Below are 72,089 nucleotides of genomic sequence, written 5' to 3' on the forward strand. Positions count from 1 at the left end.
GTTGGAATTCATGTACGATGTGGTTCATCCTTTTCATACTCTCGGTGGTTTGCATGCATGTAGGACATGGTTCATACTTTCCCTACTCTCGGTGGTTTACATGTGCGTAGGATGTGGTTCATCCTTTCCTTATGATGATTGTGAGATGTGACTGCAAGATGTGGTTTATGCTCTGTGTGGTTGTGAGTAGGATTTGATATATTCTTTCACTACTATTGTATCATCCTACCCATGTAGTTCGGGACACATGGGAAGTATCTCTCATTTGACCATTGAGTTGGGAAAATTGGTTAGGGAACATAGCACTACCATTAGACACATAGTGTACTGTCGTAATCCCCATGTCTAGGATGTATGATGTTCAACCAGCATGATCACTTGGAATCAAGTCTGATTGGGATTCAACCCCTCCTTATGTGGGCTGCCTTTTGTCAGTGGAGAGTGGTAAGGTCTTGTGACTCACTCTCGATCAATTCTTCTTCATTATCTATATTAGTGTTCAACATAGTTGAGATGGGATGCAGAGATGGTTCATGATGACAGGATGGCATGGAATGGTAGGTGGAATTCCCCCTAGTTGAGAGGGAGTGTTCAAATTGGAAACTAGGGCCAAATTCCACTATTAGATAACTCTTCTATTGGAGATGATTATTGCATTGAATTCCTCTTTCGAGGGGACCAAAATTGACCTAAAGATTACCAAATTTGGATAAGAAAAAAAATTTATTTATTCAAAAGAAATTTTATAAGGCATGACCTTATCAAGGTGGGAAAAATTGAAAAATTGAAATTTGAATTTGCTTCCACAAGTGTCAAGGCCGGCTTCACCTCCATAAGGACAAAACGTCATGTCTAATTGTATATATGGGCATCCTCCAACCTCATTATTCACATCTTCAACTTGTATCCTTCTCTCTGAAATGGTTGCAGAAGGACGGGACACTAGTGAAGGAGGAAGGGATAGCTTTTAAGGCAAGAGGCCAAGGCTATTTGGGGCTAGTCTGGGATAGTTTGAGCTCTATTCAAGCAGCTTTTTTTTCTTCTTCTTCAGGCCGAGACCCTATAGAAAGGCAGTCGCAGGCTTAGGGACTATTTGGAGGAAGGTTGTGGGTTGTTTTGTGAAGGGATTCCATTGTGAAGGCGAGACGCAACACTAGGAGACTATTACAGGTAGGCCACAAGCCTAAATTAGCTTTGTCAATGGTAAAAAGGGTAAGGGTCTACTCAGGGAAGACTGTAGCATTTTTGTTAATCAACAAATGGATCCTATGGCTAGCTTAAGGGTTAAATAATGCCCAGATCAACCTCCGACTATGGAAAAAATTTCTAGAAGAGTAGCTAGCCGATGTCCTAAAAGGAGGTTTGAAGATAAGTAGAGTAGTTGTAGTAGTCAGAAAATAAACCCTAACCAAGATATTATCTACTATTGAAGAAATCCGAGCTCAATAGAAGCTACTTTCCCCATGCCATGACCATCGTTGATCATTGGAAAAGGCTCACACTTGTTTGTTGGTGAAAAAATGCCAGAATTGCATTAATATTTGGATCATATTGTTATCTAAGGGCATTAATATTGTACTCTCTCTGAACATTTGATATTGATGATAAGAAGAATTGATCAAGGGTTTTCCCCATCTTGGGGTTTTCCCTGGCTTGTGCCAGTTTTTTGTTCTCTTGTCTTGGCTTGTCTTCTATGTATCTGGTTTATGTTCTTTCTTCAATTATTGTTTCAAATGAAAATGTAAATTGGGCTCATATGGATCGTTGAAGTAATTTACCTAACCAAAGAACATGCTAACCTAAAATTAACAAGTTGTATGTGAATTTTGGCACAGGCACATGGGACACTTGTATCCTGGGGCATTGAAGATTCTTCAAAAAATTGCCATAAGATTACCAAAAAGAGGCCTTGAAAAGAGTGGAGTGTGCAAGGGATGCACACTTGGAAAGTATGCCAAATCTTCCTTCCATGATGAGGACAGTAGGGCCAAACGTATTTTGGAGTTGGTGCATTCAAATGTGTGTGGGCCCTTCCCTTCTCCATCACTAATGAGACACAGGAACTATGTTAATTTCATTGATGATTTTTCTCATAAAACTTGTATATATTTTATGAAAAAGAAATATGAGGTCTTAGACCAGTTCATGGAGTTGAAGGCCTTGGTGGAGAAGAAAACTAGGAAGAAAATAAAGGCAATGAGAAGTCACAATGGTGGAGAATATATCTCCAATTCCTTTAAGGGTTTTTGTGCCAAGGAAGGTATTAGGAGAGAGTTGATAACACCTCATAACCCTTCACAGAATGGGTTGGTTGAGAGGAAGAACAAGAGTATTGTTGGAACAATTACAACTATGTTGCATGATCGAGATTTTCCTAAATTCTTGTGGGAAAAAGCATGAAACACTGCAGTATTTCTACAGAACAGAAGCCCACACAAGGTGCTTGGATGAGCTACACCAGAGGAGGTCTTCACAGGTAAGAAGCTTGATGTGTCACAGTTCTGAATCTTTGGCACAAATGTCTATTGTCATGTGTCCAAAGATAACAGGAAGAAGTTGGATGACACATCAAAGAAATGTATCTTTGTGGGGTATAGTGAGATATCTAAGGCATACAGGGTGTATCTTCCATGATCCAAGACAACAATTGTTAAAAGAGATGTGAGATCCTAGGAGGATCAAGATTTGAGAGTTTCTTTAAAGCATGATCAGATTGTAGTACCTGAGGAGGAGCTACTCACTCTCAAATAGGAGGCATGACCAAAACCTAAAAGTCAACCATGGGCACAATTAAGTGGAAAGAGGGTAGCACAACAGGATGAGTACAAACCAAGCTGAGAGGAAACAAATTAGCCAAATCTAACCACCACAAGGAGGAAGAAGGCCAAGTGGGTCGAGAGGCTGATCCAGGAGGCTCAAGGGCAAGTCGAGGCTCCTAGCACCATATTTAGGTAGAGTAAATAGCCATAGAGGTACAAAGTTTATATGACACTGATGACAGAGTTGGTGGACACTAAGCCTTCTTCTTATGTGGAGGCGACTTCTCAATAGGTTTGGAAAGATGCCATCGTGGAGGAGTATTCCTCTATCATGAAGAATGATGTTTGGGAGGTTGTTCCAAGACCTGAGGGGAAAACCTAGTTGGATCTATATGGGTGTACAAGTTGAAACATGGAGTAGATGGGAGTGTCGATAAGTTTGAGGCCAAGTTTGTGGCCAAAGGCTTCTCACAGATTAAGGGCATAGACTGTGAGGAGACCTTTTCTCTAGTAGCATAGTATTCATCCATCATGATTATTCTAGCACTTGTAGCATAGATGAGGTGGAATATCCACTAGACGGACATGAAGACATCATTCCTCAATGGAGTTGTTGAGGAGGAGATCTATATAGCGCAGCCAGAGGGGTTTGATCAGTTCAATAGAGACACATTTGTGCAGGCTGGAGAGAGCTATTTATGGGATCAAGTAATCTTTGAGAGCATGGTACACTTAGATTGACAGTGACCTTTGAGGATTGGGCTTCACCAAGAAAGAGGTAGATGCCAACCTGTACTACATCATGATTGGAGGGCTTCCACTCATTCAAGTTTTCTTTGTCGACAATATTATATTGAAAAGAGATGAGAGATTGATCTAAGATTGCAAGTAGGACCTTGCAAAGGAGTTTGAGATGAAGGATATGGGGCTTGTGCATTATCTCCTTAGCTTGGAGGTCTGGCAGGGTGATGGTGAGATCTTTGTGGGATAGGGCAAGTACACAATAGATTTTCTCTAGAAATTTCATATGCAAGATTGAAAGCCCATGGCCACACCTCTAGTCACAAACTCGAGGAAGGTGGGTGCTACTGCAACATAGCGTGTGGATATTAGAGTATACAGGTAACTCAATGGACCATTGATGTACTTGGTCAACACACATGACTTGATATTTATTTTGCAGTTAACCAGTTAAGTCAGTTCATAGTTGAACTGACCAGAGTGCATAGGGTTGCTACAAAGCATGTCTTGAGATATCTCAAGAGGCACAACAGAATGTGGATTGTGGTACAAATAAGTTGATTGAGTAAGGTTTGAGGGCTTCATTGATGTAGATTGGGCAGGGAGCTCCACAGACAGGAAGAGTACTTCAGGTGGCATCTTTAGCATTGGGTTAGCTACATTTTCTTGGTACAACAAGAAGCAGAGATCAGTTGCACTCAATTCAGCAGAGGTTGAGTACATGGTTGCTCGTTAGGTAGCTTGCAAGGCTATTTGGATGAGGAAATTACTTGTGGGACTTTTCAGACATAGGATGGAGCCTACCATGATACATTGTGATAATCAAAGTTACATTAAACTCTCTAAGAATCCAATCTTTCATGATCGCTCAAAGCATATCAAGATCTCATATCATCATCTTAGAGATTGTGTACAGAAGGGGATAGTCAAGCTATAGTACATTCCAATAGGGGAGCAAACGAAAAAAATCTTGACCAAGACATTGGAAAGGAGTAGTTTTGTTCATCACAAAGAAAAGTTGGGAGTTGTACAAAATCCCTTCCTCGCTAAGAGGGAGTGTTGAAAAGTAGCAAATGAATGATTCCTTGACATGTGCCTTGATTCAAGGAATCAATTTGGATATCTTCTTCAAAATCTTTGAGTTCCAATGATGAGTACAAGTTCAAGAAGTAGTTTGACTAGTGCGAGTTTGTGGAAGATGAGTTATCTATCCTCCAGTGTGAGTTAAATTAGGAACTGAGTGAATAAGTGGAGTTAGCCTCCAAAATTTTAGGAGGATCTAGTTACCTAAAAGTGTTGACTTTTGTTAACTTGAAAAGCTCAAGTTCAACTCCTAATTTAGAAAATTCACTAACAATAGCCTAATCGAAAAGATTATAAGGATATTAAAGGCACACAATTAATCAATCAATTCTTGAGAACAAGTTTTTGAGCTAGAGAGCTTATGGAGGAATGAGCCAAGTATTCCTTGTGCAAATTATTGAGGAAGGAAATTTTCTCTTTGGAGTGCACATAGAAGTAGGGGAAATCCCTATTTAATAGGAGCTTAGCCAATGATACGAAATAGCAGATTATTTCCTAAATTTTTGTGTTGGAAAATCAAAGCCTCTAGTGCCTATAGGAGAAGTAAGCAGGCAAGCTATCAGGAAGAAGTTTGAGGCCTAGGACAGGCAGGAAAATTCATATATTTTCATATTAGAACCAACTTGTATGTGGATAAGATCTGTTTCTCAATTTTCTTTAATAAAATTATGAAGAAAGCAAGGGTTTCCCTAGAAAAATTGTGTGTTTTATTATGTAAATTTTATGAAATTATTTTTTTTCTACTCCATTGCTATTTGGTAGAGAAATTGTGTTTGTGTGAAAGACAAATTTTTTCAAATTGTTCATAAAAGCAGTCGAGAATTTCATGGAAAATCTACAGTGAATGCCACATTAAACAAAAAAATAAATATGATAAATTACTAAGAAAATGAATCCAGTGTGATCTATTGGTTAAAGAGGGTATATATTTATCCCTAAAACTTAAAGAGGGTATATCTTTATCCTTGAAACTTAAGGAGGGTATATCTTTATCCCTAAAACAAAGTCATTCATTTGGGTAGTTATAAATGTACCGATACTTTACAAGAAATATCTTTGTCTGAAATAACCTAGAGTGGGAATGTTGTCAGGATGTCATGCCAAAAGACTCAAGGGTGCCTATTTGATGAAAGGGTAGAAAGTTCAAAATCCTATCAATTATGTTCTAGATTTCTTTGCAGAATACGTTTGTAGAAATGTGACCCCATGAGTTAGTAGATGTCCATGCATGTCATCAGCATTGATTGATATGATAATAGGTAGGGATTCCTTAAAAAGGTTTGGTAGATTAATAATAAATTTTTGAAAAGTTGACTTTGGTGAAACTTCACAGGTCTATTGGTGCCATCCCAAAATTTGTCAATGGAATGTATAAGGACTGACATAGTTTTTTTTTTTTTTTTCAAAACTGAGATAATGTAATTTTCACATTTCTATATTGATGCCATGGTTACTATAGTTATATTTTGGTTATCCTAGTAATATTCAAATGCATTTGGTTTCAAAATACAATATTAAAAACTTACTACTATAAAGAAGCTTGAACAAACAAGTAACACAAAAAAATAAGTACAGAAAATAAAAAAACCACAAATAGCATCAGATGTGAGAAATAAACCTCTACTGCATCTAGCAAGTGCCCTTCATCTTTGTACAAAACTCCACAGTGCGTGAGAGCACAAGCATTCTGTGGATCAAGCGCAAGAGCTTCTACAAAGCATTCAAATGTCTTCGGAATGAGACCTTGTATTTGGAGACAAATTCCATTTCCAATGTGAGCTTCGATAGTGATAGGCTCCATTTCCAGAAAAAAAAAAAAAATCATAGAGACCAAGTGCATCCACAAACTTATTCCTCAATTATAGTATATTAACATATGACAATGCATCCTTCCCTTGAAACCTTCTTAGCTACGAGGACGAAGGGGAGGAGATAAGAAGAAGAGAAGAATTAGAAGTAGGGCTGGTACTAGAAGTGCTACTCATTGATCCATCAATGTTTAAAGGTAATGGCTTATGTGAGTGCTCATTGTTGCCTACAACATCCCCACTCTCTTCCAACATTCAAATACTATCTGAGACTAAGTGAATTGAGGTTATGTCCTTGCCATAGCTGGACCCATTCCACTCTTCAGAGCTTTCAACGCCCCCGGTATACTACTCCACTTCACAACCTTGCGTTACCAAAATGAAAACACATGAGCATGGTTACAAACTTATTTCTAAAATTCAATCATATAGTAACCCCACTGAACACCATTACCAACAATTCCAACAATGAATTAAATCCTCTGGGAACCTGGTGAAAAAATTATTAGAACACACCCCATTCAAAATAAAGTCTAACCGAAATCTAACAAATGCATCCAGCATTTGGGATTCAACCATTGGGATAATTAACTTATCATATGGCAGCACAGAGTCCGATTGACTACTTGTCCAACCATTGAACAACAACAGAACAGACTTTGAAACCATGAAATGTTAAAGTCCCACCAAATTAAAAAATACATAGAGGGAAATATAAAATCAAAAAGAAAAGTCTAAATCAAAAAATATTGAAGAGGGAAACGAAGCTGGATTTGTTAACTATTTCCCACCAAATTAATAAATTAATAAATGGCCAGAGGGAAATATAAAAGCAAAAAGCAAAGTGATAAAAAAAATTCAAGAGGAAACTCTTAATTGGGTGACAAATGGGTAATAAAGAGAATGTTATAGGTTATAATAAGAAATATTTCAAACATTAGATGACTTCTAAATATAACTTCTAAATATAAGTCTTTCTTTTTTTTTAAGTCATTTTTCTAATACTTTTCTTTGAAAAGGGTGTCATTTTCTAGTCCTTTGTTTCAATGAGGGTTGTATAGGTAGTTAGAAGGAAGAGGACACTCACATCAGATTTTTTTTAATAGTTTTTCTATTTTTTGTTCATTTTTTTTTCTATATTTTTATGTTTTTTATTGACTTAAAAAAAATTTAAAAATTCATATATTGTAGTCAAAAAAATCTCCCTAAACTAAAATGATTAAAAAACAAAAGACTAATAGATGTTGATATAGAGGCATGGAAATAAATTCTTAGATGATTACAAGAGGAAAAGATTACAAGTGAGAGTGGACCTTAAGATACTAGTATGCATGGTGGAAGATTTATATCCCTTGCATCTTGTAAATTGTTAATTCCATATAACTAGATGAAATTATTTGATTAGTTTACATTAATTTTATTATGTTCTTTCAAATTGCAAAAATGGACCACTTCCCTATGTTCAAGTCTTTATTCTGCATTAATAGACATCTCTTCTCATTTTATGTATACTTATATATTCAATTGTTAAAATTTAAATTAGGGTGAAAATGCAGTGGTGGTGATAGTCATTAAGAAGAATTGTGTGTGCGAGTGTGTGTGTTTGTGTGTGTGTGTGTGTGTACACACACACACACACACACACACACACATATATATATACATACATACATATATATATATCTATATATATATATATATATATATATATATATATATATATATCACTTTTTCTATTTACGACAAGGATATTGACCATGTTAATATGTTTTGAGGTTAATCATTTTATTAAAATGATGGACAACTTCTATGTTGGTTTAGTAGTGTTTTTTTTTTTTAAGATTCGAACATATGACCTTTTAAGGTCAATATGAGTCTATAGAATGTTGAAGCTCAACTACAAAGTTAGCATATCAAAAAAATAAGTGTTTAAGGAAGTATAATCTTTCATCCAATCTATAACACCCTTTGAATCCCCTATCACTTGTAAGTTTAGATTGTTGAAGTGACACAATTAAAATGACTAACATAAACGACTAAACCATATTATTATGGTTCTTGTTAAGTAATCATATTTTTGTTCATTGACTAAATTAGTCATTCATGTTAGTCATTTTTAGTTGTATTACTTATTATCTAGTCATATATTTTTAACCCTTGACGAAATTAGTCATTCATGTAGTAATTTTTAGTTGGTCACTTAATTTTTTATCATTTTAGTAGTATTTCACTTGGAAAAGTTGTAGTGATTAACCTTTTTAGTCACATGGTCACTAATTTCTCATTTTTCTACAAGTGAACCCTATGGTCTATGTTGAATTTATAGGTGAAGAGGAGGAGGTTTGAGATCCTCTTCTCAAGGGATGAGATACTCAAAAGGAGGGATTAGGTTTTCACAAAAAGAGGGAGTTTGCTCCATGAATAGAGGGATGAGGCCCAAGTATGTAGAGGCTAGAAGCTTTTAGTTGGGAAATAGTCCTTCAACAAGGCCTCTGGAAATCACTTTTTATTTTTACCTACGTTAAGTGATTTGTGTAGTTCATTGTTGAAGATAAAGCACAAATTTGTGCTTCCCACAATGGCAAAATATGCAGTTGCATAGAAATTTCTTAAAAGTGGGGTTTTGGACTATGTAATCTAGAATTTTTGTTATATTTGGGATTTTTTTGCTTCTAACATTGAGGGAAATGCTTGGAACACTTCAATGGATAACAAAATATCTGGATTGGTGGTCATTTTCCTAATGGTGAGAAAATGGTGTGTAACAAATTTCCCCCTAAAGTGCAAAGTCAACAAATATATTTAATGACTGAAGTGATTTATCATAACAAATTTTGGATTAGAGACCATGGATGGAGACATGAAACAATCAATCAAGGGTTATAATACAATATATTCATATAATCATCATTGAGGTAGGCATTCCCATGCTTAGAGAAAAGGTAGCTCAAGGAATCCGTATGGAAATACACAAAGATCCCCATCAATAATAGACATAATATGGACAGAGTCATCAAGTATGGATTCATCTTTACAATCATGAATATTTTAAGCTCCATGCAGCTAGGATGGATGAAACTATATCCAAGGTCTTTGTCTTCAACTCTATTGATCCATAGTATGAATCTAAGCATGCGAGTGAATGCTTCAAAGTCAAACATGGTAGAAACCACCTGATTACTAGTCAATGACATAAACCATTAACAGGTGCGACAGAAACCACCAATAATGAAAATGGTTCTCAAGGTACTCTAGTACAATCTATGAAGTGTGAAAATAGGTCTTGAAGTCAAAAACTCATATAATTATTTGAGTGAAGGTCAATGATGAGAACATGTTGTTGAAGGAAAGAAACCTGCCGTTAAGGCATGTAGGCTCCAAGGTACTAAATGAGGTTTCTAGATCGACTTCCTAGATAATGGGCTGAAGTCGATAGGAAGTGACCTGTCATAGGAGGGACTATGACATAAAACTGATGTCAAGTTTTGAGGAAAAAATTCAAGTGATTTTTGACTGACTCAGGAATGACAAGCACAATTGAGGGTTATGAATTGTAAGGTAATTTTGACTGAGGTTGGACTTCTCTTGAACATATCAGCGACACAAAAATTTGACTTGTAAACATTTGGCTCAAAAATAAGACCCAAAACTATTTGAAGACTTTCAATGACGTATGATCAAATGAGAGACAAATGGATTTCCCAACCCAAGAACAAAGGTGATGGACTGTCATTTTCAAGAGTAACATAATACCTTTTGTAATACAAAAAAAATGTTTTTTCCTAATTCTCCCCCCCCCCCCCCCCAACCATTACTGATAAGTACATCTTTATTTTGGTGCAACCTTGAGGAGGATAACATATTATTGTTGTGTAAGCTCATCCTTTAGGTGGGTCCTCCAGAGTATTTTTAATGAACACTAGGAAGAAGTGGTTCGGTCTCGTCAAGATGGACAAGTCCTGCATTTTTTATATTTTACGAGTCCAATGGAGAAGTAACTTGATGTTGTTTTCATATAAAAAGTGTTTGGAATAGGCAAAAAGAAAACTCATTCAGTTCTTTCAATGTAAAATTTTAATGAGCCCAGAGAAAGCTAAGCTTGTTGTTTTTCAGTTTTAAGGAGTAAGGAGAAAAACAAAAGTAAACTCCAAAATGTCCCTTTTCGTAAATTTAGTCTCTCAAGCCTGGAAAAAGGGTAAAATAATGAAGGACAGAACTCTTTTGACCATGATTAATCAAAGTATACTTTTTTCATAAATAGTCCACATGATCCATAAAAAGGGGTCAAATTATATCGAGCAGAAGTTTTTTCCTTTTCTTTAATGAATTCAAAACAAATAAACATACTCGACAATATTTTCACATTTCGAGAGTCAGAAAAGAGATTAAATGTAATTCCAATATTTCACTTTTTCGTAATTTTTAAGAGCTCGAAAAAGTGATAAAACTTTACTCATCACCAAAATGATCTATTTTCGTAATTAAACATGTGAACCGCACATTCAAACTTGAAAATCATCATAACTGCTTGAAAAATAGTAATAACAGTAAAACATTAAATTTTTTGAAGCTAAAGGCAAACAAATATTCTTTGAATAGGCCTAATTTTCTTATAAAAGTAAAAAAGTAAAAATATTTCACCATTTGTGCTTTTACCATTGAGATCTTGTTAGAAGTGCATTTTCACCCAAAACTTCAGAAGCAGATTGTGATCAAACCAGTGGACCATTTCACGAACCATTTTCTATAGATAAGAGATCATCCCATTCTCTTCATTTTAATAGATTTTATTTTGTATTTCACTGGAAATTTAGTGTTTTTTAGGGGTCTTTATTAATTAAAATTTCTCCCTTAGTGTGCGCAGTTCCTCCTCATTGAGACTACACAACCAACTCTTTTTGCATTTCTAGAAAATGTGATTCATGTGATTTTCCTGAAGGGAACTGCAAAAATATGATTTTTCCCTAATAGGGGTTGCACAAGCCACTGAGGGTTTTGAAAAAAATAATAAAAATGCCCAAAATTTTTGCAAAACCTTTCGCATTATTTTTATAATCAATCTTCATTGTTGTTTTCAGGCTTTTGAAGTGAGAAAATGGAATGGAGAGAGAGAGAGAGAACTTGAATCTCAAGATGTAGAGTCTTTGAACAACCCAACAACATTGCATGCTTTGAGAATTTGTGGTTTGTACAAATTTTGTATGATTATGAGAATGAAAGCTCAGATGGATTTGTGACATGGTTGGTGAGATCTTGGAATGTCCAAGAACAATGATTTCAAATTGGACACCAAAGACTCACCATAGATGTAGATGACATTTATTTCTTGACTGAGCTTCCATGCCATGGGACTGATATTTCATTGGTTTCAAATAGACTAGGTGGTGGAACAACAAAATATTATTTAGTTGCACATTATTTCCCCGGGTCCTAACAAAAAAACAAAAGGATTGATATTAACACCATTGAGAGACTTCCATTGAGGACCATCGAATTTACTAGTGCGCTACTGTCTAAAAGTGTTACACTCCATTTGGTTACTAAAGCCCAAAGGTAGATCTCATTGGAGTGTTTATAACCGACTTTTTTAAACTGGTGTGAAGGAGTTGTTGCCAACATCAAAGGGAAACTCACTAGAGAAAAAATAAGAAAACTAAATAAATTTTGATATGACGCTATATTTATTACATTTTCTCTAGACATGGTTCCTCTTCTTTTTCCATAGGTATCTATGGATATGGGAGGACTTTGATATCCTCACATATTATAATGTGTTTGATTGATGGCTCTCCACAGAGGTGGTGATGGTCCAATTGTGAGATATACTCCTTCTTTTTTCATATGGATGGAACACCAGATTATCATGATTGAGTATTTCCCTTGTGTGAGCATGGAATATACTGGTGATCCAGATATCCTACTCCCTCTAGGAATGTAGTGGATTCACGTAGTTAAAAAATTGCATTCTTTTTGTTTTATGTTTTTAACAAAAAAATATTGTTTTTGACAACCAAAACTAATCATCTAAAACAATTATACAGATCTGGGCCCAGTCAGACTAGAAATGATGTGTCGATTTGATAGACATGGAGAGAAACCAACAACTCCCATGGCACAAAAAACTGAGGCACTAAAAGCTTTATCTGAGCTTGAGCATAATATAGAGAGGTTGACTCTAGATATTTTATAAGTTGGGATTGATGATTTACCTCTTGATTACCAGAGGCATACTGTGTGAGTACCTAGGCCGACCAATCATCTGTTTCGATGAGTGGCTCATAGTATAGTATGTTACCATGATCATCATGATTAGCTGCTAGTCATAGGGATATATTTTGTTTTTTCATCTATCGGTATGTTCGGATAATAAACGCCATGGGGCCTCAAATTTCTTGGATGAAATAATTGTAAACCTGAAATTTTTACAAACATTTTAACTAATGAAATCTACGTATATTTTCTCAACCTATTTTGTACAATGTGTGAATGAATATTGTTTTTATTTTTACAAATGTTGCAAATGTTGATTTAACACATAATTAGCTAATGCATCAGTTAATGTGTTTAAATGTCTTGGAATATGTTGGTATTCAATGTAATCAAATTCTCTCTCCAAGAGACAGACCCACAAAAACATCCTTAACATTGTAGAACTTCTTACTGAATAAACATTATTTAAATGTAATACTATGAGTTGAGAATCTAACCTAATGATTAAACGATGAATACCAAATGAAATGGAGTCAGATAATAGCTCAATAACTGCACTATATTCTGCAATATTATTCATTTTTTGACCAAGGCATATTCCATGAAGACTTACTAACTCATCAGTGGGTGAATAAATGTCCCAAGTTGTGAAAGACAAATTTTGAGTACGAAGACTTGCACAATTAGCATAGCCAATGTATGTTTTAGGGAGTGTCGACATATGCAAATCAAGTGTAACAAAATATAAGCAAGAGAAGTAGAAGAAGATTGTAAAAGATGCAAAATTTCCACACACAAAAATATAAGACAACCATTTAAAATGTACCCATGCAAAGGAACATGCCCCCCAAGATTCATTTGATGTGCCTAATTAAACGACAAGTTACTAATTACAAAGATGAAATGAAGGTTCATTGATAAGATCAGATTAAAGACTTGATTTGGAGGGGGGTTTGTTTCATTTTTTAACGAGATTGAGACAAAACTATGTTATGAATTTCATAGATTGGTTTCATTTTTATGTGAGCATGAAAGAAAAATTACTATGCTCAGACTTTGTTTCATTTTTAGAGAGGTTGACATAGTAAAGAACCAACCTCACGTAAACTTGATCATAGATTTCAAATGGAAGAAACACATGTCAAGGGACATAAATGAACATTTAGGGATTTTGGATGACTAGTAGTCAAAACAAGATTAACGAACAAAATCTCGTCAATAGTAACAATGTTTCCATTGTGAGGGAAATACATCACTCGAAAGAGTGTGGATATGAAAAATTTCATGGCATAGACATAATATCTCCCAAGGAGAAAATTGAAATCTAAGGCACCTTGGACTACCATAAGATTGATACAAACAATTTTCCTTCTAGAGTAATAGTTGAATTAACAAGGATCCCTAAAGGTTCACTAATGGTTATGTTAAAAGCTAACAAATTCTGTGTAATAGGCATAAGCTGAGGGGAACCCAAAGCTTTCCAAGATGTTGAAGATAAAATACCAATAGAAGCACCTTCATCAACGTTTGTGTGACACACACTCTTACCATAAGCCTTCACAATGATTTGGAAAGGGTTGGAAGAAGGAAGAAAAGGCTTTGTCAGTCTACTCTAATGAAAGGAAATGACCTCAGTACTTATAGGGGGTTCAATGGAAATAGTTGAAATGGCCCCATGTGTAGAAGAATCTAAAGTAACAAGAAGAACTTGAGTAGTATTAATTTCACTCTCTAAAAAGAGAGCGGGATTGACTGAACGTGGAATTGAGTTGATCACTTGATCAACCAATGGTCCATCAACTCTAGTGATATGTTTTTCCCTCTCCAATAGAAGAGTGGGGTTGAATGTACGAGGAATTGAATCAATCACCCTGTCAACTGATGGTAGGTTGGGAGAAAGTATACGGTAACCAGTTGGAAGTTGTTGTTGATATACAATAAGGTTTTCCAAACATTTTGAGGCTTCATCTATGTTCTAGAAAATATGAGTTTGATGAATCCCTTCCCATAACCTATAAGGTAACCTAAATTTACCGTTTTTCCCAGGGACCTGAAAATCACTAGTCGATGGAAGTTGATGAGAATTTTTAGACCACACTTCTATCACCTTTAGAATACCATGACAATAAAAAATATGGTGGTCACCCTTACAAATTTTTCCAAGGGAATTTTGTCTTGTGATGCTTTTTGGATGGTTCCTAAACATTTTCCATACTCAGAGCAATAGTTGGTTGGTTGAATTATTTCTTACCTTTCTTTCTCTTTCTCTTTTTCTTCCCTTTTTTCTTCATCTTAGTCAATTGGTTACTAGCATCAAGGATTTTACCAAGTGAATAAGAAGAAAGGGAGGGAGACATTTTGGGTGAAGAAGGTAAAGGCTTAACAAATGATTGGTGTTGTTGATATGGAGAACTTGGTTGAGGTGTAATAGTTTGGGTATTTTGGACTAAAGAAGTGGAAAACGACCACACCGTAAACCTATCATGAATCTTGGAATTGACAACATAGCCATATATGGAGGACCGACATTTTCAAGGACAAGAAAAGGACTAGGATTTCCAGTAAAATGGATTCCTTGATCAGTAAATTCCAACATTATTTCCATTAGATTCAACTTAAATAAATTTATTAATAATTTAAAATAATATTAACAATTCAAATTCGCAATCCACACCTAAATTCTAGAAAAGGTAAAAACAATCCTACTAACATCCACTAATAATTCTAAGGAATCAGACCACACAAAGAACCTTTTCATGGTGAAATGACTAGTTGGTGATGAAACCCAATGTTGCAAATATCAACGTGAAAAGTGCATAGAGATCTAGTAGGTGGAATCAGTTACACTAATAACCTTCTTAATTTCCATGATCTAATGCAAGTATCTTCACTTATGCCATCTCAAGTGAAGAATACCCTCCAAAAAGGTCCAAGTGAGTCTAGTCAACGTCTGCTCCAGTTATAGCAGAGACTTTCCCCTTGCCGTCACCTTGGGTAAAAACCCTAAGAGAATGGTCTCTAAGGTTACCACATACAATAAATTAACCTGGGGGGACATTCGCAGATTGAACATACATGCAAGGGAAGAGTAACAAAGCTCAATCTCCTTGAAGGTTCCTCATCATGCTTAATCTAAGGTTTATCCTTCAAGTGACTCCCAAGCACCTTTTGACATCATTTGTAATGCCTAAAAATCATGCTACTATAACCAATGAAGTGGGGTTGATCACTTCACTAGGTTTGGTATGATCTCATGCTTAACTCCCTTGTAACAAGAGCTTCCTAGAGTCAAATTGTAATAAATAGATTTACTCCCTACCGCAAGATTCTATTATTTGTTTGTAGCTTTGGAATGTTAACTCACTTTCCTATTCTAAAGACCTAAAATATGATGTAACATAGGTGTAATGAGCCCTAAAATTCAAATGTAGTTTATTAGTGTTGTTTTTAAACTGTTGTTTACTCAGTAGGTTGATGGATGTGAAACTCGTGGTGTTATAACTTGACTTAAAACTAAATGAAATTGAATAAGATAATCTAATCTATTCACTTCAATGAATCATAACTAAAGTAAGGAGAGAGGTTCCATTTACTTTTAAGAAATGAAAAAATCAATGAATCATTTTAAAAATGCAAATCAAAGAGAATGAAAAATACCAAATACAAAATACAAAATTTCCTTAAAATTCAAGCTAGAAAATGAAAAATTTTAATCTCAACAACTTCTTGTATACCAAAACTCAAATAATTAATTCCTCCTCCAACAGACACAAGCCATAATTTCAATTTGATGTAATGAATTACGAATCACTGTAAGAAGAATATTGTGTTGTCTTATAGAAAAGAAAAACAACTATTCACTTCGACAAAAACAACAAACTCCAAATCACAAGTGCTTACCTTGAAAAACCCTAACTTTTTACCAATACTAATGATTCTTTGCAATCATGAAAAAAAGTACTTAATCTAATATTTTGATAGAAGAACGAAAAACTCAAGCTATCTTAGTAATGACTTATATTTCTTTTGATTAATAAATAATTCACCAGATCAAACCCTGAAACCTAGTTTGCAAATACACATAATTTCTTAAGAAATCAGCTCAAAAAATCAAATCAAAATAGAATGGACTTTTCTAGAATGTAAACAGATGCAAGAAAGTACAAAAATTAAAACATTATGGATTAAGCAGATGAAAACCTAGTTTTTGAAGAATTTCAAATGCTTGTGGAGGCAATTAGTTCACTTCAGTGCAGAGAGGCACTATTGCTAAAGGATAAGTGCACAGATTTGTGCAATATGACTAATGGAAAAATGTACAACGAGAAAAATTAAGAAAAAATAAACACAAAGACAAGAATCCATAAAATTAAAACTTTCAATACCTTGCAAACAGTTAGATAAGTCTATAGAAAGAGATTCAAAAGTCACATTAGGAGATGATGAACAAAAAAAATATCTCTAGTATGGTCACAAATTTGTTATGATGGACAAATCACCCTTGCAGATAAGATTGATTTTCCTAGACTCTAATATGATCTAGTAACAAACAGAACAAGTGATTGTTATCTTTCCTTAATTCATAACTGAAAACATAAACAATGAGATATAAAAAATCCTCTTACCTTTCTACAAAATGCCTATGGAAGTCCTTCTGATGCTTTCAAAATCATTTCCTCATTGCTTCAATGGAAGATCTGCATTAATAGAAACAAACAAGGCATAAAAGCATAGAGTAGATAAATATGAAACATGGGGAAAATGACAATTGCAACATAACATATATCATAATATTAAAACAATATTTAGTTATGAATCATGTAAAAAGATTAAGGAGCTTTGAAAATAACATCAAAACAAGTGAAATTAGGAAAGAAACAATGCTTGTATTAATCTTAGAACAAGAAGAAGAAAGACAACCTTTCCTTCATGATGTAAGCCTCCTCCCAATAGTTTCCAATCCTCCCCTTAGGTGACAATATTTCTAGCCCTATTACAACAACCTAAGTTTACATTCATAAGTCCTCCTTAACCTTCTAGCCTGTGTTGAATTTATAGGCCAAGAGGAGGAGGTTTGAGATACTCTTCTTAAGGGATGCGACCCTCAAAAGGAGGGACTAGGGTTCCAAAAAGAGAGGGAGTTTGCTGCATGAACAAAGGGATGAGGCCCAAGTATGTAGAGGCTCAAAGCTTTAAATTCAGAAATATTCCTCCAACAAGGCTTTCAGAAATCAATTTTTATTTTTACTTATGTTAACTTATTTGCACACTTCATAGTGGAAGACAACGCACATATTTGCACTGTCCACAATGGTAAATTTGTGGTTGTACAAAATCTGGCTAGGGAACTATACAAGTGCTAAAAGTGGGTTTTTAGGCTATGCTATCCATAGTTCTTGTTATCTTTGGGAATTGCTTTCTTCTAACATTGTAGAGGAATGCTTGGAACACTTCAACAGATAGTAAAATATCCAAATTGGTGGTCATTTGCCTAATGGTGACAAAATGATGTGTAACATCATCATCAAATTGTTGACATGTAATTAAGAGAGGTTCTCTCATAAGTCAGATTCCTATGATTTTCCCCTGATTAGCTGTTGCTTTGATGTACCTTCCCAACCCTTCCTTCGCCAAGATGGAAAGGAAAGGAGATAAGAGATTCCCTTGTCTCAAACCCCATGATTCTTGAAAGATAGAGGTGGGATAAACATTTAGAAGAATTAAAAAAGGGGGTGTAAATGTGGGGTTTAATCCATTTGAGCGAGTGACGTGAAAAGCCAAATGCCTCCAACACCCTGACCAAGTATTTCCAATTGAACCTATCATAATATTTTAATAAACAGATTTTAGTGATCTCCCCATTGACTATAATGATTCCATCTAAAATATCTCCCCCCTCCATGAACCCTTTCTAATCCAGGCCAATGATGTGATTAAGAAATGGATTAAGTCCCTTCAATATGTTTGAATAGATGAATTTCTATATCACATTACACTGTGCAAAGGGCTGAAATACTCTAAGATCACTTGATTTTACGGGCTAGGGAATTAAGATGAGGAAGGTGGCCTTGAGACAAGATAAAACTTGTTATTTCCTCCTTGACTAAAACTAGATAGATCTAGAGTTAAGATAAATCTAAGCTAGTTTTTGTACCAAGTTGTGCTCTACATCCTCGTATGAGGGAAATGTTTTCAACTAACATTATATTTAAAATAATATAATAATATTTGTAATAACAAATTAAAAATATAGTAATAACAAACAAGAAAACCAATGTTCACTATAAATAAAATACTTCAATTTAGACCTTAATCTTACATCCACTTATTATAAAGATAAAGTAATTGAAATTAAAGGAAAAAATCACTTTCTAATACTAAAGGTACATGTAATTCTTTCACTACTTATTATGGAGTTTAGAGATGGAATATAACAATAATATAATTGTAATTACTGTATATGTAATTCATTTTGTAATTTATTTTATGTTTAGTTGGCATGTAATAGTTAAAATAAAAATATATTAGTAGCAAAAAAATACTTTATTATTAGCCAAAAACAAAATATTTCAATGTCCATATTAAATAATACATTTTAAAATTAACTTTATATAAAGAAATAAATTAAAATATTTCTTATTTTCATTTTTCACGATAAGGTGTATGTGTAATTTATTGCATTCTTAATAGAGAGAGTGAGAGAGAGAGAGAGAGAGAGAGAGAGAGAGAGAGAGAGAGAGAGAGAGATCTTATTCCATTAATAAGTTCATTGCGGAAATTTATAATTCTTAAATTTTTTCATTTTAAATATTTATAACAAAAATAATTATATAGAGAGAGAGTTTTATGGATATATCTTTTCTACTTCCAAATACGATTTGGGCATGTATAAACATTTCAATGTGTAGATTGTGAATCATAAATGAAATATTTCAATTGTAACTATGCATATATTATAGAAATATATATATATATATATATATATATATATATATATATATATATATATATATATATATGTATATATATATATATATATCGATATGTCGAGAGAGAGATCAATGTCCATATTAAATAATACATTTTAAAATTAACTTTATATAAAGAAATAAATTAAAATATTTCTTATTTTCATTTTTCACGATAAGGTGTATGTGTAATTTATTGCATTCTTAATAGAGAGAGAGAGAGAGAGAGAGAGAGAGAGAGAGAGAGATCTTATTCCATTAATAAGTTCTTTGCGGAAATTTATAATTCTTAAATTTTTTCATTTTAAATATTTATAATAAAAATAATTATATATAGAGAGAGTTTTATGGATATATCTTTTCTACTTCCAAATATGATTTGGGCATGTATAAACATTTCAATGTGTAGATTGTGAATCATAAATGAAATATTTCAATTGTAACTATGCATATATTATAGAAAACTATATATATATATATATATATATATATATATATATATATATATATATATATATATATATATCGAGAGAGAGAGAGAGATTTGTAATTTATTCATTTTTTGTGCCTCTACAACCTAGTATGAGAGAGTTGTTGTCACTAGCGCTACATTTAAAAATAACAATAGAATACTTATGTTCACAAACTCAAAAATAACAATAACAAAAAAAATCAATGTATAAACAAAATCTCTAATTTCAAGCTTAATTTTAAGTCAACTTTATATAGAGAGAAATTAATTGAAAATAAAAAATAATAATTTTCTTTTTAGAATAAGGAATTATGTAATTTCTTCACTAATAAATATGGTGTTGATATATGACATGTAAAAATAATGTTATTTATATTACATAGATGACTAATTCATTTTTATAACTACATATATAGAGAGATTCGTATGGATATATGTTCTCTGCATTCAAATATGATTGGGGTATGTATTAATATTTTTAATAGGTAGAATGTGAATCATAACTCTAAATCTACCAAGATACATGCTTGGTATATCTAGAGTTAAGATAGATAGATGTATACTAACCTAGATCCATCTTATCTATGGATATCTCAAGCACCGAGATAGATCAAATATCTAGAGTTTCAAACCCCTTTTTTGTGTGAAAAAGTTGAGGAAATGCTTGCACCTCGAGATACTTGATCCCTCTCGGGGATGGATATATTTGGAGCTGATATGAATATGGGCTAGTTCTAGTTGTTTGGGGTTACGCAAAATCTATTGAATATCTAAGTAATATGATAAATTTATTTTAAATTTGCTCAGTTGCCATAGGTTTTTAAGAAAATAGAGAGTAGTTATAAGTACAATGATGAAAAATGATGAAATAAACATTTTGAATGGAAAGGAAAGTGCTATCTCCCATAAATATTTCCTAGTTTGATAAATGGTTATTGATGTAAATAATAGTATTGAATCTATTTGAAGTATCTATGATCGACTTCTAAATAAAGTCTAATCGAAATCTAACAAACACATCCAGCGTTTGGGATTCAACCATTGGGATGATTACCTTACTGTCTAGTAGCACAGATTCTGACTGACTACCTGTCCAACCATTAAATAACAATAGAAAAAACTTTGAAACCATAAAATGTTAAAGTCCAAACAAATTAAAAAATACGTAGAGGGAAATATAAAAGAAAAAATAAAAGTATAAATAAAAAAATATTGAAGAGGGAAACAAAGTTGGGTCTGTTAACTATTTCCCACCAAATTAATAAATGTGCAAAGGAAATATAAAAGCAAAAACTATTTCCCACCAAATTAATAATGAACAAAGGAAATATAAAAGCAAAAACTATTTCCCACCAAATTAATAAATTAATAAATGGCTAGAAGGAAATATGAAAGAAAAAAGCGAAGTGATAATTTTTTTTTTCAAGAGGAAACTCTTAATTGGGTGACAAATGGGTAATGAAGAGAATGTTATAGGTTATAATAAGAAAGATTCACACATTAGATGACTTCTAAATATAAGTCTTTCTTTTTTTTAAGTCATTTTTCTAATACTCTGCTTTGAAAATTGTGTCCTTTTTCTAGTCCTTTGCTTCAACGAGGGTGGTATAGGTAGTTAGAAGGAAGAGATCACTCACATCATATTTTTTTTAATAGCTTTTTTTTTCTTGTTCATTTTTTTCTACATTTTATGTTTTTTATTGATGTAAAAAAAATTAAAAATTCCTATATTGTAGTCAAAAAAATCTCCCTAAACTAAAATTATTAAAAACAAAAGACTAATAGATGTTGATATAGAGGCATGGAAATAAATTCTTAGATGATTACAAGAGGAAAAGATTAAAAATGAGAGTGGACCTTAAGATACTAGTATGCATGGTGGAAGATTTATATCCCTTGCATCTTGTAAATTGTTAATTTCATATAACTAGATGAAATTATTTGATTAGTTTAATTTAATTTTATTATGTTCTTTCAAATTGTGAAAATGGACCACTTCCCTATGTTCAAGTCTTTATTCTCCATTAATACACATCTCTTCTCATTTTATGTATACTTATATATTCAATTGTTAAAATTTAAATTAGGGTGAAAATGCTGTGGTGGTGATAGTCGTTAAGAAGAATTGTGTGTGTGTATGTCTGTTTGTATATATATTCACATTTTCTATTTACGACAAGGATATTGACCATGTTAATATGTTTTGAGGTTAATCATTTTATTAAAATGATGGACAACTTATATGATGGTTTATTAGTGTTTTTTTTGTTTTTTAAGATTCGAACATATGACCTTTTAAAGTCAATATGAGTTTGCAGAACATTGAAGCTCAACTACAAAGTTTGCCTATCAAAAAAGTGTGTGTTTAAGGAAGTTTAATCTTTCAGCCAATCTATAACACCCTTCGAATCCCCTATCACTTGTAAGTTTAGATTGTTAAACTGACACATTAAAAATGAATAACATAAATGACTAAACCATATTATTGTGGTTCTTGTTAAGTAATCATATTTTTGTTCATTGACTAAATTAGTCATTCATGTTAGTCATTTTTAGTTGTATTACTTATTATCTAGTCATATGTTTTTAACCTTTGACTAAATTAGTCATTTATGTAGTCATTTTTAGTTGGGTCACTTAATTTTTTTTATCATTTTAGTAGTATTTCACTTGGAAAAGTTGTAATGACTAACGTTTTTAGTCACCTGGTCACTAATTTCTCATTTTTCTACTAGTGAACCCTATTGCCTGTGTTGAATTTATAGGTGAAGAGGAGGAGGTTTGAGATCCTCTTCTCAAGGGATGAGATCCTCAAAAGGAGGGATTAGGGTTTCACAAAGAGAGGGAGTTTGCTCCATGAACAGAGGGATGAGGCCCAAGTATGTAGAGGCTCGAAGCTTTTAGTTGTGAAATAGTTCTTCAACAAGGCCTTTGGAAATAACTTTTTATTTTTACTTACGTTAAGTGATTTGTGTAGTTCATAGTGGAAGACAAAGCACAAATTTGTGCTGCCCACAATGGAAAAATATGCAGTTGCATAAAAATTCTTAAAAGTGGGGTTTTGGACCATGTAATCTAGAATTATTGTCATATTTGGGATTGTTTTGCTTCTAACATTTCAGGGGAATGCTTGGAACACTTCAATGGATAGCAAAATACCTGGATTGGTGGTCATTTTCCTAATGGTGAGAAAATGATGTGTAACAAATTTCCCCCTAAAGTGCAAAGTCAAAAAATATGTTTAAGGACTGAAGTGCTTTATCATAACAAAGTTCGAATTAGAGATCATGGTTGGAGACATGAAACAATCAATCAAGGATTATAATACAATATATTCATATAATCATCATTGAGGTAGGCATTCCCATACTTACAGAAAAAGTAGCTCAAGAAATCCATATGGAAATACACAAACATCCATATCAATAATAGACACAATATGGACGGAGTCATCATGTATGGATTCATCTTTACAATCATGAACATTTTAAGCTGCATGTAGCTAGGATGGATGAAACTATATCCAGGGTCTTTGTCTTCATCTCTATTGATCCGTAGTATGAATCTAATCACGCAAGTGAATGCTTCAAAGTCAAGCATGTTAGAAACCACCCGATTACTGGTCAATGATGTGAACCATTAACAGGTGCAATAGAAACCACCAATAATGAAAATTGTTCTCAAGGTAATCTAGTACAATCTATGAAGTGTGAAAATATGTCTTGAAGTAAAAAACTCATATAGTTATTTGATCGAAGGTCAATGATGAGAACATGTTGTTGAAGGAAAGAAACCTGCCATTAAGGCATGTAGGATCCGAGGTACTAAATGAGGTTTCTAGATCAACTTCCTAGATAATGAGCTAAAGTTGATAGCAAGCGACCAGTCATAGGGGGGACTACGACACAAAACTGATGTCAAGTTTTGAGGAAAAAAATTGGAGTGTTTTAGGATTGACTCAGGGATGACAAGTGTGATTGAGGGTTATGAATTGTAAGGTAATTTTATTGGAAATAATATTGATTGGGGGGGTGAATCAATATTATCAAGTCAATTATTTTTCATTTCCATAATTAGATTCATATACGCTACTTCAGTTAATGGAACTTGCGTGTATATGCGATTGTGTTTAAAGCAACTAGCGTATATTCTGCAAACTTATAATTTAGTTAATTCATCATATGTTGATCTTTAATCAATGCATCAGAACCATATAAACAATAACCAAGTGCAGTAAAAACAGAACATACAATCACACACAAGAACATAAGATATAATGTGGAAACCCAATGTGGGTGAAAACCACCTGCTGTAATCATCTCTATCTTCTTTTAAATTAGAAACTTCTTTTTACAATTTTGTACTAGTGTAGACTTATACTAGTACACAGGCTTCTACCTGCAGAAGGCCACAACCTTCTCTCATTCTCCAGCTTCTCCTGGAAGGGAGCTACAACCACCCTTAGCTCTTGTACTAGCTAATATGTTTACTAGTACGTAGGTGTCGGCCTACAGATGGCTACAACCTTCTCTTTTCTTCCAGGGACCATGTTTCATAAATTTTCACACTAGATCCATCAATAGCATCATTCAAACATCAAATATATCTACATCAACCAATCTCCTTTTCACCAATCACAATTGAATCAATCAATCACTTTTTAGAATGTTGTAACCAGAATACAACAACTAGAATACAGTGACCAGAACCTGAGCTAGAACCCAGAACACTGCAACAACAAACAAAAGCAGCTTAAAACATATTTTATGAGGTATACGCTACTTCCATGTGTCAAACCTGTGTACAAATTTGCAAATCAAATTTAAGATCTATACGTTGTTTTGATATGCAGAACCAATGTGTATACATGCCTTTTCTAAAGTGAACCTGCGTACAGATTTGTAAATGATGATTTAAACTTTACAACAATTCCAGACTTCAATTACACATAGATCATCATATTTATAGACTACAACATGCGTCAGTTATTCAGATAAAATATCAAAACCACACAAACATACTTCACTTCAAGCCTTAAGATCTTGATCCATCATTATATCTTATCCTCCATCGAGCACTAAGGTTCATCCTTGGTTCACATCCAGCTATGCACCATAACCCAATAACCTGTATACTAGATCTTGCTCTTCATTTGATATTCAATACTTGAGTTCCTTTTCCTAATAATCTTCTCTTCCTTTTATAGTCTTAGGCCTTACTCAATACCATGGACCAAAACCACTTAGGACCAATACCTTGGACCAAATACTTGGGGTCAATACTTAGGACCAGATACCTTGGACCAATACCATGGATCAAAATACCATGGACCACATACCATGGACCAAAACTTAGTTTTCCAACATGTACACACCTTTCCTTCCTTGAAAGTGCGTGTGTATGCTATACGCGCCTTTTGGTCTACAAACTTGCATGTACACGCGACTTGGTCAATGGAAAACCTGTGTATACCTCTATTTCTTCATTCTGTGAGTCTAAACTGTGATCTATCATCTGAGTGAGTTTCCATCAAGGACAACACTTGTGTCACAGTGCCAAATCTATGTCATAATGCCAACAATTTTTGAATGAGGTTGGACTTCTCTTGAACATGTCAGTGACACAAAAATTTGACTTGGAAACATTTGGCTCAAAAATAGGACCCAAAACTAATTGAAGATTTTCAATGAGGTATGATCAAATGAGAGACAAATGGATTTCAAAACCCAAGCATAAAGGTGATGGTTTTTCATGTTGAAGAGTAACATAATACCTTTTGTAATACAAAAAAAAAATGTTTTTTCCCAATTCGCCCCCCCTCCCAACCATTACTGATAAGTACCTCTTTATTTTTGTGCAACCTTGAGGATGATAACATATGCTTGTCGTGTAAACTCATCCTTTAGATGAGTCCTCTAGAGTATTTTTAATGAACACTAGGAAGGAGTGGTTCGGTCTCCTCATGATGGACAAGTCCTGCATTGTTTATGTTTTACGAGACTAATGGAGGAGTAACTTGACGTTGTTTTCATATTTAAAGTGTTTGAAAAAGACAAAAATAAAACTCATTCAGTTATTTTAACGTAATATTTTAATGAGCCCAGAGAAAGCTAAGCTCAGTGTTTTTCAGTTTTAAGGAGTAAGGAGAAAAACACAAGTAAACTCCAAAATGTCCCATTTTGTAAATTTAGTCTCTCAAGCCTAGAAAAAGGGTAAAATAATGTAGGAGAGAACTATTTTGACCATGATTAGTCAAAGTATACCTTTTTTCATAAATAGTCCACATGATCCATAAAAAGGGGTCAACTTATATCGAGAAGACGTTTTTTCGTTTTCTTTAATGAATTCGAAACAAATAAACATACTTGACAATATTTTTGCATTTCGAGAGTCAAAAAAGAGATTAAAGGTAACTCCAATATTTCACTTTTTCGTAATTTTTAAGAGCCCGAAAAAGTAATAAAACTTTACTCGTCACCAAAATGATCTATCTTCGTAATTAAACATGTGAATTGCACATCCAAACTTGAAAATCATCATAATTGCTCAAAATGTAGTAATAACAGTAAAACATTGAATTTTTAGAAGCTAAAAGCAAACAAATAATATTTGAATAGGCCTAATTTTCTTATAAAAGTAAAAGAGCAATTTTTTTTTACCATTTGTGCTTTTACCATTGAGATCTTGTTAGAAGTGCATTTTCACCCAAAACTTCAGAAGCAGATTGTGATCAAACTAGTGGACCATTTCACGAACCGTTTTCTCTAGGTAAGAAATCATTCCAGTCTCTTCATTTTAATAGATTTTATTTTGTATTTCACTGGAAATTTAGTGTTTTTTAGGGGTATTTATTAATTAAAATTTCTCCCTTCTTGTGCACAGTTCCTCCTCATCGGGACTACACAACCCGACTCTTTTTGCATTGCTAGAAAATGTGATTCACATAATTTTCCTGAAGGGAACTGTGAAAAATATGATTTTTCCCTAATAGGGGGTCGCACAAGGCACTGAGGGTTTTGAAAAAATAATAAAAATGCTCGAAAGTTTTGCAAAACCTTTCCCATTATTTTTCTAATCAATCTTCATTGTTGTTTTCAGGCTTTTGAAGTGAGAAAATGGAATGGAGAGAGAGAGAAAACTTGAATCTCAAGATGCAGAGTCTTTGAACGACCCAACAACATTGCACGCTTTGAGAATTTGTGGTTTGTACAATTTTTTTTTTATGATTATGAGAATGAAAGATCAGATGGATTTGTGACATGGTTGGTGAGATCTTGGAATGTCCAAGAGCAATGATTTCAAATTGGAGACCAAAGACTCACCATAGATGTAGATGACATTTATTCCTTGACTGAGCTTCCGTGCCATGGGACTGATATTTCAATGTTTTCAAATAGACTAGGTGGTGGAACAACAAAGTATTGTTTAGCTGCATATTATTTCCCTGGGTCATAACACAAAAATGGAAGGATTGATATTAACACCATTGAGAGACTTCCATTGAGGACCATCGAATTTACTAGTGCGCGATTGTCTAAAAGTGTTGCACTCCATTTGGTTACTAAAGCCCAAAGGTAGATTTGACTGGATTTTTTATAACCTACCTTTTTTAACTGGTGTGAAGGAGGTGTTGCCAACATCAAAGTGAAATTCAATTGAGAAAAAATAAGCAAACTAAATTACTTTTGATATGATGTTATATTTATTTCATTTTCTCTAGAGATGTTTCCTCTTCTTTTTCCATAGGTATCTATGGATATGAGAGGACTCTGAGATCCTCACATATTATAGTGGGTTTGATTGATGGCTGACCACGGAGGTGGTGTTGGTCCAATTATGAGATATACTCCTTCTTTTTTCATATGGATGGAACACCAGATTATCATGATTGAATATGTCCCATGTGTGAGCATGGACTATACTGGTGATCCAAATATCCCACGCCCTCCAGGAATGTAGTGGATTCATGTAGCTAAAAATTCTCATTTTGTTTGTTTTATGTTTTTAGGAAAAAAAATTGTTTTTGACAACCAAAACTAATCATCTAAAACAATTATACAGATGTGGGCCCAGTCAAATGAGAAATGATGTGTCGATTTGATAGACATGGAGAGCAACCAACAATTCCCATGGCACAGAAAACTGAGGCAGTAAAAGCTTTATCCGAACTTGAGCATAATCTAGAGAGGTTGAGTCTAGATATCCCAGATGTCGGGATTGATGATTTACCTCTTGATTACTAGAGGCATACCATGTGAGTACCTAGGACGATCAATCGTCTGTTACGATGAGTGGCTCATGCTATAGTATGTTACCATGATCATCATGATTAGTTGCTAGTCATAGGGATATATTTTGTTTTTTCATCTATCGGTATGTTCAGATAATAAAGGAAATGGGGCCTCAAATGTCTTGGATGAAATAATTGTAAACCTAAAATTTTTACAAACATTTTAACTAATGAAAATTACTTATATTTACTCAACTTATTTTGTACAATGTGTGAATGAATATTGCTTTTCTTTTTAAAAATGTTGCAAATGTTAATTTAACACATAATTAGTCAATGCATCAGTTAATGTGTTTAAATGTCTTGGAATGCATTGGTATTCAATGTAATTGAATTCTCTCTCCAAGAGACAAACCAACCAAAACATGCTTAACATTGTAGAACTTCTTACTAAATAAACATTATTTAAATGTAATACTATGAGTTGAGAATCTAACCTAACGATTAAATGATGAATACCAAATGAAATGGAGTTAGATAATAGTTCAATAACTTCACTATATTTTGCAATATTATTCATTGTTTGACCCAGGAATATTCCATGACGACTAACTAACTAATCAGTGGGTGAATAAATGTCCCAAATTACGAAATACAAATTTTGAGTACTAAGACTAGCACCATCAATGTAGCCAATGTAAGTTTTAGGGAGTGTCAACATCTGCAAATTAAGTGTAACAAAATATAAGCAAGAGAAGTAGAAGAATATCGTAAAAGATGCAAAATTTCCACACAAAAAAATATAAGACAACCATTTACAATGTACCCATGCAGAGGAACATGCCCCCCGAGATTAATTTGATGTGCCTAATTAAACGACAAGCTACTAATTACAAACACGAAATGAAGTTTCATTGACAAGATCATATTAAAGACTTGATTTAGAGGGGGATTTGTTTCATTTTTTAACTATCTTGAGACAAAACTATGTTATGAATTTCATAGATTGGTTTCATTTTTCTGCGAGCATGAAATAAAAATTACTATGCTCAGACTTTGTTTCATTTTTAGAGAGGTTGACATACTAAAGAACCAACCTCATGGAAACTTGATCATAGATTCCAAATGGAAGAAACACATGTCAAGGGACATAAATGAGCATTTAGGGATTTTGGATGACTAGTAGTCAAAACAAGATTAATGAACAAAATCTCATCAATAGTAACAATGTTTCCATTGTGAGGGAAATACATCACTCGAAAGAGTGTGGATATGAAAAATTTCATGGCATAGACATAATATCGCCCAAGGAGAAAATTGAAATCTAAGGCACCTTGGACTACCATAAGATTGATACAAACAATTTTCCTTCTAGAGTAGTAGTTGAATTAATAAGGATCCCTAAAGGTTTGCTAATGGTTATGTTAAAAGCTAACAAATTCTATGTAATAGGCACAAGCTAAGGGGAACCCAAAGTTTTCCAAGTAGTTGAGGATAAAATACTAATAGAAGCACCTTCGTCAACGTTTGTGTGACACACATTCTTACCATAAGCCTTCACAATGATTTGGAAAGGCCTGGAAGAAGGAAGAAAAGGCTTTTTCAGTCTACTCTAATCAAAGGAAATGACCTCAGTACTTGTAGGGTGTTTAATGGAAATAGTTGAAATGGCCCCATGTGTAGAAGAATCTAAAGTAACAAGAAGAACTTGAGTAGTATTAATTTCACTCTCTAAAAAGAGAGTGGGATTGACTGAACGTGGAATTGGGTTGTCCACTTGATCAACCAATGGTCCATCAACTCTAGTGATATGTGTTTCACTTCCCAATAGAAGAGTGGGGTTGACTGTATGTGTAATTGAATCAATCACCCTGTCAACTGATGGTAGGTTGGGAGAAAGGATACGGTAACTAGTTGGAAGTTATTTTTGATAGACAATAAGGTTTTCCAAAAATTTTGAGACTTCATATATGTTAGGGAAAATATGAGTTTGATGAATCCCTTCCCATAACCTATAAGGTAACCTAAATTTACCCTTTTTCCCAGGGACCTAACAATCACTAGTCGATGGAAGTTGATGAGAACTTTTAGTCCACACATCTATCACCTTTGGAATACCACGACAATAAAAAATATGGTGGTCACCCTTACAAAGTTTTCCAAGGGAATTTTGTCTTGCGATGCACTTTGGATGGTTCCTAAACATTTTTCATACTTAGAGCAATAGTTGGTTGGTTGAATTATTTCTTACCTTTCCTTCTCTTCTTCTTCTTCCCTTTTTTCTTCATCTTCGTCACTTGGTTACTAGAGTCATGGCTTTTACCAAGCGAATAGGAAGAAAGGGAGGGAGACATTTTGGGTGAAGAAGTTAAAGGCTTAACAAATGATTGGTGTTGTTGATATGGAGAACTTTGTTGAGGTGAAGAACTTGGTTGAGGTGTAATAGTTTGGGTATTTTGGACTAAAGAAGTGGAAAACGACCACACCAGTAAACCTATCATGAATCTAGGAAGTGACAACATAGCCATATATGGAGGACCAACATTTTCAAGGACAAGAAAAGGACTAGGATTTCCATTAAAATGGATTCCTTGATTGGTAAATTCCAACATTGTTTCCATTAGATTAAACTTAAATAAATTTATTAATAATTTAAAATAATATTAAAAATTCAAATTCGCAATCCACACCTAAATTCTGGAAAAGGTAAACACAATCCTAATAACATCCATTAATAAATCTAAGGAATTAGACCACACAAAGAACCTTTTCATGGTGAAATGACTAGTTGGTGATGAAACCCAATGTTGCAAAGATCAACGTGAAAAGTGCATAGAGATAGAGTAGGTGGAATTAGTTACGTTGATAACCTTCTTAATTTCCACGATCTGATGCAAATATCTTCACTTATGCCATCTCAAGTGAAGAATGTCCTCCAAAAAGGTCCAAGTGAGTCTAGTCAGTGTCTGCTCAGTTATAGCAGAGACTCCCCCCTCGCTGTCACCTTGGGTAACAACCCTAAGAGAATGGTATCTAAGGTTACCACATACAACAATTTAACCTAGGGGGACATTCACATATCGAACATACATGCAAGGGAAGAGTAACAAAGTTCAATCTCCTCGAAGGTTCCTTAACATGGTTAATCTAAGGTTTATCCTTCAAGTGACTCCCAAGCACCTTTCGACATCATTTGTAATGTGTGAAAACCATGCTACTATAACAATGAAGTGGGGTTGATCAATTCACCGAGTTTGGTATGATCTCAAGCTTAAATCCCTTGTAACAAGAGCTTCCTAGAGTTAGACTGTAATAAATAGATTTACTCCCTACCGCAAGATTCTATTGTTTGTTTGTAGCTTTGGAATGTTAACTCACTTTCCTATTCTAAAGACCTAAAATATGATGTAACATAGGTGCAATGAGCCCTAAAATTCTAATGTAGTTTATTAGTGTTGTTTTTTAACTGTTGTTTACTCAGTAGGTTGATGGATGTGAAACTCGTGGTGTTATAACTTGACTTAAAACTAAATGCAATCAAATAAGATAATGTAATCTATCCACTTCGATGAATAGTAACTAAAGTAAGGAGAGAGGTTTCATTCACTTTTTAAGAAATGCAAGAATCGATGAATCATTTTAAAAATGCAAATCAAAGAGAATGAAAAATACAAAATACAAAATACAAAATCTCCTTAAAATTCAAGCTAGAATATGAAAAATTTTAATCTCAACAACTTCTTGTATACCAAAACTCAAATAATTAATTCCTCCTCCAAAAAACACAAGCCATAATTTCAATTTGATGTAATGAATTATGAGTCACTGTAATAATAATATTGTGTTATCTTATACAAAAGTAAAACAACTATCCACTTCAATAAAACAACAAACTCCAAATCACAAGTGCTCACCATGAAAAACACTAAATTTTTACCAATACTATTGATTCTTTGCAATCATGAAAAAAAGGAACTTAATCTGATCTTTTGATAGAAGAAGGACAACATCAAGCTATCTTAGTAATGACTTATATTTCTTTTGATTAATAAATAATTCACCAGATCAAACCTTGAAACCTATTTTGCAAAGACACATAATTTCTCAAGAAATCAACTCAAAACATCAAATCAAAATAGAATGGACTTTTCTAGAATGTAAACAGATGCAAGAAAGTACAAAAATTAAAAAATTATGGATTGGGCAGATGAAAACCTAATTTTTCAAAAATTTCAAACACTTGTGGAGGCAATTAGTTCACTTCAATGCAGAGAGGCACTATTGCTAAAGGATAAGTGCACAAATTTGTGCAATATGACTAATGGAAAAATGTGCAACTCGAGAAAAATTAAGAAAAAATAAACACAAAGACAAGAATCCATAAAATTCAAACTTTCAATATCTTGCACACAGTCAGATAAGTCTATAGAAAGAGATTCAAAAGTCACATTAGGAGATGATGAACAAAAATACGTTCTCTAGTATGGTCACAAATTTGTTATGGTGGACAAATCACCCTTGCAGATAAGATTTATTTTCCTAGACTCTAATGTGATCTAATAACAATTAGAACAAGTGACTATTATCTTTCCTTAAATCATAACTGAAAACATAAACAATGAGATATAAAAAGTCCTCTTACCTTTCTATGAAATGCCTGTGGAAGTCCTTTTGATGCTTTCAAAATCATTTCCTCATTGCTTCAATTGAAGATCTGCATGAATAGAAACAAAGAAGGAATAAAAGCATAGTGTAGATAAATATGAAACATAGAGAAAATGACAATTGCAACATAACGTATATCATAATATTAAAACAATATTTACTTATGAATCATGCAAAAATATTAAGAAGCTTTGAAAATAACATCAAAACAAATGAAATTAGGAAAGAAACAATGCTTGTATTAATCTTAGAACAAGAAGAAGCAATACAACCTTTCTTTGATGATGTAAGCCTCGTCCCAATAGTTTCCAATCCTCCCCTTAGGTGAAAATCTTTCTAGCCCTATTACAAGAACCTAAGTTTACATTCATAAGTCCTCCTTAACCTTCTAGCCTATGTTGAATTTATAGGCCAAGAGGAGGAGGTTTGAGATACTCTTCTCAAGGGATGTGATCCTCAAAAGGAGGGACTAGATTTCCAAAAAGAGAGGGAGTTCACTGCATGAACAGAGAGATGAGGCCCAAGTATGTAGAGGCTCAAATCTTTCAGTTGGGAAATATTCCTCCAACAAGGATTTTGGAAATCAATTTTTATTTTTACTTATGTTAACTTGTTTGTACACTTCATAGTGGAAGACAGAGCACATATTTGCACTATCCACAATGGTAAAATTTGTGGTTGTGCAGAATCTGGGTATGGAACTGCAAAAATGATAAAAAGTGGGTTTTTAGGCTATGCTATCCATAGTTCTTGTTATCTTTGGGAATTGCTTTCTTCTAACATTGTAGGGGAATTCTTGGAACACTTCAACAAATAGTAAAATATCCAAATTGGTGTTCATTTGCCCAATGGTGACAAAATGATGTGTAACATCATCAAAAAACTGTTGACGTGTAATCAAGAGAGGTTCTCTCATAAGTCAGATTCCTATGATTTTCCCCTGATTAGTTGTTTCTTTGATGTACCTTCCCAACCCTTCCTTTGCCAAGATGGAAAGGAAGGGAGATAAGGGATTCCCTTGTCTCAAACCCCATGATACTTAAAAGGTAGAGGTGGGATAAACATTTAGAAGAATTAAAAAAGAGGGTGTAAACGTGGGATTTAATCCATTTGAGCGAGTGAGGTGAAAAAGCAAATGCCTCCAACACCCTGACCAAGTATTTCCAATTGAACCTATCATAATATTTTAATAAACACATTTTAGTGATCACCCCATTGCCTATAATGATTCCATCTAAAATATTCCCCCCCTCCACGAACCCTTTCTAATCCAGGCCAATGATGTGATTAAGAAATGGATTAAGTCCCTTCATTATGTTTGAATAGATGACTTTGTATATCACATTACATTGTGCAAAGGGCCGAAATACTCTAATATCACTTGATTTTACGGACTAGGGAATTAAGATGAGGAAGGTGGCCTTGAGACGAGATAAAACTTGTTGTTTCCTCCTTGACTATTCTCAGCACTAGATGGATCTAGAGTTAAGATAAACTAAGCTAGTTTTTGTACCAAGGTGTGCTCTACATCCTCGTATGAGGGAAATGTTTTCAACTAACATTATATTTAAAATAATATAATAATATTTGTAATAACAAATTAAAAAGATAGTAATAACAAAAAAAAAACCAATGTTCACCATAAATGAAATACTTCAATTTAGACCCTAATTTTACATCCACTTATTATAAAGATAAAGTAATTGAAATTAATGGAAAAAAACACTTTCTAATACTAAAGATACATGTAATTCTTTCACTACTTATTATGGAGTTGAGAGATGGAACGTAACAATAATATAATTGTTATTACTATATATGTAATTCATTTTGTAATTTATTTTATGTTTAGTTGGCATGTAATAGTTAAAATAAAAATATATTAGTGGCAAAAAAATACTTTGTTATTAGCCAAAACAAAATATTTCAATGTCCATATTAAATAATACATTTTAAAATTAACTTTATATAAAGAAGTAAATTAAAATATTTCTTATTTTCATTTTTTACGATAAGGTGTATGTGTAATTTATTGCATTCTTAAGAGAGAGAGAGAGAGAGAGAGAGAGAGAGAGAGAGAGAGAGAGATCTTATTCCATTAATAAGTTCTTCATAAATTTTTTCATTTTAAATATTTATAACAAAAATAATTATATATAGAGAGAGTCTTATGGAGAGAGAGAGATTTGTAATTCATTCATTTTTTGTGCCTCTACAACCTAGTGTGAGAGAGGTGTGGTCACTAAGCTACATTTAAAAATAACAATAGAATACTTATGTTCACAAACTCAAAAATAATAATAACAAAAAAAGTCAATGTATAAACAAAATCTCTAATTTCAAGCTTAATTTTCTATCAGCTTTATATAGAGAGATAAATTAATTGAAAATAAAAAATAATAATTTACTTTTTAGAATGAGGAATTATGTAATTTCTTCACTAATTAATATGGAGTTGATATATGACATGTAAATATAATGTTATTTATATTACATAGATGATTAATTCATTTTTATAACTACATATATAAAGAGATTTGTATGGATATATGTTCTCTGCATTCAAATATGATTGGGGTATGTATTAATATTTTTAATAGGTAGAATGTGAATCATAACACTAGATCTACCAAGATACATGCTTGGTATATCCGGAGTTAAGATAGTTAGATGTATACTAGCATAGATCCATCTTATCTATGGATCTCTCAAGCACCGAGACAGATCAGATATCTAGAGTTTCAAACCTCTTTTTTGTGTGCAAAAGTTGAGGAAATGTTTGCACCTCAAGATACTTGATCCCTCTCGGGGATTGATATATTTGGAGCTGAGATGGATATGGGCTAGTTCTAGTTTTTTGGGGTTACACAAAATCTATTGAATATCTAAGTGATATGATAAATTTATTTTAAATTTGCTCAGTTGCCATAGGTTTTTAAGAAAATAGAGAGTAATTATAAGTACAATGATGAAAAATGATGAAATAAACATTTTGAATGGAAAGGAAAGTGCTCTCTCCCATAATCTTTCCAGAAATATTTACTTGTTTGATAAATGGTTATTGATGTAAATAATAGTATTGAATATATTTGAAGTATCTATGATTAACTTCCAAATAAAGTCTAATCGGAATCTAACAAATGCATCTTGCATTTGGGATTTAACCATTGGGATGATTACTTACCGTCTGGTAGCACAGAGTCCAACTGACTACCTGTCCAACCATTAAACAACAACAGAACAAACTTTGAAACCATGAAATGTTAAAGTCCCACCAAATTAAAAAATACGTAGAGGGAAATATAAAAGCAAAAAGAAAAGTATAAATCAAAAAATATTGAAGACGGAAACAAAGCTGGATTTGTTAACTATTTCCCACCCAATTAATAAATTAATAAATGTCTAGAGGGAAATATAAAAGAAAAGTGATAAAAAAAATAAATCTCAAGAGGAAACTCTTAATTGGGTGACAAATGGGTAATGAAGAGAATGTTATAGGTTATAATAAGGAAGATTTCACACATTAGATGACTTCTAAATATGAGTCTTTATTTTTTTTTATGTCATTTTTTTAATAATTTGCTTTGAAAAGGGTGTCATTTTTCTAGTCCTTTGCTTCGACGAGGGTGCTATAGGTAGTTAGAAGGAAGAGATCACTCACATCAGATTTTTTTTAATAGTTTTTCTATTTTTTGTTCATTTTTTTCTATATTTTTATGTTTTTTATTGACTTAAAAAAAATTAAAAATTCCTATATTGTAGTAAAAAAAAAATCTCCCTAAACTAAAATGATTAGAAAACAAAAGACTAATATATGTTGATATAGAGGCATGGAAATAAATTCTTAGACGATTACAAGAGGAAAATATTACAAATGAGAGTGGACCTTAAGATACTAGTATGCATGGTGGAAGATTTATATCCCTTGCATCTTGTAAATTGTTAATTTCATATAACTAGATGAAATTATTTGATTAGTTTAATTTAATTTTATTATGTTCTTTCAAATTGTGAAAATGGACCACTTCCCTATGTTCAAGTCTTTATTGTGTATTAATACACATCTCTTCTCATTTTATTTATACTTATATATTCAATTGTTAAAATTCAAATTAGGGTGAAAATGCGGTGGTGGTGATAGTCGTTAAGAAGAATTGTGTGTGTGTGTGTGTGTGTGTTTTTGTCTCTCTCTCTCTCTCTATATATATATATATCTCATATTTTCTATTTACGACAAGGATACTGACCATGTTAATATGTTTTGAGGTTAATCATTTTATTAAAATCACGGACAACTTCTATGATGGTTTAGTAGTGTTTTTTGTTTTTTAAGATTAAAACATATGACCTTTTAAAGTCAATATGAGTTTGCAAAACATTGAAGCTCAACTACAAATTTAGCCTATCAAAAAAATAAGTGTTTAAGGAAGTATAATCTTTCAGCCAATCTATAACACCCTTTGAATCCCCTATCACTTGTAAGTTTAGATTGTTAAACTAACACAATTAAAATGACTAACATAAATGACTAAACCATATTATTGTAGTTCTTGTTAAGTAATCATATTTTTGTTAATCAACTAAATTATTCATTCATGTTAGTCATTTTTAGTTGTATTACTTATTATCTAGTCATATATTTTTAACCTTTGACTAAACTAGTCGTTTATGTAGTCATTTTTAGTTGGGTCACTTAATTTTTTATCATTTTAGTAGTATTTCACTTGGAAAAGTCACAGTGACTAACTTTTTTAGTCACTTGGTCACTAATTTCTCATTTTTCTACTAGTGAACCCTATGGTCTGTGTTGAATTTATAGGTGAAGAGGAGGAGGTTTGAGATTCTCTTCTCAAGGGATGAGATCCTCAAAAGGAGGGATTAGGGTTTCACAAAGAGAGGGAGTTTTCTCCATGAACACAGGGATGAGGCCCATGTATGTAGAGGCTCGAAGCTTTTAGTTGAGAAATAGTCCTTCAACAAGGCCTCTGGAAATCACTTTTTATTTTTACTTACGTTAAGTGATTTGTGTAGTTCATAGTGGAAGAAAAAGCACAAATTTGTGCTGCCCACAATGGAAAAATATGCAGTTGCATAGAAAGTTCTTAAAAGTGGGTTTTTGGACCATGTAATTTAGAATTATTGTTATATTTGGGATTGTTTTGCTTCTAACATTTTAGGGTAATACTTGGAACACTTCAATGGATAGCAAAATATCTGGATTGGTGGTCATTTTCCTAATGTTGAGAAAATGATGTGTAACAAATTTCCTGCTAAAGTGCAAAGTCAAAAAATATGTTTAAGGATTGAAGTGCTTTATCATAAGAAAGTTTGGATTAGAGACGATGGTTGGAGACATGAAACAATCAATCAAGGGTTATAATAAAATATATTCATACAATCATCATTGAGGTAGGCATTCCCATACTTAGATGAAAAGTAGCTCAAGGAATCCATATGGAAATACACAAAGATCCATATCAATAATAGACACAATATGGACGCAGTCACCAAGTATGGATTTATCTTTACAATCATGAATATTTTATGCTCCATGCAGCTAGGATGGATGAAACTATATCCAAGGTCTTTTACTTCATCTTTATTGATCCATAGTATGAATCTAAGCATGTGAGTGAATGCTTCAAAGTCAAACATGGTAGAAACCACCTGATTACTGGTCAATTATGTGAATCATTAACAAGTGTGATAGAAACCACCAATAATGAAAATGGTTCTCAAGGTACTCTAGTACAATCTATGAAGTGTGAACATATGTCTTGAAGTAAAAAACTCATATAATTATTCGATCGAAGGTCAATAATTAGAACATGTTGTTGAAGTCAAGAAATCTGCCATTAAGGCATGTAGGCTCCAAGGTACTAAATGAGGTTTCTAGATCAACTCCTAGATAATGAGTTGAAGTTGATAGGAAGCAACCCATCATAGGAGGGAATACGACACGAAACTGATGTCAAGTTTTGAGGAAAAAATTGGAGTGATTTAGGACTGACTCAGGGATGACAGGCGTGATTGAGGGTTATGAATTGTAAGGTAATTTTGATTGAGGTTGGGCTTCCCTTGAACATATAAGTGACACAAAAATTTGACTTGGAAACATTTGGCTCAAAAATAAGACCTAAAACTAAATGAATACTTTCAATGAGGTATGATCAAATGAGAGACAAATGGATTTCCTAACCCAAGCTTAGAGGTGATGGATTGTCATGTTCAAGAGTAACATAATACCTTTTGTAATACAAATAAAAATGTTTTTTCCTAATTTCCCCCCACCATTACTCACAAGTACCTCTTTATTTTTGTGCAACCTTGAGGATGATAACATATGCTTGTCATGTAATCTCATCCTTTAGATGAGTCCTCCAGAGTATTTTTAATGAACACTAGGAAGGAGTGGTTCGGTCTCATCATGATGGACAAGTCCTGCATTGCTTATATTTTACAAGTCCAATAGAGGAGTAACTCGATGTTGTTTTCATATTTAAAGTGTTTGAAAAAGACAAAAAGAAAACTCATTTAGTTCTTTCAACGTAAAATTTTAATGAGCCCAGAGAAAGCTAAGCTCGGTGTTTTTCAGTTTTAAGGAGTAAGGAGAAAAACAAAAGTAAACTCCAAAATATCCCATTTCATAAATTTAGTCTCTCAAGCCCGGAAAAAGGGTAAAATAATGCAGGAGAGAACTCTTTTGACCATGATTATTCAAAGTATACTTTTTTCATAAATAGTCCACATGATCCATAAAAAGAGGTCAACTTATATCGAGCAGACGTTTTTTCATTTTATTTAATGAATTTGAAACAAATAAACATACTCGGAAATATTTTCGCATTTAGAGAGTCAGAAAAGAGATTAAATGTATCTCCAATATTTCACTTTTTCATGATTTTTAAGAGCCCAAAAAAGTGATAAAATTTTACTCGTCACCAAAATGATCTATTTTCATAATTAAACATGTGAATTGCACATTCAAATTTGAAAATCATCATAACTGCTCGAAAAATAGTAATAACAGTAAAACATTGAATTTTTAGAAGCTAAAGGCAAACAAATATTATTTGAATAGGCCTAATTTTCTTATAAAAGTAAAAAAGTAAAAATATTTTACCATTTGTGCTTTTACCATTCAGATCTTGTTAGAAGTGCATTTTCACCCAAAACTTCAGAAGCGGATTGTGATCAAACCAGTGGACCATTTCATGAACCATTTTCTCCAGGTAAGAGATCATTCCATTCTCTTCATTTTAATAGATTGTATTTTTTATTTCAATGGCAATTTAGTGTTTCCTAGGGATCTTTATTAATTAAAATTTCTCCCTTAGTGTGTGCAGTTCCTCATCATTGGGACTACACAACCCAACTTTTTTTGCATTGCTATAAAATGCAATTCACACAATTCTCCTGAAGGGAACTATGAAAATATGATTTTTCCCTAATAGGGGTCACACAAGGCTTTGAGGGTTTTGAAAAAATAATAAAAATGCCTGAAATTTTTGCAAAACCTTTCACATTATTTTTCTAATTAATCTTCATTGTTGTTTTCAGGCTTTTGAAGTGAGAAAATGGAATGGAGAGAGAGAGAACTTAAATGTAAAGATGTAGACGCTTTGACTGACCCAACAACATTACACACTTTGAGAATTTGTGGTTTGTACAATTTTTTTATGATTACGAGAATGAAAGCTCAGATGGATTTGTGACATGGTTGGTGAGATATTGGAATGTCCAAGAACAATGATTTCAAATTGGAGACCAAAGGCTCACCATAGATGTAGATGACATTTATTTCTTGGCTAAGTTTTCATGCCATGGGACTGCTATTTCATTGTTTTGAAATAGACTAGGTGGTGGAACAACAAAATATTATTTAGCCGTGCATTGTTTCCCTGGGTCCTAACACAAAAATGGAAGGATTGATATTAACACCATTGAGAAACTTGCATTGAGGACCATCAAATTTACTAGTGTGAGACTGTCTAAAAGTGTTGCACTCCATTTGGTTACTAAAGCCCAAAGGTAGATCTCACTGGAGTGTTTATACACTACTTTTTTTAACTGGAGTGAAGGAGTTGTTGCCAACATCAAAGGGAAACTCACTAGAGAAAAAAAGAAGAAAACTAAATAACTTTTGATATGACGCTATATTTATTTCATTTTCTCTAGAGATGGTTCCTCTTCTTTTTCCATAGGTATCTATGGATATGGGAGGACTCTGAGATCCTCACATATTATAGTGGGTTTTATTGATGCCTCGCCATAGAGGTGGTGATGGTCCAATTGTGAGATATACTCCTTCTTTTTTCATATGGATGGAACGCCAAATTATCATGATTGAATATTTCCCATGTGTGAGCATGGACTATACTGGTGATCTAGATATCCCACTCCCTCCAAGAATGCAGTGGATTCACGTAGTTAAAAATTCTCATTTTGTTTTTTTTATGTTTAAAAAAAAAATTGTTTTTGACAACTAAAACTAATCATCTAGAACAATTATACATATGTGGGCCCAGTAAGACGAGAAATGATGTGTCAATTTGATAGACATGGAGAGCAAGCAACAACTCCCATGGCACAGAAAACTGAGGCAGTAAAATCTTTATACGAGCTTGAGCATAATCTAGACAGGTTGACTCTAGATATCTCAGATGTTGGGATTGATGATTTACCTCTCGATTACCAGAGGCATATCGTGTGAGTACCTAAGTCGATCAATTGTCTGTTATAATGAGTGGCTCATGCTATAGTATGTTACCATGATCATCATGATTAGCTGCTAGTCATAGAGATATATTTTGTTTTTTCATCTATCGGTATGTTTGGATAATAAAGGCCATGGGGCCTCAACTGTCTTGGATGAAGTAATTGTAAACCTAAAAATTTTACAAACATTTTAACTAATTAAAACTACTTATATTTTCTCAACTTATTTTGTACAATGTGTGAATGACTATTGTTTTTCTTTTTACAAATGTTGCAAATGTTGATTTAACACATAATTAGCCAATGCATCAGTTAATGTGTTTAAATGTCTTGGAATGTGTTGGTATTCAATGTAATCAAATTCTCTCTCCAAGAGATAGACCCACAAAAACATCCTTAACATTGTAGAACTTCTTACTGAATAAACATTATTTCTTGTCTGAGTTCTATGCCATGGGACTGATATTTCATTGTTTTGAAATAGACTAGGTGGTGGAACAACAAAATATTATTTAGCCACGCATTGTTTGCCTGGGTCCTAACACAAAAATGTAAGGATTGATATTAACACCATTGAGAGACTTCCATTGAGGACCATCGAATTTACTAGTGCGCGACTATCTAAAAGTGTTGCACTCCATTTGGTTACTAAAGCCCAAAAGTAGATATCACTGTAGTGTTTATAACCTATTTTTTTTAACTGGTGTGAAGGAGTTGTTGCCAACATCAAAGGGAAACTCACTAGACAAAAAATAAGAAAACTAAATAATTTTTTATATGACGCTATATTTATTTCATTTTCTCTAGAAATTGTTCCTCTTGTTTTTCCATAGGTATCTATGGGTATGGGAGGACTTTGAGATCCTCACACATTATAATGCATTTGATTGATGGCTCGCCACGAAGGTGGTGATGGTCCAATTGTGAGATATACTCTTTCTTTTTTCATATGGATGGAACACCAGATTATCATGATTGAATATTTCCCATGTGCAAGCATGGACTATATTGGTGATCCAGATATCCTACTCCCTCCAAGAATGTAGTGGATTCACGTAGTTAAAAAATCACATTTTTTTTGTTTTATGTTTTTAAGAAAAAAAATTGTTTTTGACAACCAAAACTAATCATCTAAAACAATTATATAAATGTGGGACTAGTTAGATGAGAAATGATGTGTTGATTTGATAGACATGGAGAGAAACCAACAACTCCCATGGCATAGAAAACTGAGGCACTAAAAGTTTTATCCGAGCTTGCGCATAATATAGAGAGGTTGACTCTAGATATCTCGGATGTCAGGATTGATGATTTACCTCTTGATTACTAGAGGCATACCGTGTGAGTACCTAGGTCAATCAATGTCTGTTACGATGAGTGGCTCACGGTATAATATGTTACCATGATCATCATGATTAGCTTCTAGTTATAGGGATATATTTTGTTTTTTCATCTATCATTATGTTCAGATAATAAACGCCATGGGGCCTCAAATGTCTTGGATGAAATAATTGTAAACCTGAAATTTTTACAAACATTTTAACTGATGAAATCTACTTATATTTTCTCAACTTATTTTGTGCAATGTGTGAATGAATATTGTTTTTATTTTTACAAATGTTGCAAATGTTGATTTAACACATAATTAGCCAATGCATCCGTTAATGTGTTTAAATGTCTTGGAATACATTGGTATTCAATGTAATCAAATTCTCTCTCCAAGAGACAGACCCACAAAAACATCCTTAACATTATAGAACTTCTTACTGAATAAAAATTATTTAAATGTAATACTTTGAGTTGTGAATCTAACCTAATGTTTAAACGATGAATACCAAATGAAATGGAGTCAGATAATAGTTATTGTTTGACAAAGGCATATTCCATGAAGACTTACTAACTCATCAGTGGGTGAATAAATGTCCCAAGTTGTGAAAGACAAATTTTGAGTACTAATACTAGCACAATTAGTGTAGCCAATGTATGTTTTATGGATTGTCGACATTTGCAAATCAAGTGTAACAAAATATAAGCAAGAGAAGTAGAAGAAGATTGTAAAAGATGCAAAATTTCCACACACAAAAATACAAGACAACCATTTAAAATGTACCCATGCAAAGGAACATGCCCCCCAAGATTCATTTGATGTGCCTAATTAAACGACAAGTTACTAATTACAAAGATGAAATGAAGGTTCATCGATAAGATTAGATTAAAGACTTGATTTAGAGGGATGTTTCTTTCATTTTTTAACGAGATTGAGACAAAACTATGTTATGAATTTCATAGATTGGTTTCATTTTTATGCGAGCATGAAATAAAAATTACTATGCTCAGACTTTGTTTCATTTTTAGAGAGGTTGACATAGTAAAAAACCAACCTCACGTAAACTTGATCATAGATTCCAAATGGAAGAAACACATGTCAAGGGACAGAAATAAACATTTAGGGATTTTGGATGACTAGTAGTCAAATCAAGATTAATGAACAAAATCTCGTCAATAGTAAAAATGTTTCCATTGTGAGGGAAATAAATCACTCAAAAGAGTGTGGATATGAAAAATTTCATGGCATAGACATAATATTGCCCAAGGAGAAAATTGAAATCTATGGCACCTTGGACTACCATAAGATCGATACAAACAATTTTCCTTCTAGACTAATAGTTGAATTAACAAGGATCCCTAAAGGTTTGTTAATGGTTATGTTAAAAGCTAACAAATTCTGTGTAATAGGCACAAGCTGAGGGGAACCCAAAGCTTTCCAAGATGTTGAAGATAAAATACTAATAGAAGCACCTTCGTCAATGTTTGTGTGACACACACTCTTACCATAAGCCTTCACAATAATTTGGAAAGGGCTGGAAGAAGGAAGAAAAGGCTTTGTCAGTCTACTCTAATCAAAGGAAATGACCTCAGTACTTGTAGGGGGTTCAATGGAAATAGTTGAAATGGCCCCATGTGTAGAAGAATCTAAAGTAACAAGAAGAACTTGAGTAGTATTAATTTCACTCTCTAAAAGGAGAGTGAGATTGACTAAACATGGAATTGAGTTGACCACTTGATCAACCAATGGTCCATCAACTCTAGTGATATGTGTTTCCCTCTCCAATAGAAGAGTGGGGTTGAATGTACGAGGAATTGAATCAATCACCCTGTCAACTGATGGTAGGTTGGCAGAAAGTATAGGTAACCAGTTGGAAGTTGTTGTTGATAGACAATAAGGTTTTCCAAAAATTTTGAGGCTTCATCTATGTTCTAGAAAATATGAGTTTGATGAATCCCTTCCCATAACCTATAAGGTAACCTAAATTTACCCTTTTTCCCAAGGACCTGACAATCACTAATCGATGGAAGTTGATGAGAATTTTTAGACCACACTTCTATCACCTTTAGAATACCACGACAATAAAAAATATGGCGGTCACCCTTACAAAGTTTTCCAAGGGAATTTTGTCTTGTGATGCACTTTGGATGGTTCCTAAACATTTTCCATACTCAAAGTACTAGTTGGTTGGTTGAATTATTTCTTACCTTTCTTTCTCTTTCTCTTCTTCTCCCCTTTTTTCTTCATCTTAGTCACTTGGTTACTAGCATCAAGGCTTTTACCAAGTGAATAAGAAGAAAGGGAGGGAGACATTTTGGGTGAAGAAGGTAAAGGCTTAACAAATGATTGGTGTTTTTGTTATGGAGAACTTGGTTGAGGTGAATAACTTGGTTGAGGTGTAATAGTTTGGGTATTTTGGACTAAAGAGGTGGAAAACGACCACACCAGTAAACCTATTATGAATCTTGGAATTGACAACATAGCCATATATCGAGGACCGACATTTTCAAGGACAAGAAAAGGACTAGGACTTCCACTAAAATGGATTCCTTGATCGGCAAATTCCAACATTGTTTCCATTAGATTCAACTTAAATAAATTTATTAATAATTTAAAATAATATTAACAATTCAAATTCGCAATCCACACCTAAATTCTGGAAAAGGTAAAAACAAGCCTACTAACATCCGCTAATAAATCTAAGGAATCAGACCACACAAAGAACCTTTTCATGGTGAAATGACTAGTTGGTGATGAAACCCAATGTTGTAAAGATCAACATGAAAAGTGCATAGAGATATAGTAGGTGGAATCATTTATGTTGATAACCTTCTTAATTTCCATGATTTGATGCAAGTAGCTTCACTCATGCCATCTCAAGTGAAGAATACCCTCCAAAAAGGTCCAAATGAGTCTAGTCAGCGTCTGCTCCAGTTATAGCAGAGACTCCCCCTCGTCGTCACCTTGGGTAAAAACCCTAAGAGAATGGTCTCTAAGGTTTCCACATAGAATAACTTAACCTGGGGGGAAATTCACAGATTGAACATACATGCAAGGGAAGAGTAAAAAAGCTCAATCTCCTTGAATGTTCCTCAACATGGTTAATCTAAGGTTTATCCTTCAAGTGACTCCCAAGCACCTTTCGACATCATTTGTAATGCGTGAAAATCATGCTACTATAACCAATGAATTGGGTTTGATCACTTCACTGGGTCTGGTATGATCTCATGCTTAACTCCCTTGTAACATGAGCTTCCTAGAGTCAAATTGTAATAAATAGATTTACTCCCTACCACAAGATTCTATTGTTTGTTTGTAGCTTTGGAATGTTAACTCACTTTCCTATTCTAAAGACCTAAAATATGATCTAACCTAGGTGTAATGAGCCCTAAAATTCTAATGTAGTTTATTAGTGTTGTTTTTAAATTGTTGTTTACTCAGTAGGTTGATGGATGTGAAACTCATGGTGTTATAACTTGACTTAAAACTAAATGCAATCGAATAAGATAATGTAATCTATCCACTTCGATGAATCGTAACTAAAGTAAGGAGAGAGGTTTCATTCACTTTTAAGAAATGCAAGAATCAATGAATCATTTTAAAAATGCAAATCAAAGAGAATGAAAAATACAAAATACAAAATATCCTTAAAATTCAAGCTAGAAAATGAAAAATTTTAATCTCAACAACTTCTTGTATACCAAAACTCAAATAATTAATTCCTCCTCCAACAAACACAAGCCATAATTTCAATTTGATGTAATGAATTATGAGTCACTGTAATAAGAATATTGTGTTATCTTATAGAAAAGAAAAACAACTATCCACTTCAACAAAAACAACAAACTCCAAATCACAAGTGCTCACCATGAAAAACACTAATTTTTTACCAATATTAATGATTCTTTGCAATCCTCCTAAGTAGGGGAAGGTGAACCATGTGCGCAATAGCCCAGCCCAAGCCTGCGCTAACCTAGCTGTCGCTGCCCCTGCAGATCCCTCTCTCGGTTGCCTCATGCTGCTGAGGCCAACCAGACCATGCATCCATCTAAGGAGGGAGATCCTCACTCTTCCATGCAACTAGGGAATGAAGAAAATGTAGAAGCCTTCACATCTCTGATCGCAGAGAATGGAGCTCCATGGAATAGGTCATCAGTCAATAAATTTGTAAAGAAACTTGAAAGTATCCTAGAGATTTCTCTCCCTCCATTACTTCTAAGAAGAGCAACAATCTCTCTGGCATAATGTGGACCTGTTGGACAATTCATAGGTCTATGGCCTTCACCCAAATCAGTGCAAAAATGGGTAGAAAGAATCTAGAATGCAACCACACAGGGGAAGATAGCAATACGATTTTGTCGATGGGGATACTACACCTTTCTCTTTGAAACAAAGGAGGACAGAGATCTGATATTTAGAAATGGACCTTACTTCATGGAATCCAGAGGTTTATACCTGAACAGGTGGACGCCAGACTTTGATCTAGAGATGGATGTCCCAAATGCAGTGCCTGTGTGGGTCAGGCTCCCACATCTTCCTCTTCACTATTGGGGAGACGAATCTATAAAGGCTATAGGAAATGCAGTGGGAAAATATATTGACATATGTGAGCCAAAAGACAACATGCACGCGTGCACAAGAATATGTGTGGAAATAGATCTCGGAAAAGGACTCCCAGAGGAAATAAAGATCAAGTTCGACTAGTGGACACACATTCAGTAGTTGGACTACGAGTAAATTCCATTTAAATGCAAGGTCTGTCATGAATATGGTCATTTTGTAAATAGGTGTCTTAAAAAAATAGAGCATGAAAATGTAGAAGAGTAAGAACCTACCTGGGAACAAGTGAAAAGGAAAAAACTTACCAATAAGAAAACCACATCAAATATCTATTAGTCCCAAGAAGCAAACTAAACAACCTCTCAGCCTCCAGCGAAGGTTACTCCTCCTGATCACACAACTTCGAATCCTTTTGAGCCATTAGAAGACTCCTTTCATCCACCCTCTCCTAGATCCCCACCTTCAAACTCCATCTCTTTAGCTCTCATATCCTCCCCTAACCGTATATCCTCTCCACCTCCTCCCTTAGTGGACCACATTCTAACTAGAAACAACGCCAAAGAAATCCCCCAAGCCTGGGATCAACAAAAGAAAGTGGTAAGGAAATCCAATAAAGAAGTTAGAGATGAGGTAGCAGCTAAAGAAATGGCCCTAGGAATGCAACAGCCAATGGATTCATTCCTTGGGAAACAAACAAGAAGTCATGAAAAAACTCAGCAAAGAGGAAAGGGAGGACCACACCAAGACAATAGTAAATAATGATATTGGTCTCTTGGAATTGTTGTGGCCTTGGCATCTCCTTTAAATTCAATGCAGCTTGAGACATTTTAGCCAAGGAACAACCAGACATATATATGATCCAAGAGACCAAACTAAAAAAGCAAGAAAATAAAAAAATGATTTAAAAACAAAAAAATTATGAAGGATTAGCGTTAGAAGCCACATGAGCATCAAGAGGAATCAACACCATTTGGGATAAAAGAAAATGGGAATTAATGACCCAAAAAATCAGCACACTGGATTCGAATAGAGTTGAGAAATCTCAAGACAAAAGAACAATATAGCATTATAAATGTGTACTCCCCAAATCACTATAGAGAGAAAGAACAATGTTGGAAATTAGTTAAAGAAGAAATAGCAGAGAGACAAAGTGGGAACTTAATCCTGGGAAGAGACTTAAATCTGATAAGGAATACAGAAGAAAAATTTGGCAGAGTCTTCCACAATGATACGTTAAGAGAAGCTCTTGAAGGAATAATAGAAGAACACAGATTAATAGACATTCCACCAAGCAATGGAAAATACACTTGGAACAACAAAAGAATGGGAAAAAACAACATAAAAGAAAGGTTGGACAGAATTATTATTCATGAAAGCATAGCAGCTGCTTATACTCTTGTGAAAAGTAAAATTGTTAACATCTCAGCTTTAGATCACAAGCTAGTTTATCCAGGTGGATGTTGCTGGCCACCCACCTATCCCATTTGTACCCCCACAACTGTCTCTTTCAGTCTTTTCAGTTTCCTAAATTGTAGCACAGTCTACTATTTTTAGCAGTTTTTCGGGTCCTGAACTTCCGAAGCCATTTGAGGCCCTAAACGACATTTTTTTGGGAAATATGGGGGCAACATGGGTCCATGGACTGATGTTGCCCTTCCCAAAGTGGTAGTTCTCAGATAGATCTTTCTAACGAGCTATTGTATGCGTCAAACGGAGATTGTATGCCAAAGTTACGACCCCGGGAAATTGATATACCAATTTACCCAAACGGGGCCCACAGTTTGGTGTTTCATCCTCTAGGGTTAGGTTTTGGGATGTTAAGGGTTTTCCATTGTTTCTCAACAATAAATAGGCCTTCGAGCCTCATTGTAGTACAGTTGAGAGGTGTGTAGCTGCCACATCTCTTCTTAGAGATAAGCTACCATCGCCCTAGCTGGTTTATTTCCATTTTTGTTTGTAAGCATATTTCAGTATTTTACAGTAATGAAATGAAGTACTATTTCTACTGCATATATGTGTTTATGGTTATCTCTATAATTTTTTTCGTTCCTGTTTAAATTCATATTAGTGGTATCAGAGTGGTCTGCTTTTTCTCTGTTTTTCTTTGCATGTCCCCAACAAGGTCGGGATATAAGGAGTTAGGCCTTGAATTGGTCAAACCTTTGCAAGACCAGCCTCGCAAATCCCGATGACCTCCCATGGCAGATGAGAAGAAAGACGAGGGGGCAGGAGATCCTATCAAAATCTTGCTCGAAGAAGCCCTCGAGCGACAAAGGAACTCGATGATGGACAACTTTGCATAGATCCTTCAGTGACTACCCAGAGGCGACGCATCAGCTTCCAACAGCTACTCTGGAAATGCCACACCCTTTAAGGTACAAGTTAATTTTGAAATCCCCATCTTCGAGGGTCAGATAGACGCAGATGCCGTAGATAAATGGTTAAATCTGCTAGATGGGTATTTTTCTGTTCATGAATTTTCGAGTCGAGAAAAGATTGTTTTCACTCTTCTCAAAGCAGCCCCCCACATCAAGGACTGGTGGGAAACCTACTGCGAGCAGAAGAATGAAAGTACAGGCCCACTATTTTCAGCTGCACCCACTTGGGATTCATTCCAGGATTCCATCAAGGAGCAATACTACCCTATCAAAAGCTATGAGGACAAATACATCAAATGGACCACACTGCGGCAGGGACGGGACCAAGATGTGCCAGAGTTCACAAACATTTTTCGTACCCTTCGTACACAGTTGGGTATCACAGATTCTGAGCTGCATCTGGTACTCAAATACCGTGGTTGCCTACACAAATACATCCAAGAAGAGATGGATTTCTTGAACATCTCCTCGCTCTGCACGATGTATTGATATGCTGTCAAAATTGAGCAAAAATTCAAACAGAAGAAGCGAGAATTTGGATCTTCAAATCTAAAGACCAAAGGACAAAGCTAAGGCGGGGTGACCCAAGATAACCCATTGAAGCCATAAGAAAAGAACAACACCACAAAGCTAAAGAAGGACACAGGAAAGTGGTGTGAGTTCCACAAGAGCCCCACTCACAACACAAGTGAGTGTTGGAGTAGGCAGTCGCTAGTGGCCGAGTTGAAGGCTTCCGAATTAGATGCATGTTCCGACCCTGAGCCAGAACCTGACAAGGGGAATGGCAAAGGGAAGCAGATCATTGTTGCAGATTCCAGCACCATAGATCCCAGCATCACTGTTGCCACCGCCAAGATCTAGAAGAATGAACCTGGAGATCCAGAGGAGGGGGAACATCCTTTCCACTCATAGATGTGGGTGAAGGGTTCATCGCTGCAATTCATTATCGATAATGGCAGCCAAAATAACCTCATTTTAGCAGAGGCCGTGAAGTGGTTGGGCCTACTGACTACACCACACCCACAACCATATAGTATTGGTTGGCTTCATGAAGGACGAAATCTCAAAATTTGTCAGTAGTGTCGCCTTCCTGACAACATCAAGCCTTTCACAGACTAGGTATTGTGTGATGTTACACCTCTGGATGTGTGTGATGTTTTATTAGGCCAACCATACTTGTGGAGGCGACATGCTGTGTATGATTCAAGGCCTCGTGCTATTATTATTTCTTTGGATAATTCATTATAGAGGATACCAGAGGTAGCCCCACCTACCGCCACCTCTTTGATCACTGCCAAGAAAGGCAGCAAGCTCATATCACAGACTATGAAATTTATTTTCTGTCTAGTTCACTCCTAAAGTAAGGGGAAGATCGTTGCTACATCCATGACCCCTACAAAGGGTTCCTCCACACAACAGCATCAGCAAAGGGGTACGGTCATGACTAAACACAGGAACAAATTCTCCTCACCCACAGGGGTACCACACAAGTTTCAAGTGGGTGACAAAGTTTGGTTGCATCTGCAGAGAGAACACCTTACCAGAACCCATCAGAAACTCAGAGCACTCCGACAAGGTCCTTACACCAGTACCAAGGCTATAGGAAACAATGCTTTGAAGCATAGCATTCCTCCATTCCTTCTCTTGCACCAAGTGCTTAATGTAGACCATCATCGACCATGCTTCCCACCATTTCTAAACACATCAGAGATTACAGAACAACTCAGTAGAGACCTAGCTCAACAGAAGCTTCCTCATCTCAGGGAGGAACTCAATGTAATGGGGACCATTGCTTCCTAAGGGGGGAGGAATGATCCAGGTGGATGTTGGTGGCCACCCACCTATCCCATTTGAACCCCCACAACTGTCTCTTTCAGTCTTTTTAGTTTCCTAAATTGGAGCACAGTTTACTATTTTTAGCAGTTTTTCAGGTCCTGAACTTACAAAGCCATTTTGAAGCCCTAAATGATGTTTTTTGGTAGTTCTCGGATAGATCTTTCTAACGAGCTATTGTACGTGTCAAACAGAGATCATATGCCAAAGTTATGACCTTGGGAAATTGATGTACCAATTTACCCAAACAGGGCCCACAATTTGGTGTTTCATCTTCTAGGGTTAGGTTTTGGGATGTTAAGGGTTTTCCATTGTTTCTTAACAATAAATAGGCCTTCAAGTCTCATTGTAACACAGTTGAGAGGCATGTAGCCGCCACATCTCTTCTCAGAGATAAGCTACCATCGCCCTAGCTGGTTTATTTCAATTATTGTTTGTAAGCATATTTCAGTATTTTACAGTAATGAAATGAAGTATTATTTCCGTTGCATATCTATGTTTATGGTTATCTCTGTAATTTGTTGCATTCCTATTTAAATCCGGATCGCTGGTGGTGCTAACCTTGGGAAAGCTAGAAAATCAAGGACCCCTTCCCTTCAGATATAATTCAATTTGGGACAGTAAGGAATATTTTGGCAAACAAATAAAGGAAAACTGGAAAGAAAGTGTCATAGGATCTCGCTAGTATGTTTGGGAAACTAAGCTAAAGAACCTAAGGATGCACTTAAAAAATTTGGCAAGAGAAAATGATCTCCGGGACAAAGCTAGGAAAATCGAATTGCAAAAAAAGATGGATAATCTCTGTAAGGAAAAAGAGAACAAGGAAGAAAGTAAGCAAGATCATATACAAGAAAAGGAAATATATATGGAAATATATAAGCAAAATAGGCAAGAAGAATAGGAAAGTACACTGAAATGAAGACGCCTCTGGCTAAAATACGGAGACAAAAATATAGCCTTCTTTCATAATACAATGAAAATAAGGAGGTCAAAAATCAAATTGAATAGATTCAAGTAAATGGTAAAGAAATAAAAGGAGTTGAAGCAATAAAAAATACAACCCATAAACACTTTAGAGAACTCTCAACAAGTGACCAGCAGGCAGCTAATGAAGAAATTTTACAGCATGTAAAAAAAATAATTGACCAATAAAACAGGGAATTAGACAAAGAAATTACTGAGGAAGAAGTCAGAGAAGCTGTGTGGAATCTCCACCTTGATAAGGCACCAGGTCCAGATGGGTTTACAATGGCCTTTTATAGAAAACATTTGGAAATTATCAAAAAAGATCTAATGAGAATGCTCAAAAATGATTTCCAAAAAAAAAGATTGGAGGAAATATAAAATCCTCCTTCCTAACCCTCATTCCCAAAGAACCCGATCCTACAAATTTTAACAGATATAGGCCAATCTCCCTTTGCAACTCATCTTATAAGATACTCACCAAAATTCTAGCAAACAGAATGAAAAAATTACTTCCAGAAATAATTTTAGAAAAGCAAGGAGGATTTGCCCCCAAGAGGCAAATCACAAACAATGTGATAATTGTTCAGGAGGCTATTCACAGCAGTATCCAAAGAAAGGAGAGAGGAATGATTGTTAATTTAGATATGGCTAATTCTTTTGATAGAGTTAACCATAACTTTCTTGCAACAACTCTTAAAAAGTTTGGCTTTTCAATAAATTTCATAGAGATTATCCAGGCATGTATATCAAATCCATGGATAGCTCCATTAATCAATGGACGACCCAGTAAATTTTTCCAAAGCACACGAGGGTTGAGGCAAGGTTGTCCTCCTTCTCCATTCGTGTACATCATCATGGCTGAATCGCTGAGTGCTATGCTAGAAAATCAGAGAAAAGGGAAAAAAATAACAGGGATCCAAATATCAAGAGGAGTCAAATATATAAACCACTCTCTCTTTGCAGATGATACCCTTCTCATAGGCGAGACATCCTGCACTATAGCAAGATGATTCAAAAAAGTCTTGGATGAATTTCTCCTAGCTTCAGGAGTAATTTTAAACAACTCCAAATGCAGAATTTATTGTTGGAATACCCCAACAAAAACAATGCAGCGTATCTCACAAATACTGGAAATACTTTTACAAATAAATTAGAGCCACTTCGCTTATCTTGGGCTACCCTTAGCAAAGGAAGTGGTAAAATCAGAGGTTTGGAACAGGCAAGTGGAGAGAATGAGGGAAAAATTCAGAATTGGGGAGTAATGTGGCTCAACTTGGCAGGAAGAGTGACACTAACGAAAGCACTTCTCTCAACCTTGCCTATATATCAGTATGCAATCATTATGGCTTCGGCAAGTGCCCACAAGCAAATGGAGCTGATAATTAGAAGCTTCCTCTGGCAAGGAGGAAAACAAGATAATAAAAAATTCAGCCTTGTTAGATGGGAGCAAGTTACTCTTCCCTATGAAAAAGGAGGTATAGCAATACGCCTGCCAGGACTAATGAACATTGCTCTAGGGACAAAAATTATCTGGAGAATGATAAATGGGAATGGCCACTGGTGGGAAAAAGTTCTAACAATGAAATACTTAAATTGTCATAGAACAAAGCTACTCACTGATACTATTCTAGACAGGCCATGCACCTAAATCTGGAAATTGGTTAAAAGGATAATTCCTCTTATTAGAGATCAAATATCCAAAAATCCAGGGAATGGCAAAACAATTTCTATTTGGGAGGATAGAATAATGGGGAAAAACCCCTTAAATCAACAACAAAATTTAAGAGGACTTCAGAGATGGATGGAAGAGAAAAGTTTTAACACTCTTTATTCTATTTCAGATTGGGATCAGAATAACTAGGTAAGATGGAAAAAGATGGCTACACCACCAAGACTAAAAATTAAGTGGGAAATTTTAAAAGTTCATCTTGCAGGGGCCACGTCCATCAACAAAGAAGAGTAGGATGACTTTGTTTGGGACCCAAATGGGGGGGATTACACAGTAAAAATGGGGTACAACCTCCTCCAAAAACTTCACAATCAAAATGATTGGAGTCTTTGGAAGGCAGCTTGGAACCCAAAATTAAAGACTTCACCTGGACCCTTCTCAAAGGTAAAATTCTTACCTCTGAAAATTAAAAAAAAAGGAATAAAAGGGCCCTCAAAATGTGTCATGTGTCAAAAGGAGGAAGAAACAATCCAACACCTCTTCATAAACTGTATGGTGGCGAGAGAGTGTTGGAAACTGGCAACAAGTCCTTCGGAAATAAACATAAATCCAACAATTCAGTTGACAAATCTTCATAAAAATTGGCATAAAAGCTACCCATATACAATGAAAAAAATGGCAACAATAAATAGGATATGGAAATGTCTCCCTTCAATCCTGTGTTGGCAAATTTCGTTAGCTTGAAACAAATTCATTTTCAAAGAACAAAAGCCAAATCTAGGCAAGATCCTAGCAACAACTTGGAGCCAAGTTGTAGAGATAATAAGTACAAATGGAATCTCAAAAATGGATCAGAACAATTTACAACAAGAAGAGAAAGACTGGTACAACAAAGTGATGTTAGAAAACAAAGCAAAAGTAGAAGCCATAGCAAAAAATAAAGAATTTCACGCAAACAAGAAATGGAAATTAAGGGTGTAGGATAAAGAATTTGCAGAATGGATAAAATAATAGAAGAGACATGTTTTTTTTTTTATGGAGCTACGAAAAATATCCCATGTAAAGAAGGGGTAGGCGGAGTTATACTAGATCCAAATGGAAAAAAAATAATAACCTATGAATGGAGCCTTGGAGAAATGACAAACAACAAGGTTGAAGCATACAACCTCGTCCTAGGCACAAGGCTTTTAAACAAAAATGAAATCAAGGGCCCTCTAATAATAGGGGACTCGACTATCATAATAGCCGCATTGGATGCCAAAAGGGACTTCAAAAGCATATCCATCAACAAAATCTATCAAAGGATCAGAACAAGTTTTGAAAGTATGGGAAAAATAACCATAAAGCATGTCCTGAGAAACCAAAATAAGGACGCTGATAGCCATGCCAACAAAGCAATTGACAGAATAGTTGGGATTGTTAAAGAGAATAATGAAGTTTATGAAGAAAGTATACCATGACCCCCTCACCTAGTATGAGGATCGAGAAAGAAGATATAGATCCGAAGAATATCACAAGAAATATTACAGGGGGAAAAAAATAAAAAAAAAAGATTCAAAACATCAATTCAAGAAGGAGATTGCATGAGGAAAACATAGAATATATGTTAGCAAAGGTTATCAATTGTAATCAGCCTTGCTCAGAGCACATGCTTCTCACAATCCCAAAAAAGCTACACTATATGATGAATCAAGATTTCAATTGTTCTCCTCTCCTAGGCAAAGACGACATTAGTCATGTCAATCATGAACACCTGGACCGTAATGGTATTGCAAGTAATAGTCATGTCTCCACGTACACCTGCACAGGCTCCCAGGCAACCCAAGACAGTATGGAAATCAACAGCAGCAGGTCTCTCCTCAATAGAGACCAATAAATTAAGAATAGAAACCACAAAACACTGAAGAAATTCTGCAAAGTAAGAGTGAGGAGACATATGAAGAATCATCGCACAAGAACCATTGGATCTCGGAGATCAACGGATGAGGATTGACTTAAGGAGTAGCGGAAGTGGAACTCAGAGAAGTTGTCGCAATCGTCGATGGTGGTAGATCTACAGTCATAAGGCACTAACATAATCAAGAGTTAGTCAAAGAGAAAAGGCAGGAATATAAGTAGGAATGGTATTTCAGGATGAGAATAAGCGGTAAGCGGTTTCAAGAGGGAACCACCTAATTCCAATCATTGATGGACATGTAGCAAGAGGGTGGAGTGAGAATACTGCTTTATCGCGTGGGTATTCTTTGCGTGATTTTCCCACCCAAAATCCCTGATAGCTATTGGATCTATTGCGAGTGTATCGATGGTGGTGGAGTGACATGCAAGTTTATTGATCGAAGATTGGAGGTGTCTGTCTGATCTGACGGAGGAAAATCTACGGTGGAGATTGAGCCTAATAAAGGTAAGCATTGAAAATTGCGCCAAGGCTATGGAAAAGTGGAAAATGTTATTTCCCATGTGTTTGTGTATATTCCCACTATACGAGGATAAAGGTTTATGGTTAAGTCTACTTTTTCCAAATTTAAGTGTGGGTTTGGTTACCACGTGAGGCTTAAGGAGATCAAGTCAAAATTTGGAAAGTTATCCCATAGCTCAGAACCACGACACCAACACTATAGTTTTTGAAGTTTATAGAAACAGGGCTGTAAAAGTAGTTGTGGGGACTGCACTCCCATTTTGTGCACTACTTTTGAACTAGCCCTCCTCTAAATGTACAAGGGACTAGCTTTCTTTCCCTTTTTTCTTTTTGTTTTTTTTGGAATATATAAAAAGTAACTGATTGTGTTAAAAAAAATAAAAAATGATTCTTTGCAATCATGAAAAAAAGGTACTTAATTTGATCTTTTGATAGAAGAAGGACAAAATCAAGCTATCCTAGTAATGACTTATATTTCTTCTGATTAATAAATAATTCACCAGATCAAACCCTAAAACCTAGTTTGCAAAGACACATAATTTCTCAAGAAATCAACTCAAAACATCAAATCAAAATAGAATGGACTTTTCTAGAATGTAAACAGATGCAAGAAAGTACAAAAATTAAAAAATTATGGATTGGGTAGATGAAAACCTAATTTTTCAAAAATTTTGAAAATGCTTGTGGAGGCAATTAGTTTACTTCAGTGCAGAGAGGCACTATTTTTGATGGATAAGTGCACAGATTTATGCAATATGACTAATGGAAAAATGTGTAGCCCAAGAAAACTTAAGAAAAAATAAACAAAAGGACAAGAATCCATAAAATTCAAACTTTCAATATCTTGCACACAGTTAGATAAGTCTATAGAAAGCGATTCAAACGTCACATTAGGAGATGATGAACAAAAAAACTTTTTCTAGTATGGTCACAAATTTGTTATGGTGGACAAATCACCCTTGCAGATAATATTGATTTTCCTAGACTCTAATGTGATATAGTAACAAACAAAACACGTGACTGTTATCTTTCCTTAATTCACAATTGAAAACATAAACAATGAGATATAGAAATGCTTCTTACCTTTCTACGAAATTCCCATGGAAGCCCTTTTGATGCTTTCAAAATCATTTCGTGATTGCTTCAATGGAAGATCTGCATGAATAGAAACAAAGAAGGCATAAAAGCATAGTGTAGATAAATATGAAACATGAAGAAAATGACAATTGCAACATAACATATATCATAATATTAAAACAATATTTAGTTATGAATCATGCAAAAATATTAAGGAGCTTTGAAAATAACATCAAAACAAGTGAAATTAGCAAAGAAACAATGTTTGTATTAATCCTAGAACAAGAAGAAGCAATACAACCTTTCCTTGATGATGTAAACCTCCTCCCAATAGTTTCCAATCCTCCCCTTAGGTGACAATCTTTCTAGCCCTATTACAACAACCTAGGTTTACATTCATAAGTCCTCCTTAACCTTCTATCCTATGTTGAATTTATAGGCCAAGAGGAGGAGGTTTGAGATACTCTTCTCAAGGGATGCGATCCTCAAAAGGAGGGACTAGAGTTCCAAAAAGAGAGGGATTTCACTGCATGAACAGAGGGATGAGGCCCAAGTATGTAGAGGCTCAAAGCTTTCAGTTGGGAAATATTCCTCCAACAAGGATTTTGGAAATCAATTTTTATTTTTACTTATGTTAACTTATTTGCATACTTCATAGTGGAAAACAGAGCACATATTTGCACTGTCCACAATGGTAAAATTTGTGGTTGTGCAAAATCTAGCTAGGGAACTGCACAAGTGCTAAAAAATGGGTTTTTAGGCTATGCTATCCATAGTTCTTGTTATCTTTGGGAATTTCTTTCTTCTAACATTGTAGGGGAATGCTTGGAACACTTTAACAGATAGTAAAATATCCAAATTGGTGGTCATTTTCCTAATGGTAAAAAAATGATGTGTAACATCATCAACAAATTGTTGACGTGTAATCAAGAGAGGTTCTCCCATAAGTCAGATTCCTATGATTTTCCCCTGATTAGTTGTTTCTTTGATGTACCTTCCCAACCCTTCCTTCATCAGGATGGAAAGGAATGGAGATAAGGGATTCCCTTGTCTCAAACCCCATGATACTTGAAAGGTAGAGGTGGGATAAACATTTAGAAGAATTAAAAAAGGGGGTGTAAATGTGGGATTTAATCCATTTGAGCGAGTGAGGTGAAAAACCAAATGCCTCCAACACCCTGAACAAGTATCTCCAATTGAACCTATCATAATATTTTAATAAACAGATTTTAGTGATCACCCCGTTGGCTGTAATGATTCCATCTAAAATATTTCCCCCCTCCACGAACCCTTTCTAATCCAGGCCAATGATGTGATTAAGAAATGGATTAAGAACCTTCACTATGTTTGAATAGATGACTTTGTATATCACATTACACTATGCAAAGGGCTGAAATACTCTAAGATCACTTGATTTTACGGATTAGGGAATTAAGATGAGGAAGGTGGCCTTGAGACAAGATCAAACTTGTTGTTTCCTCCTTGACTATTCTCAGCACTAGATAGATCTAGAGTTAAGATAAATCTAAGCTATTTTTTGTACCAAGGTGTGATCTACATCCTCATATGAGGGAAATGTTTTCAACTAACATTATATTGAAAATAATATAATAATATTTGTAATAAAAAATTAAAAATATAGTAATAAGAACAAAAAAGAAAATCAATGTTGGCCATAAATAAAATACTTCAATTTAGACCTTAATTTTACATCCACTTATTATAAAGATAAATTAATTGAAATTAAAGGTAAAAAACACTTTCTAATACTAAAGGTACATGTAATTCTTTCACTACTTATTACGGAGTTGAGAGATGGAACGTAACAATAATATAATTGTTATTACTGTATATGTAATTCATTTTGTAATTTATTTTATGTTTAGTTGGCATGTAATAGTTAAAATAAAAATATATTAGTAGCAAATAAATACTTTATTATTAGCCAAAAAAAAATATTTCAATGTCCACATTAAATAATACATTTTAAAATTAGCTTCATATAAAGAAATAAATTAAAATATTTATTATTTTCATTTTTTACAATAAGGTGTATGTGTAATTTATTGCATTCTTAATAGATAGATAGATAGAGAGAGAGAGAGAGAGAGAGAGAACTTATTCCATTAATAAGTTCTTTGCGGAAATTTATAATTCATAAATTTTTTCATTTTAAATATTTATAGCAAAAATAATTATATATAGAGAGAGTTTTATGATATATCTTTTCTACTTCCAAATACGATTTGGGCATGTATAAACATTTCAATGTGTAGATTGTGAATCAAAAATAAAACTTCTCCATGGGCTTCTCAGAATCCTGGGGTCATATCGCACAGATTGACCCGCTCTCTGATTTCTTTAAGTAGCTGCTCGAGGTCCACCAATGGATCGACATCCCCTCGGCCAAGATTCAGTATACCTAGAGGAACAACCGGTCAGGCGACCAAAGCTTGGCCAGAAGACTGGATCGCTTTATCATCAAGGAGGCCTTTCACAACAGTCACCCAAGATCCAGACAATGGGTTGGCAGCGGAGGCTTGTCAGATCATAGGCCTATCTTTCTAGAAATTGGGGAAAAACAACAGAAGCAAAAATTTCCCTTCAAGTTCAACTCGACATGGCTCCGGGACCCCTCCTATATCAAGCTAATATCCAACTTCTGGAAATCACACCCAATCCCTGAGGAGGAGGATCTAGAAAATTTCTTTATAAAAAACCTCTCTGAAATAAAGGGACTATCCAGAGACTGGGCTCACAAAAGAGGGAACTGGATGACTTAATAATCTCCCAAGCAGAACAAGCAATTGCGGACCTTGATTCGCAGTTGGATGGAACTTACAACTCCCCGGAACAGAAAGCCATGTATGGAACCCTGATCAATCAGAGATCCCAAATCCTCAGAGACAGAGAGGCAAGCTGGAGATTAAGAAGCAGAGCAATCTGGATTAGGGAAGGGGATGAAAACACAAAATTCTTCCTCCGCTTTGCTAATGGTCGGAAATCGATCAACACTAGCTGGGAGCTGCAAAATGACCGGGGACAACAAGTACACAAATCCAGAGAACTAGCCTCAATGGCCACCTCACACTTCAGGAACATATATGAGGCCCCGAGGGAAGCCAACCTGCTAGAGATCATGCGAGTTGCTGAGCTCTTCCCTAGGTTTGTGGATGACGAGGATGCTGAAGAACTCATCAAGGAGGTTTCATTAGGGGAGCTTGAAGCCACTATGCGAGGTTTCCAAAAAGACAAAAGCCCGGGACCTGACGGTTGGACCATCGAATTCTACCTTGCTTTCTTTGATCTTCTGGGCCAGGACCTCCTCAGGGTTATCAACCATTGCAGCCGCTCAGGAAAGATCCCCTCAGCCATCAAAGCCACTTTCATAGCCCTCATCCCCAAATCCGACAAGCCAGCCTCTTTCAATGACTTCAGGCCCATCTCACTCTGTAACTGTCTATATAAGATCATGGCCAAAATCCTCGCAAATAGGCTAAAGCCCATCCTCTCGGCACATATCTCCCCTAAACAGTTCACTTTCCTTCAACACTACCAGATCCACGAAGCTATTGGCACCGCACAAGAACTCCTTCATTCGATGCACAGTAGGAGTCTGAAGGGCATGATATTAAAGGTGGATCTCTCCAAAGCTTTCGACATGGCAAGCCTGCTCTACATTCGAATGCTTCTTACACACCTGGGTTTTCCCTACTTGTACATCAAAAGGATAATGAGTTGTATAACAGAAGTGCCGTATAGAATCCTCCTAAATGTCTCCCCCACTCCCTTCTTTACAGCAGAAAGAGGTCTCAGGTAGGGATGCCCCCTATCTCCTTTACTTTTCCTGCTCATTATGGAAGGTCTAAGCTGATTGATAGGGACAGAACACAGGAGAGGTAGGATTACTGGTATAAAGATCATAGAAAATTGCTCACTCACTCACCTACTTTTTGTAGACGATGTGCTCATTTTCTTAAATGGCAGCTTGGTCGACTCTTCATCCCTGTAGTATGTTTTCAACCTCTTTCAGAAGGCTACAGGTATGATCATAAATATTCACAAATCCTCCCTCACAGAGATAGGCTGCACGCAACATGAGGTTTTTTACATCCGGCACCAGTTCCCCTTCCCACCACACCAGATGGAGGAAGGGCTAAAATATCTAGGATTCCGAATAAAACATGGAGGATACAAAATTGTTGACTGGACTTGGATTATTGCAAAGGTGGAAAAGAGATTAAATATCTGGTATAACAGATACCTCACCAGGGCTGGAAGACTCACCCTCATAAAAGCAGTTCTGGAAGCAACCCCTGTTTACTGGATGTCATTGGCCTGGATTCCAAGAGGGATCCTTGACAGACTACAAAAGATCTGCTGCAGATTCTTATGGAAAGGGAATAAACAGGGAAGCCTCTTTGCTTGGGTTAAATGGGATACTATAGCAAGACCAAAGAAATGGGGAGGATGGGGAATAAAAAGATTGGAGGTTTTTGCAAAAGCTTTGGCAGCAAAGTTAGGATGGCAGCTCATTACCACTCATAGCCTCTGGACAAAAGTGGTATATGAAAAATACATTGCCCCGGAAAACATATTCGGCTGGATCCGCAGGGAACACAGAGGGAGCGGAAGGCACTCCAATATATGGAAAGTTGTCCTCAATTCCATCCCACTTATCTGGGAAGGTTTAACATGGAGGATACATCAGGGACAGGTTGTACGCATAGGAACGGATCCCTGGATCGGGTGTGGCAATGCCCATCGTCTTCCTGCACCACTAATCGCCTATCTCCAGGATCAGGGTGTCTCCCACATAGCCCACATAGCAAACCATGCAAGCACCACACCTTTCCAGCAGGCCTGGAAGTCAGCACACGGCCTCCACATTCCGGGACAGTGGCAGCATGACTGGGAGATGTACACTGAATCCCTCACTCACGCACACATAAGGATAATGGAAGGAGAAGATGAGATTGTATGGGCACTCGCTAAAAATGGAACATGTACCCCCAAGGAAGGCTGCTTAAAGCTCATACAAACTGCTCAGCCTAAAAATGTCCAGCCTTGGTGGAAAGCTCTATGGAAACTCAAAGCGGTCCCCAGAACGCGTATGCTCATGTGGACCATACTGTTCAACAAAATTCCCACAGGCTCAAACTTAATGAGACGATTATTTCATGGACCCTTCTGGTGTCATCTATGCAGATGCAATGAGGAAGACACCGAGCATCTTTTCCTAACCTGCCCTATTGTCTCTGCTCAGTGGTCCCTCATAACCTCATCCCCCCATCTTTCAATAAATGGCAAGGACAGAACATTTCAGAAGCCTGGCTGTATTGGCTAGAGAAACACAAAGGAAGAGAAAAGAACCTACCTCTCCTCATGTGCTGGGCTATCTGGACGGCCAGGAACCGAGCTATTTTCGACCATAGAGACCCCATCTAGCCAAACATCAGATACCAGATCCTTTCTGATTATGAATTACTCCTAGAAGACCTCTCTCAGACCCCCCCTAGAACCATCCTCCCTGAGCACATTGACAAATCCTTCCCATGGGCCTATTTCGACGGCTCGGCCCAAGCTGATGGCTGCGGTGGAGGAGCCCTCCTCTACCTCAGGGATGGTCATTGTTTCCATATACAGATGCACCTGGGAAGGGGCACAAATAACTATGCTGAACTGTCCACTGCCAAACACCTCATACATTTTTCTCTTGAGAAAGGTTGCACAAAGCTACAACTGTTTGGAGATTCAAAACTTGTCTGCAACTGGATAAATAGAACTTCACACTGCTCTGCTTTTTCGTTGAGTCACATTCTGGATGAGACACACAGGCTCATAGATTTATTTGAACATTTTGCCTGTCAACATATTTACAGGGAGCGCAACTTAAGGGTGGACCACTTATCAAAACAGGCAGCGCAAAGGCAAGAAGAAGACTGGCTGATACAGGAAGAGTTGGATGGACTCTTCCATCAACACTATCACAGACCTTTTGTCGATCCGCGCTCTCTCCGGAGGATATAGCCATGAGGATGTTTTTTATATATTACAAAACTATCTACAACTTGTATTTTTTGATACTTTTTTGGCACACTGGAACCATACAAAGTTAGAAGACAGCAGCTGCTGTTAGCTATTGGAAATATTTTGAACTCATTACAGAACCATCAGACATATCTCTTATATTTGGATGAACTGCATATGTTTTATTGTGTTTTCCTATCCAACGGCATGTCTCCCTACATAGAGCACACTTTGTTATTTCTGTATAAATTTTGGTAAATGACACATCTGAGAACTGAACTCCCTGTGTGGAGGAAAACTGTTAAGATTATCTTTACAGGGTTGTAGACAAAACTTTTTTCTACTATCCAGTGGAGGCGATTAGCCTCGTCATGCATATGCCTTGGAATCTACAGAATGTAATTTCTTTTATCTAATAGAAATTATGACTTTTTCTACAGGAAAAAAAAACTATGCATATATTATACAAAACTATATATATATATATATATATATATATATATATAATTCATTTTTTGTGCCTCTACAACCTAGTATGAGAGAGGTGTTGTCACTAACGCTACATTTTAAAATAACAATAGAATACTTATGTTCACAAACTCAAAAATAATAATAACAAAAAAAATCAATGTATAAACAAAATCTCTAATTTCAAGCTTAATTTTAAATCAGCTTCATATAGAGAGATAAATTAATTGAAAATAAAATATAATAATTTACTTTTTAGAATGAGGAATTATGTAATTTCTTCACTAATTAATATGGTGTTGATATATGACATATAAAAATAATGTTATATATTACATAGATGACTAATTTGTTTTTATAACTACATATATAGAGAGATTCATATGGATATATGTTCTCTGCATTCAAATATGATTGGGGTATGTATTAATATTTTTAATAGGTAGAATGTGAATCATAACTCCAAATCTACCAAGATACATGCTTGGTATATCTAGAGTTAAGATAGGTAGATGTATGCTAGCCTAGATCCATCTGATCTATGGATATCTCAAGCACCGAGACAGATCAAATATCTAGAGTTTCAAACCTCTTTTTTGTGTGAAAAAGTTGAGGAAATGTTTGCACCTCGAGATACTTTATCCCTCTCGAGGATTGATATATTTGGAGCTGAGATGGATATGGGCTAGTTCTGGTTGTTTGGGGTTACACAAAATCTATTGAATATCTAAGTAATATGATAAATTTATTTTAAATTGGCTCAGTTGCCATATGTTTTTAAGAAAATAGAGAGTCATTATAAGTACAATGATGAAAAATGATGAAATAAACATTTTGAATGGAAAGGAAAGTGCTCTCTCCCATAATCTTTCCAGAAATATTTACTTGTTTGATAAATGGTTATTGATGTAAATAATATTATTAAATCTATTTGAAGTATCTATGATTGAATTCTATATCTATTTAATATAATTTAGTGGGATTATCTATCGCTAGTAATCATAGCATAGTATTGTAGGAAGGAAAAGTTAGCTTAAATACATTATAGAAGAGGTTATTGAATATTCAACCATGTAGTGAGGCATGTACTCGAAAATTCATGAGTGAGGATTATGATGTTGTATCTTATGAACCAAATTATGGATGGGTACTTAATATTGATTCTTGATTGTTATGTATATAAATAATATTTGAAAATTGTTGTTAGATCTCAATATTTTGTATGGGAGATGAGAACTGAACTATAATAACTAGAAACCAACCTAGATCGTAGTCCATTAAACCTGTAGTATGGACTAAGTTTTAGTAGAATACTTATATTACAAGATTGATGGTAGAAATGTTGCTATATAAGATATATTCCTAAACTTGACACTAGGGAAGAGAGTGTTTGAGTTAATTTTTGTAGAAAGGTCAAAAAAACTATGTTATGAGATATAATTTAAACATTCTAATAGATTTACTGAAATCCATGTTGTGGAATTTTTCGATATGTTCAGAAGAAAACTAACAGTTTTTAAAGATGGAGTTCATTTCAGAGTAGGTCTAAAACCCATTTCAACACTTAATTATGTGATAGATAGAATATTTATGTAAAATGTAAATAAAAACTACACTAAGATAAAATAGTACATAATTTGAACAAAATTTAATCAGGGGATATCCCTTTAGTTAGTAAACATGAAATAGAACGGTGCTTACTAAAGCTAACAAGTATTTTAGTTAATTTTGACTCAAGGAAATATGAACAAAGTTTAAAGTAGTTAAAGATCAAGTTATTATGCTAGGAGAATGGTGGAACCAATAATACAAGAAAATTTCATAGGAAAACTCTAATATTTATATAGTTGTTGAAGGTGCTAGACCGGCCAACATTCAAAGGAATCTCCCAGGTATGAATTCCCAACTAAGCCTCAGGCTATTTGGAGTAGGAGGCCCAACAATGGGTAGTAAAGTATCGCCTTGTCTGCAGCAATGCTCATAGGTTAGTAGGACAGCTTTAGCTTAAAATAAGTGTGTGACCTTGCGATGAGTCAAAGGATATGCCTGGGGGTTTATACACATGGGGGGGGGGGGGGGGGGGGGAGGAAGTGTGTCCTTTGGAAGCCTGTAATAGTATGCAGCCTGAAAGGAACACATGAGCAGAATGACATCACAAGTTGGAAAGCAGAATAGTCCACAAATGAAAGTGACAGATTAATCTAACAACGTGTCTTCAACAAGATTCATACAATCATATACAAAATAGTTCATACACAAATACGTAATTTAAATAAAATACATTTCTAAAGCAACCAGAATAGTCCAACTACAATAAAAACATATGCCTGAAAACGTGTTGGCTCTATTATATTATTATTAAGTAAAATTTCCATCCAAACATACACCATTGACAACCACTAGCCCCAATAGTGGAACATTACAGTCAACATCGCTTGCTCCTCCAAATAAGTATACCTATTCTACATTGTGGAGAAGCCAAGGTTCGTCACAATACGTTCCAAGCCTTCTCTAAGAAATGCCTAGCCAAAAGCTTGGCTCCCAAAAGCCTCTACTATGAGTTATGAGGTTCTATTTATAACAAAAGGTGGGGTGACCCTTGACATTCCCCTTTGAAACTTTGACTACCCCCATGATTCTTAACATCCTTTACAAATAACTCTTTACATTACATAGTGACTATTGACATTCCACTAGTGACACTTGGAACTTCACTTACAACATATTTACAATAATATACAATTTCCACATATACCCATGTGGGACAAAATAGGATCGAGTTAGCCTGACAAGACAAACAATAAGGCTTGGGAGTTTGGGGAAGATCAACTCATCGACATGATCTTGATGATCTTCAGTGATGAACTGATACCAAGCTTGATACTGTGCTATAGTGTCCCCATACTATTTGATGATGTCTTTCTGAAAACAGACTCTTGCCTCCATGGATTCAAGGTATATGGTTTTGGAACCTTTTTCCAACTCATCTTGAAGCATGTGTAGCATTGTCCTGAGTGTGGCTGGACCATAGATGTAACTATGGATGTTTTCTGCACTCAGCTGCAAGTCATCATTGGTGGCCTCGCGCATTAACTTCTCAATGTACATGTAAATATCCAGTTGGACTTCGTTCTTCTAAATGGCTTCGGTGAGTGATCTAATTGAAGGGATCCCATGTGTCCTCACCATGACATCTAGACCCTTGAGCAACCAGACAAATGAAGTCTCAATGCTAGTGATGAACAGAGGGAGTTGCTCATAGTTCTGAATCAACATCTGAATGTGTGATTTTTCTAGCTCTTCTGATGACTTCATGATATTATACAAGTAAAGAGAGGCTCCCTTGTATCTCATTGTCCATTCCTATATGCGTGTAGTAGCAGCATGTATTTCTTTGAGAGTTTGGGAAATCTTGACGCACTGCTACTAATAACCATATAGGTGGAAAACCACCTTGTGAATGGTGAAAAATATATTGTAAAATTTCATATGGATTTATCAAGATTTGATACTTAAACAAGTATCGCCTTTCTCATCTCTACCATAATGGATCCTGTTGATTTTTCTTCTCTCTCCTTGGCCACTTTCAATTCCTTTTCCATCTGATCATTCTATGCTATCAAGAACTTGACAGTTGAGCTTGTGGCTTCTACATAATCCTTAGTGGCATCGACAATGGTAGCTGGATGTTTTCTAACATATGAAATGATCACCCTTTCCTTCATAAATGTAGGAGATGCGTGATCATCTGGGAAATGCATTCTTCGTGCCTGTAAAATTTGTTGTTGCAACTTATCAAAGGATATATTGTACACATCCATCCTTAAATCATCATCAAGGAGGACAACCTCTCCTTTCTTGCTCGGGACATGTTCTAATACTAGAGGTGGTGGAGATTATGGGGCAACCTCAGATGCTCTCGGCATGAGATCAATGTATTGGTCCTATGGTTCCTGTTCCATATTCGTGTCCATCTCTTCAACGAGTTGTTAAATCTATTGAGAAAGTTCTTGTTCCTACAACTGCTCACCCTTCCCTTCTTCTTCTGCTGGCTGTTCTGATTCTTCAATCTGTATTGGTGTAGTATCCTCTATCATTGTGCTTGCCCTTCTTCCTATTCATGTCTCTTATTTTCTTCCCTCTCTCTCCTTCTTAGCTCCTGTTATTCTTTCAGCTTCTTTTCTATCTTGTGCAACTTCCTCTCTACTTCCTCCAACCATTGCTTCTCTTTCTTCCTTTGTTATGCTCTCTTTAATAATTGTGCCTCTTTGCCTCCACTTCCAAAGATACTCTCACCACGAGAGGATCTTATTTGAACTTGTAGCTTTGTTCAGCCTCTGGGTCCTCGATAACCTTCCTATCTCCTTTATCCTACACTGGTTTACTACTCACTGCTACTACCTGCAGAATGACTTTCCATTCTACAACAACGTTGATTAGTTCATTGAGCCTATAGGAGTTGTAATAGTATCTCCAAGGATCTTCCTCTACCCAATGAAATGTCCCATGGATCCATGGGTAATACACCTTCACATAGTGGTTATTGCATATAAAATGTGGATAATATTGATTGTAGTCCTTGGTGCCAAAATCAAATATTTTTAAGTCCTTGACCTCGACATTCGCATCCTTCAAGGTCTTGATCTTGTATAATCCAATCTACAAATAAAGAGCAGGCCATGGTGTCTTCTTCCTCTTATTTAGTGCTATTGATAACCCTATGGAGATGTGATATGCAACCTCTTGCATGACAAACTTATCCGTGGAAAACCTTGGTAGCAGATGTAGAGGTTTCTCTCCACCAAACATCCTGATGAAGGTGTGACCGGGTGAGGCATACCAATCTAAAATGTTGATTAGTGCCTCCATCACTTCTAGGGACATGCAAGGTCGATATTATTCAAAGATCATCTTGTAAACCAGGATGATGAAGTGGTCAAATAGCCTTGTCATGAATCCTTGGTAACTGCACTTGGAAAGCAACTTGCAGTAGATATTCACAACATTCTTTGATGGTTTCCATATCCAACCCATGCCATGAAATTGATGTTGGGTAGAAATTTCATCAAGAAGGTACACAAACATATAGAATCTCACTTGATCGTCCTTAGGAAGATTTCTGGAATTAGTCAAATGCACTTTCCGCTGAAGAGACAATACATTCCACCAGTTGAATGGCCTTGCATCATTTTCCAACTAGTCCAACACAAACACCCAGCTCTACAGAAAGGTCTCCGTGCTCTCTTGTCCATACAATTGACGTAAAAAGATGACTTAGTATGAAATTAGGCCTTCTTGAGTGACTTAGTCTTGTAAACATGACTGGGTGTCACTCTGAAATTTGATGTCTCTTTCACCCAATGCTTTATGATGTATCTAGCATTCACATTGCTTTGGGGAGCATAGAAAGGTGCATCCATGTGATTCACCAGCTGCGGTAAGTGATACATCTCATGATATTTTTTCGACCTGAAGGTAGCAAGTTGTATTCCACTGGAACTACTCAATTTCATTGTCTTAGGATTTATATGTGAGACAATCTAGTGAGTGATGTCCACACATGGGAAGGAGTGGTACCTACATGAAACCTTGTGAAATCCTGAGCTGTGGATGTTGACACAGACTTTTTGATGTTTGAGATATTCCTTGAAGTTCCCTACAAATATGTCCTTGATTTCCTGCCATGTGATCTTCATGCTCTTCTCTATGAATAAATGTGTGTCTGCATAGACTAGTAAGTTCATTGACACCTTTTCAACTGCATCTCTAGTGCTATTCTCGACAGTGTCCTTTGACGCAACTTTCTTGGAGGCCAAGTTACCAATACTCCTGAAGAGATACTCAACAACTGATGTACCTAGAGATAGAGAGGACACTCATGGCATGCAAATGTTAGCTTGAAATTAGAAATCACTCCGTAGACAAATAATACAACAAATTGGGAAAATGCTTGGAGAGATTGTGCAATATTGACTCTCAGAGGTGACTGACTGTTAGCCGAATCTACACATTGCATGATCCCAACTCCTAGTGGGAGGTGCTGATGATTGGAACTATGCAATTCATAATCCACTGTGGCTTACTGATCACTTGAATTGTGAAATGCATAATTAAATCTAGCTTTGATGTTGGTTGGGACTATGCATTGCACAATCCCAGTGGGCAAGCTCTGGAACTATCTCCTAGAGTTGATTAGTGCACAGCTAGGGCCAGCCCTTGGCAACCTCTGTGCAATTCCTGGAGCCAAGGTAGAGCCTTGAGATCCAAAAATGTGTAGTGCATGTCGGGAGGAGCAAGATCTAAGCCAAGGAAGCCCAAATCTGCCCAAGGAAAACATGAAAACGAGAAGATCTAAAAGTGTAAGTGATGGTGGGTGAATATATGAGTAAAAAATGATGCATGCAATAAAAAAAAGTGCATGAATCAATTGAAACGAAGAACAATAATGGGGATAGTCACTGAAATGGTGACTGTTAGTGCATAAAATAGGTAATGCATGCAACACTTAGAAAAGGAAATGCAAAACTTAAAACATCACTTATTCAAACTAAAACAAATTGAAACATCAGTGATCGTTTAATAAAGTAGGTAAAACAACACTCACACAAGAAAAGGAAACAAAAGAGATAGAAAAGGAAGCAAAAGACTAGAAAAATAAGACTTACCTAGAAAATTTGTGAACACTATGTCGAAGGTTCCTATATGCCTCAGGAATTCTAAAGCTCCAATGTCAAATGTGAAAATGAGCTCACACAGTATACATTAAATAGATTGAGTCGATTTAGGGTTTATGACGTGAAGGCCAAAAATCTAGGAAAAAGTGACACTTAGAGGTAATTTTTAAAATTAACTCAAGTGTAACTCTGCCTGGTGAAACTATATCCCTATTTTCTAAGGATTATTTTTTGCTTTTTTCTTTTTTCTTTCCAAGGAAAAATTTGCCATGCATGCTAGGAGAGATCGTGCAATTCCAGATGGGAATCGAACAACTCACTGACACATGCATTGGGAAACAACTGAGGGAATGATTCTGCATAATTCTTGGGCTGAATGGCTTAGGATTCCTCTCATGCTCTACACATTTTCCCAGCTAAAGGCAGCTGCTAGCTGGGTTTGCACAATTCTAGAGTCGAAGCTCACTGCTAGGCTAAACTATGGATTTCCTGAGGGGAAGGCTGAGTCCCCTCTAGGATTACGCAGATCATCAAGGAAAGCCTAGAATCGGATCACAACCAAGTGAGGAGGTTAGCTTGTGGTTAGACAATGAAGCAAAGGAGAAAACACAAGTTGTAAGAAAAATATAAAGCTTAATGAAAGCACAAGTACCTGGGTTAGTGCAAGATAAGCTGTTGGGTTTTTAGGAGGGAGGTTGCAAAATGAAGCGTAGGCAAAATTTTGGAGGGTGGTTGTAGTCGCTACTAGTAAAACTCTAGCTCTTTATATGGACCTTGTCTCATGAAAGGTGAGTCTAACTCTTCCAGAAGTATTTTTCAATTCTTTGATCATCATGGCTCCTTCACTAGCTTGAGTTAAAGATATAGTCCCTACCATTCTATTTTATCGGCGGCATACATACCAAACCAATTCAACTGAGTTTCTTTGATTGGGGATGAGGGGTATATTGATGCATAAGTTATATAGAATGTTAGAGTTTTAGTTTCATCTATGGTGTTGCTCTGCTGCCAGTAAGCCTAGACAATACATCGATGGA

The sequence above is a fragment of the Pinus tabuliformis genome, chromosome 5_2, assembly GCF_031772625.1.
Source record: "Pinus tabuliformis cultivar Carrire ecotype Pingquan chromosome 5_2, CPIR1, whole genome shotgun sequence".
In the NCBI taxonomy this organism is placed as follows: Eukaryota; Viridiplantae; Streptophyta; class Pinopsida; order Pinales; family Pinaceae; genus Pinus; species Pinus tabuliformis.